Source organism: Mobula hypostoma, chromosome 16 (assembly GCF_963921235.1).
Source record: "Mobula hypostoma chromosome 16, sMobHyp1.1, whole genome shotgun sequence".
NCBI lineage: Eukaryota > Metazoa > Chordata > Chondrichthyes > Myliobatiformes > Myliobatidae > Mobula > Mobula hypostoma.
Window position 1 is genome coordinate 1,456,728 of NC_086112.1, and position 72,089 is coordinate 1,528,816.

Here is a 72,089-nt window from a genome sequence, read left to right on the forward strand (position 1 = left end):
TAAAATCATGCAAAAAACAGAAATAATTGTATATTAAAAAAAGTGAGGTAGTGTTCAAGGGTTCAATGTCCATTTAGGAATCGGATGGCAGAGGGGAAGAAGCTGTTCCTGAATCGCTGAGTGTGTGTCTTCAGGCTTCTGTATCTCCTACCTGATGGTAACAGTGAGAAAAGGGCATGCCCTGGGTGCTGGAGGTCCTTAATAATGAACGCTGCCTTTCTGAGACACCACTCCCTGAAGATGTCCTGGGTACTTTGCAGATTAGTACCCAAGATGGAGCCAAATAAATTTACAACCCTCTGCAGCTTCTCTTGGTCCTGTGCAGTAGCCCCTCCATACCAGACAGTGATGCAGCCTGTCAGAATGCTCTCCACGATACATCTATAGAAGTTTTTGAGTGTATTTATTGACATACCAAATCTCTTCAAACTCCCTAAATGAAGTATAGCCGCTGTCTTGCCTCCTTTATAACTGCATGGATATGTTGGGACCAGGTTAGGGAGATCTTGACACCCAGGAACTTGAAACTGCTCACTCTCTCCACTTCTGATCCCTTTATGAGGATTGGTATGTGTTTCTTCATCTTACCCTTCCTGAAGTCCACAATCCTCTCTTTCATCTTACTGACGTTGAGTGCCAGGTTGTTGCTGCGGCACCACTCCATTAGTTGGCATATCTCACTCCTGTACGCCCTCTCGTCACCACCTGAGATTCTACCGACAATGGTTGTATCATCAGCAAATTTATAGATGATATTTGAGCTATGCCTAGCCACGCTCTCATAGGTATATAGAGAGTAGAGCAGTGGGCCAAGCACACACCCCTGAGGTGCACCAGTGTTGATCATCCACGAGGAGGAGATATTATCACCAATCCGCCCAGATTGTGGTTGTTTAGTTAGAAAGTCGAGGATCCAATTGCAGAGGGAGGTACAGAGGCCCAGGTTCTGCAACTTCTCAATCAGGATTGTGGGAATGATAGTGTTAAATGCTGAGCTATAGTTGATGAACAGCATCCTGACATGGGTGTGTGTGTTGTCCAAGTGGTCTAAAGCTGTGTGGAGCCATTGAGACTGCGTCTGCCGTTGACCTTTTGTGGTGATAGGCAAATTGCAGTGGGTCCAGGTCTTTGCTGAGGCATCTATCCCATCATTTAAATCATTGATATACAGCATAAAAAGAAGTGGTCCCAACACCAACCCCTGCGGTACACCATTAGTCACTGGCAGCCAACCAGAAAAGGATCCTTTTATTCCCACTGGCTGCCTCCTACTAATCAGCGAGTGCTCAAACCATGCCAGTAACTTTGCTGTAAAACCATGGGCTCTTAACTTGGTAAGCAGCCTCTGTGGCACCTTGTTAAAGACCTTCTGAAAGTCTAAATTAAAATATACACTGCATCCCTTTATCTATCCTACTTGTAATCTCCTCAAAGAATTCCAACAGGTTCGTCAGGCAAGATTTTCCCTTAAGGAAACCATGCTGACTTTGTCCTATCTTCTCCTGTGTCACCGAGTACTCCATTACCTCATCCTTCACAATTGACTCCAACATCTTCCCAACAACAGGTCAGGCTAACTAGTCTTTTCTGCTGCTTTCCTCCTTTCTTAAAGAATGAAGTGACATTTGTCATTTTCCAGTCCTTTGGCACCATGCCAGAATCCAATGATTTTTTTTTTGAAAGATTATTGCTAATGTCTCCACAATCTGTAACACTACCTTCTTCAGAAACCTCGGAGCCAATTCATCTGGTCTGGGTGACTAATGTACTCCGAGGTCTTTCAGCTTTTTGAGAACCTACTCCCTTGTAATAGTAATACTGAGTAATATTCAATGTTCATTCAGTTCCTTTAGCAATGAATAATTTTCAAAATTAAAGACGCTCTTTAAATTAAAAAGTACTGTTAAATGATGCCATTTCACAGTAACAATGGATTTTTAAAACATTACAACTTTTGATACTGATAAACTACTGAAATGTTTATTAAACAGTAAAATAAAGTTTAAAAATATCAATTAAAATGCATATCAGATTTTATTGACAATTTAAACTTGCTTAATGTTGCAATTTGTATGTAAAAAAAAGCAGGTGGTTACATTCAAAAATGTAACAGTACATGCTAGTATCAGGGACCTTTAAAATATAAAGTTTAATTTCAATAAAAAAACTGCATTTGTCTGTAATTTAAAAATGATTTCAGCTGCATCTGTTTACAGTGTCATACCCTGCATGTAATGTGCAAAGCAAGTGGGCGTAATATTCCACCATCAGAATAAACGTTGCACTGTGTCTGTGCCCCCCTCATCGACATGGCAAACACATCCTCCCTGGTTATTGATCAAGCATTAATCAAACAGTTCTAATAATAATTGAATAGATTAAATGATAAAAAATTATGTCAGATTATTACCCTGCTTCAACATTTATTGATCCACAGAATGGTTGTCTGACCCAACCTGTGTATTGGATTGATCAACACAGAATGATCAATACATTACAGAACGATTGTCTGATCCATCTGTAACTATTAAAAACAGTTTATAATACATAATGTTACCTTTTTACAACTTCAATTTGTAGAAAGCTTTTTTTAATATATAAACAGTATTAATGCTATTAATTGGCTTTGTATCACTAAAAGCTGGTTTGTAAATGTTCAAAGTAATTTGAGTAAATCCCTCACAACAATGGAAGAAATAACGGTACAACACAAAACAAAATCACTTTTCCTGCAAATAACCTGCTCTATTAAAGCTGACAGGCTTTCAGCAATGCGAAGAATTGAAGAACCATAAAACCCAGGGCTCTTGTTTGTTAAATTCAAAGTTTTGTACTGTTTGTCTGTGAAACATTGCATATATTTTTCATCCAACAGAATACAAATGACAAATTTGTAAAATCAAAACTCGATAAAAGGCAGAAAAATACAATTTCAAATCTTGTCAAGGCACTATGAAGGGAGTGAAACCATAGAATGCTCCCTGGCAGAGTCTTGGCTTTACATTTCACATGAAATGCCATATATGGCCCACTGTGGTAACAATCATTCGCTTTACTGTCCTGTGAGGAGCAGATGATTTGGCATTCAGGACCTCTGGTTGTCATAGTTACTGACCATCTGTTTGATATGAGCCAATTTTGTCTTGAGTTGCTTGCAATGTTTCTTCTTCTCTCGATATTCTGCAGACTACCAGAAAAAAGGAAAATTGAGAATCAGTCAAGTATTTATCAGATGACTAATATTTTAAAAACCCACAGAAAGATAAGCTAGTAATCAACTCCAACTGGACACACACTTTCAGAATAATGTGATAACAAAAAATTAACAAGCTTCACAATACTTAAATGCTAGCAAACATTAAGTAACTTTTGCAATGGATTTATTTATTTAGAGATATAACACGGAAGTAGGACTTTCCAGCCCAATTACACCCATGTGACCAACCCTTGCGTCTTTGGAATGGAGGAGGAAACTGGAGGACCCAAAGAAAACTCATACAGCCGTGGGGAAAATTGTACAAACTCCTTACAGACAGCAGCCAGACTGAACGTGGGTCGTTGCCGCTGTAATCATGCTATGCTAACCACTACGCTGTTGAACATGGGTCGTTGGCGCTGTAATCGTGCTATGCTAACCACTACGCTGTTGTCCTGCCCATGTCTGGACAGTAAATATTTTTCAGAAATTAGTTTGGTCAGTCAGCTAAGTTGCTGTGCAAGTACCCAATAGTGAATTGCATTCGGTTTAGGATTAGGGGTAACCCTAACCCTATGCACGCCACCACCTCATTGAGACAGTCTCACTTGTAAAGCTGGATTTCATTTAAGGTTGAGGAAGTGTGGGGATCTTCACAATTCTAACCTCTGCTTTGGATATCTTTCTCTGAGAAGGCAAAACAAACACACGATTACTATTAATCTTCAGTAATTTTCCCCTCGAGAACAGGCATTATCCAAATGTTGGGTTTTCTGTTGAAACAAATGGGATCACAGAAACCATCAGCTTTGAATCTGCCTCGCAGAAGATGTGTCCCAGCAGAAAAGTTACCACTGTAACTTGGACCTCTGCTTACTATTTGAAAGAACTATATTGGTTTTGGAGCATGAGACATTTGACCCATTGAGTCTGCTCCGCCATTTCATCATGGTAGCAATTTTGAAGCAAAGAAGAATAACAGATGATTTGATAGAGGTGTTCAAGAAGATAAGAGACATAGATTGAGTGGGTAGCCAGAGACTTACCCAGGGTGGAAATGGCTAATACCAGGGCATAATTGTAAGGTCATTAGACAAGGGTAGAGGGGGGGAGGAGGAGGAGGGGGAGGGGGAGGGGTAGGATTTCCCCCCGTCCCCCTCACACAGAGTGGTGGGTGTCTGGAGCATGCTGCCAGGGGTACTGGTAGAACCAGATACATTAGGAAAATATAAGAAACTCTTAGATACGCACATGGATGATAGAAAAAATGGAGGGTTATGTAGGAGGGAAGGTTAGATTGAAAGGTTGGTACAACATCGTGGACCAAAGGGACTGTAATGTGCTGTAACGTTTTAAGTTCTAAGATTTATTTTCCCTCTCAAACCTATTTTTCTGCCTTGTTCCCATAACAATTCACACCCTGACTATCAAGAACCTGTCAACCTCCACTTTACATACCCATCAAAGAATCTGAGGGGAAGTTAGACCAATGAGCATAGGACATAGCAATAGCTCTATGACTCTGCTCCATTGTTCCATCCTGGCTGATCTATTATCCCTCTCAAACCTATTTTCCTGCCTTCTCCCCACAACCCTTGACACCCTGACTAATGTGTTACTTTTTGGGAGAGTCTGAATGTCGACCGTACTCTTTTCCATAGATGTTGCCTAGTCTGCTGAGTTCCTCCGGCATTTTGTGTGTGTTGCTCGGATTTCCAGCATCTGTAGATTTTCTCTTGGTTTTGTTAGCCATAGGTTCAAGTGGAGCCAGAAACCGATTAAAAAAATGTTCTGATATTCATTGCTGCATGACAGATCCTTTTTGTCAGGAGAGCAGATACAAAAAAAAACACCTGTGTGCAGAATTGCAAACCAGATCCACTTTATCATCTCCTGTCAGTCACCTTATGTACAGACACTCTTGTGCCTGGAGTCACTTTATGGTCATACAAGCTATCTTGCGTATTTCTATTTACTGTGTTTATTTTATTATTGTGTTATTGAGCTTTTGTCCTGCTGTATCAGATCCAGAGTAACAATTACTTTGTTCTCTTTTATACTTGTGCACTGGAAATGTAGGATATCAGGCTGGAGATATGAATCATAGAAATTTACAGCACAATACAGAACCTTCAGCACACAATGCTGTGCCGACCATGTAACCTACTCCAGAAACTGCCTACAATTACCCGACCGCATAGCCCTCTATTTTTCTAAGCTCCATGTACCTATCTAAGAGTCTCTTAAAAGACCCTGTTGTAACCGCTTCCACCACCACCACCAGCAGTGCATTCCACACACCCACCACTCTCTGTGTGAAAAACCTACCCCTGACATTCCCTCTGTACCTATTACCAAGCACCTTAAAACTATGCCCCCTCGTGTTAGCCATTTCAGCCCTGGGAAAAAGCCTCTGACTATCCACACGATCAATGCCTCTCATCATCTTATACACCTCTATCAGGTCATCTCTCATCCTCTGTCGCTCCAAGGAGAAAAGGCCGAGTTCACTCAACCTATTCTCATAAGGCATACTCCCCAATCCAGGCAACATCCTTGTAAATCGCCTCTGCACCTTTTCTATAGTTTCCACATCCTTCCTTAGTGAGGCGACCACAACTGACAGTACTCAAAGTGGGGTCTAACTGAGGTCTCATATAGCTGTAACATTACACCATGGTTGATAAATGCTAACGCACCATACACCATCTTAACAACACTGTCAACCTGTGCAGCAGATTTGAGAGCCCTATGGACACGGACCCCAAGATCTTGCTGATCCTCCACACTGCCAAGAGTCTTACCATTAATATTATATTGTCTTCAAATTTGACCTACCAAAATGAACCACTTCACACTTATCTGGGTTGAACTCCATCTGCCACTTCTTAGCCCAGTTCTGCATCCTATCAATGTCCCGTTGTAAACTTTGACAAACCCTCCAGACTATCCACAACACCCCATCTTTTGTGTCATCAGCAAACTTACTAACCCACCCTTCTACTTCCTCATCCAGGTCATTTATAAAAATCACAAAGAGGAGGGGGCCCAGAACAGATCCCCAAACACCACTGGTCACTGTCCTCCACACAGAATATGAACCATCCACAACCACCTTTTGCCTTCTGTGGCAAGCCAATTCTGGATCCACAAAGCAAGGTCTCCTTGGATCCCATGCCTCCTTACTTTCTGAATGAGCCTTGCTTGGGAAGCCTTATCAAATGCCTTACTGAAATCCATATACAATACATCCACTGCTCTACCTTCACCAATATTTTTTGTTATCTCCTCAAAGAATTCAATTAGGCTCATAAAGCATGACCTGCCCTTGACAAAGCCACGCTATCTCTAATCAGATTATGTGTCTCCAAATGCTCATAAGTCCTGCCTCTCAGGATCTTCTCCAACAACTTGCCCACAACCGAACTAAGACTCACTAATCCATAATTTCCTGGGTTATCTTTACTCCCTTTCATGAACAAGGGAACAACATTTGCAACCATCCAATCCTCTGATACTTCTCCCATCCCTATTGATGACGCAAAGATCATCACCAGAGGCTCAGCAATCTCCTCTCTCATTTCTCACGGTAGCCTGTAGTATATCTCATCTGGTCCTGGCCATTTTACTTAACTTAATACCTTTCAACAGATCCGGACACATCCCCTTTCTTAATGTAAGTACACTCAAGCATTTCTGTCCACTCTAAGTCATCCCCACAATTACCAAGTCCTTTTCACTGGTGAATACTGAAGCAAAGTGTTCATTAATACCTCCGCTACCTCATCCGACTCCATTCACATTTCCACCATGTGTCTCTACCAAAGGAGGTGTAAGTCGCTCCTTTCCCCCCGAGAGCCTACAGGTCACCCTTGGGCAAGGTGAAGCATCTACTTAACCCCGATCAGGGTCACATGAAGACATAACTGCAGGTAGTGAATAGTTGTGTGAGCAGCAAGTGCATATCACAAGTCCTGGTTACGTGACCACTGACGCCAGGCAGACCATCCCAGAAGAGTATTGATAATGTCTGGGGTCACCTGTCTTGTAAAGGCACCACCGAGAAAACGGCAATGGCAAAGCACTTCTGTAGAAAAATTTGCCAAGGACAATCATGGTCATGGAAAGACCATCAGTGCCTACGCCATACGACATGGCACATAATGATGGTAATGACCAGAAATGACATTAAACAATCTTGAATCTTGCAAGTTTAATCTAATAATCTGTGAGGTTGGAGCAGAGGAGCTGATCAACTCTTCATGACCCTCCAATAGAGGAGGTATTGGTAAAAGAATCACCAAATCATCGTATTCATGACAGAAAGCAAAATAAGGCAGAGAAAATTACTGATATCCTATCCATGGCAAGCAGTGATCCATTTTACTAAATATTTGCAATGCAAATAGAAAATTAAAGTTTTAAACTACTCACATTCTTAACTTCTTTTAGTCTGTTATATTCAACAGCAATATCCTGGGGACAGAAAGAACATAAATGTTAACTTTACAAGCCTAGTTCTGATGAAAGCTCCTCAGTCCCAAACATCAGTTGTTTTTTATCCCTCAACAGATACTGCCTGGTTTACTTAGTAACTCTAGCATTTCCCATTTCATTTATAACAGACTATAATGGGATACTTTCTAGGTTTTTACAGCCTGTCTGGATGATTTAAGTACAAATGTTTACCAAAATACTATGTAATTTTTCCTTGGGGTGTAATTCAATGTTTGGAATTCAAAGGAAATTTTTGTCCATAGTCTATTTATTCAAATGCCAACAAAAGAGTGATTGTATTGAAATATAGGTTGACAAATTGTGAGTTTCCTTAGTTCCCGAGTAGGCCTGAGTTCAGGAAAATGTTTCAGTTTATACAAATACGTTGTTTTTACTAATTAAGCCACTAGAGATCCAGTTCTAACTACAAAAATAGCCCAGGTTTAATCCACAACGTGTTGATGCTGCAACAAACCAGACTCTAATGTCGGTGCTATATCTAGAGTTACACACACAAGGTGCTGGAGGAATTCAAGTAGGTCAGGCAGCATCCATGGAGGGGAGCAAACAGTCACATTTCAGGCTGAGAGAAATGTCCACTCTTTATTCCTCTCCACTGGAACTGCCTGACCTGCTGAGTTCCTCCAGCATATTGTGTGTGATAGTCTGGATTTCCATCATATGCGGAATCTCATGTGTTTATGCTCGATCTTTACTATTTTGAAGTTCATAGTTTAATTGTCATTCAACCATACATGAATACCCATGAGGACAACCAGTGTTACCCCTGGACCAAGGTGAAAAACACGGTACCAACAGTCATGCACAGCACAAGGCACGTATATCACATACAAGATAGCAGTAAACATATAATCACATTTTAAAAATTGTCCAAATCTCTGAATCCATGAATATTGCAGCAGTCTGCAGTTGAACGCAATGCATCTTGTCTCCTGCTGAGCAAACACTGGGAGTCAGCACCAACTATAGCATGGACACCTCTGACAGCCCAGTGGAGCATCTGTCTCCAACGTCTCCTCTGGGAGGCTGCAAGCACCATGGGTTGAGGTCCAGTCTTCGCTATGACTGAGGCCACATGGCTCCCCCACTATCTGCCTCCGCCATTTACCAATGAATTGTACTTGCAGCATTCCACACCACCAATGCCCAACAGGGTCTTGCGATCACAAGAAAAACAACTGAGACCATCACTCGCTGTAAGACTGCACAGCTCCTTTGTGTGGCGACACCTCTCTGTCACAGACAGCATTGTGGACCACACCGAGTCCGGCTCATTTAGTTTTTCCACCAATGAGCAACTCGCTGTTCAGAGAGACCTGCACTACTTCAAGTTCTTAATGTCCGGCAACCATAACAAATATGTTTAAAAAGACAATAACGCCTTTGACCCCATAGAAGCCGCAGTATCCGTATGCAGTGCATCTTACTTACCCTGCTCTATCCTCATTATTCCCTCAATATCTAGGAATTGTAACCTTAATAGATTAATTAATAGATGCAGTGCCTCTGATATATAGAGTGGACAAAATAAAACTGGCAAATTTCCACCCCCAATTTCTACCCAACAATCATCTAGTCCTGGGAAATATCCACAAAAGCCAAACAAGACAGTGATTGTATTTCGTCGTTGTTGTTGTTCTTTGGAGTTAGAAAAGGGACTAGGAGTGTAAATGGAACACCAACCAGATGAAGACATTTTACAACAACGACAACTGGTGGATGGATATTTGGGCTTCGGTTCTATAATAATTGCTTCCACAGAGAGCATTCTAACTGGTTGCATCACCATCTGGTATGGAGAGACCAGTACAGAGGATCAGAAAAAGCTGCAGAAGGTTGCAAACTCATCCAGCTCCATCGTGAGCAGTCGCCTCCCCAGCATCCAGTACACCTTCAGAAAGCATCTATCACTAAGGACCCCCATCACCAGGACATGCCCTCTCCTCATTGCTGCAGTCAAGGAAATGGTACAGGAGCTTGAAGACACTCAAGTCCCCATCCTCCTTTATTCCAGTGTGTGTACAGTCATTCGAAGTTGGACTTTGCAAGGAATCCCCCATGTATTGTTTATAGTTTCCGGGTCTCGATGTCATCGGCTTCCAGTTCATTCCTTGGCCTGCACACTATTGAGCCTGGGTATCTGATGACTGGTAGGGCAAATGTGTGGATGGCTTTGATCTTGTTCTTCCCATTCAGCTGGCTTTTTAGGACCTGTCTCACTCTTTGAAGGCACTTGGATGTTGCAACCTTCCTTGTGTCCTTGTCATGGCTTCCATGTACCTGCAGGGTCTCCAGGTACATGTAGCTGTCCCATACATCTGGTGTGTGGCCTTCAGATAACTCAACTCCTTCAGTCTTGATGAATTTGCCTCTTTTCACTACCGTCTGGCTGCACTTTTCCAGTACAAATGACAACAAATTTCCTAACATATATCAGTGATAATAAAGCCGATTCTGATCATCTCTCATAAAAGGTTTACCATCAGATGTCTTTGGAACAGGACCATAAGATTTCAGAACAGAATTAGGTCATTTGGCCCATCAAGTCTGCTCCTCCATTTCATCATGGCTGATCCAGTTTTCCTCTCAGCCTTCCCACCCAAATATTTCACTACAGGTTCCAGACATACCTCGTACTGCTCACTGTCCTCTCTCTCGTCAATCTGCTTGCCCAGCTGGGAGAACTGTTTATTTATTTCATCCAGATCACCTTGGAGACGCTTGTATTGTTGCAGATCACTGTCAAATTCCCTCTTATACTCCTGCCTCTGTTGGTCTGAAGTGATTGGAGGGTACCGACTGCAAAAACATTTCAATTCTAGTCAATACAAGAACCACATTAGAAGCTGAAAACAATGGCATAATTAGCAACAACTTTCTTGGTACCTCTCCAAATCATCTTCATCCAGTTCATCGCAGGATTCTGCACCAGTTGTATAATCTGTTTCATACTCATCAGTGTCTGGTCGTTTTGCTCTTCCAGGTCTCCTCTTCCTCGGTGGTTTTCTCTGTGTGGCCGGCTTGCTTTCATCGGAGCCCCAGCTGGATGAATGTACAGGGGGCTGCTCATGCATTAATGGAATTGAACTTTCCAGAACACTGCAGAAAGACATTTAATACAGGGATATTAAACTTTTAACAGCAGCCACTGGTCTTGTGCTTTAAACACATCAGTTTACAGTACTCAGCACTTTGATAAAGAATCTATGATGAATGTTCAAGTAATTAGACTATAGGACAAAGGAGCAGAATTACACCAATCTGCCCATCAAGTCTGCTCTACCATTCCATCGTGGTTGATTTATTATCCCCCTCAAGCAAATTCTCCTGCCTTCTGCCTGCAACCTTTGACAGCTTGACTGATCAAGAAACTATCAATCTTCGCTTTAAATATATTCAGTGATTTCGCATCCACAGTAGTCTATGGCAATAAATTTTACAGGTTCACTACCTTCTGGTTAAAGAAATTCCTCCTCACTTCCATTCTAAATAGATATCCCTCTATTCTGAAGCTGTGCCTTCTGGTCTCCCACTATGGTGAACAACTTCTCCACATCAACCCTGTCTAGGCCTTTCAATGAGATTCCCCCCTCCCCATTCTTCTAAACCCCAGTGAGCACAGGATCTACCTTCACAAAATAAAATCTACTTGCTTGGCATACAATTCCACAAACAAGAAGATTTCTAGCTTCTCACTTGAAATGGGCCATCTTATTTAAGAGAACCCCAAAGGAGAAAATTAAAGAAACAATACGACTCCTTTCAGTGAAAGAGCCATGTACAGTCACGGAGCTGTTTATAGCCATAGGGTTGTGTGACTAATTAGAAACTCTGGGGAGAAGTAAATGAGATCAACTCATCTATTTTTGTTTTCAGGTGAGCAATTAAAATTACAAACAAGAAAAGTTTGCTCCAAATCTGCAGGAAGCAATAAAGCGATAATTTAAGAAAGTAGAACGTGGTGTACTCACCGAGGAGCCCCGTCAGGCTGTACTCGATTGGGCTCATACTCTGTTTCATTCAGGGAACCATTGGGTTTATAATAACCGTCTGTCATTAGTTCCTCTGGAACCCCAGACACATTGTTCACCTTGAAAATGCAGGAATATTATTTTTTGTATTAATGGGATTATTTAGAGAGGAATTTTTCCACATCTAAGTTACATTTGGAGTGTTTTTCTGCTCTTGTTCCATGAGTCTCCAACAAATAGTCAAAGTAACCAGTGTAGGATATAAATTCCAGCTTCCCTCCTTTTATACAAAAAAAAAGGTGATTTCATTGTTCTGTGAACTACCTTCAAGTCCACTTGATCATCAAAACAAATTATATTTTACAACTTGCATCTTCAAACCGTTTCTTGTCTCTATTTATGGACGGTTGCTTGGAAACTTTTCAACAAATGTAATTGTTTAGTGAAGATTCAATTGCTTCATCACCCATCCCGATCAAACAAAAAGCAATATAGTTAACGGTTCAGGGCAAGTAAGGAGGATGAATTGTGGCCCAGGCACTAAATCAGGCTATGGGATGTTCAGGTGCACTTGTATCATCTCATGTTAACAGTCTAAAGTCTATTGTGATGGAAATAGCAGCAGGACTTTTGGAAAGCATGACCAATAGGGCAGGATTCATAAAAAGAAAATTAGTTTTGATATATCTGAGGTTCTTTGAAATGTAATAAACAGGGTGAATAAATGTACATTTGGATTTTAAGGTGACTTTTAGCAAAATGTTACATTATGCAGAGAAAGATCTCAAGGCATCGGAGTTAACATTAGCAGCTACAGATGCCAGAGTCAAGACTAGCAGCTCATTGTCATCTTAACATCCCTCTCCCTCTCTCATCTATTTAAAATTTATACAGGTAACTCAAGGTAAACAGACAAAGAATATTTTAGTCAAGGCAACACACACACAAAATGGTGGAGGAACTCAGCAGGCCAGGCAGCATCAATGGAAAAGAGTTTTGGGCTGAGTCCCTTCATCAGGACTGGAAAGGAAGATGAAAAGCCAGAGATGATGATGGGGAAGGGAGGAAAAAGTACAAAATGGTAGGTGATAGGTGAAACTAGAAGACGGGGGAAAGAGGGTAAAGTAAGGAGCTGGGAAGTTGATTGGTGAAAGAGATGGAGAAGGGGAAATCTGACAGAGGAGGACAGAAAATCATGGAAGGAAGGGAAGGGGAAGAGCAGCATAGTGAGGTGATGGGCAAGTAAGGAGATAAGGCAAGAGAGGGAATCAGGAATGGGGAATGGAGCAGGGTGGGGTGGACCATTACTGGAAATCTGAGAAATCGATGTTCATCCCATCAGGATGGAGGTTACCCGGACGAAACACAAGGTGTTGCTCCTACAACCTGAGTGTGGTCTCATCCTGGCAGAAGAGGAGGTCATGGACCGACAGGTCAGAATGGGAATGGGAAGTAGAATTGAAGTGGGTGGCCACAGGAGATCCCGCTTTCTGTGTCAGATGGAGTGAAGGTGATTGGCGAAACTGGAAAGCCTCCATCAACTATATTTGTTTGACATCTCATCTTTAATGCTTGCTAGTCTAATATCCAACCAGATTTCATGATGTTATTTAAATTAATATCCAAATTTAGATATCGTGATTAGATATACAAATTATTAGACATATAATTCCTGAACTTCACGCTTCCAGCAGAGTTTTTCCAGAACATAAATCATGTAGATTTTTCACATCCACAACTTTAAAGACAGGTTTTCCAACAATGGAAACAGACTGCAAACATAACAAGTCTCTTCAGTTCACCATGATCTTGGCCAACATGAAATTCCCACTTATTCTCATTCCATCTATTAAGCGTTTAGACAGGAAAAGGCAAGTTGTGTGAGAGGGGCCCTCCTCACCACTGACCACATCTACATGGAGCATTGTCCTAAGAAAGCAGCATCCATCACCAGGGATCCCCACCGCCCAGGACGTGATCTCTTCTCACTGCCTTCATCAGGAAGGTGCTACAGGACCCTCACCACCAGCTCAGGAACAGTTATTACCCCTCAACTACCAGGCTCTTGAACCAGAGCGGATAACCTCACTTGTCTCATCATTGATGTTTCTACAGCCAATGGACTCACTTTCAAAGACTCTTCATCTCGTGTCCTAGCTATTTATTTATTGTTTCTTCCTTTTTGTTCTTGCACAGTTTGTTGTGTTCTGCACTCTGTTTGGACACCCAAGTAGGGCGGTCTTTCATTGAATCTGTCATGGTTATTATTCTATAAACTTATCGAGTATGCCCACAAGAACATGAATCTCAGGGTTGTAAATGCTGACATACATGTACTCTGATAATAAATATTCTTTGAACTTTGAGATATTGGCCGAGTTGTGGAGACTGATGAACATTGTCAAAGGATTCAGCCAAATATGAACCAGTTGGGAATGTGGGCAGAGAAATGGCCAATGGTGTTTAAAACCATAATACATAGGAACTACATTCTGCAGATGCTGGAGATCCGTAACACACATAATGCTGGAGGAACTCAGCAGGCCAGGAAGCATCTACGGAGGGGAATAAACAGTTGATGTTCTGGGTCGAGACCCTTCATTAGGAAAGAATTAGGAGGGGTTTGAGGAGGAGCATGAGCAAGTGATGGGCAAATCCAGTTTGACTGAATCTGACTTCTTGGAGCCACACACAACAGAAACTGTATTTCAATGTTCAAAGTAAATTTATTATTAAAGTACACACGTGTCACCATGTACAACTCTGAGATTCATTTTCACAGCAAATACAGAAACACAATAGAACCAATGGCCCTGGTCCATGCTAATATCTACCATTAAGCATCTATCATATCACCAAAAACCCTTTCCCCAAATATTTCCTCTTTGTCCACCAATAACAGAACAATTTACAGTAATCAATTAATGTAACAATCAGAGGATCTTTTCATGTGGGCGTTGGAGCAATGGACCCACAGGAGAAAATACACATGGTCACAGAGAGAACGTGAAACTCTACACAGAGCTGAGATCCACATGCTATCCACTGCCCCACTGTGAAACCGAGATTCATTCTCAGCTAATCTAGTTCACTCACAAATACATCCCATTTCAGGGATCACAACTTCACCTGGGTTTCTGGGTGACAACATCTCTTCCGGTCAATCCTGGACCCAACATAATGATGTAAATATGCAGGTGGCACAACAGTGGCTATATTTCAATAGCAGTTTGTTGAGATTTAGTATGTCACCAAAGACAATCAGACTTTTATTAATGTACCCTAGAGAGCTTTCTAACTGGTTGCATCACGTCTGCTATGGGGGGGGGGGGCGAGTGGTGGGGACAGTGAACAGGACTGGAAAAAGCTGCAGAAAGTTGTAGACTCAGCCAGCTCTATCATGGGCACCAGCCGCCCCAGCATCCAGGCCATCTTTAAAAGGACATGCCTCAAAACGGCACCATCTCTCATTACCACCATCAGGAGCCTAAAGACCCACACTCGATATTTTAGGAACAGCTTCTCCCCCTCCGTCATCAGATTCCTGAATGAAATTAGTTTGGTACAACATTGTGGGCTGAAGGGCCTTTTCTATAAACCATGAAGACAAACTCACTTTAATGTTTCTTATTGTACCTGACAGTAATTTTTAGGAATTACATTGTACTTCTACAACAAAACAACACATTTCACAATGTATGCCAGTGATAATAAACCAGATTCTGATTCTAAAGAATGGTTGAAAAGCAGCTTTTTCTACCAGCTTTCAGAATTCAGATGAGGAACTCACATCAAGGAACGGCAAACAATGGAAATATACAGAGAAGAGATGCTGGAATTGACGGTTGTGGTGAGAAGCTTGTGTGCAGTAGAAACATTAGTATAACGAAGCAAAACCCTTTTCTGGCTTTATTCAATTTAATCTCTGAATTCCAAAAATGCTTAAGCACAAGAGACTCTGTGGATGTTAGAAACCCAGAGTAACACATGCAGAAAATGTTGGAGGAACTCATCAGCCAGGAGCATTTTTCTCCAAACAGTATGGCTGATCAACATCTCTACCTCTCCACACTGACAAGCCACAACTACTGTACCATTTCCTGTCAGAATCACCTTACGTCCAAACCCGCCTGCGCCTAGCGATACTTTATGGACATACAATCAATGTATACAAGCTATCTTATGCATTTATAAACAGAAATCTACAGCACATTACAGGCCCTTCAGCCCACAATGTTGTGCTGACAATGTAACCTACTCTAGAAACTGCCTAGAATTTCCCTACCGCATAGCCCTCTGTTTTTCTAAGCTCCAAATACCTATCTAAGGGACTCTGAAAAGACCCTATTGTATCCACTTCCACCACCATCACCAGCAGTGCATTCCACGCACCCACCACTCTGTGTGAAAAACTTACCCCTGACGTTCCCTCTGTACCTTCTTCCAAGCACCTTAAAACTATGCCCCCTCATGTCAGCCATTTCAGTCCTGGGAAAAAGCCTCTGACTATCCACACGATCAATGCCTCTCATCATCTTATACACCTCTATCAGGTCATCTCTCATCCTCCATCGCTCCAAGGAGAAAAGGCCAAGATCACACAACCTATTCTCATGAGGCATATTCTCCAATTCAAAAAACATCCTTTTAAATCTCCTCTGCACCCTCTATAGTATCCACATCCTTTCTGTAGTGAGGTGACCAGAACTGAGCACAGTACTCTGCGGGGTCTGACCGACGTCTTATATAGCAGTAATATTACCTCATGGCTCTTGAACTCAATCCCACGGTTGATGAAGGCCAACACACCATATGCCTTCTTAACAACTCTGTCAACCTGCGCAACAGCTTTGAGTGTCCTGTCGACACAGACCCCAAAATCTTTCTGATCCTCCACACTGCCAAGAGTCTTACCATTTATATTAGACAATAGGTGCAGAAGTAGACCATTCGGCCCTTCGAGCCTGCACCACCATTCTGAGATCATGGCTGATCATCTACTCTCAATACCCGGTTCCTGCCTTGTCCCCATAACCCTTGATTTCCCTATCCATAAGATACCTATCTAGCTCCTTCTTGAAAGCATCCAGAGAATTGGCCTCCACTGCCTTCTGAGGCAGCGCGTTCCACACCTCCACAACTCTCTGGGAGAAGTTGTTCCTCCTCAACTCTGTCCTAAATGACCTACCCCTTATTCTTAAACCATGCCCTCTGGTACTGGACTCTCCCAGCATCTGGAACATATTTCCTGCCTCTATCTTGTCCAATCCCTTAATAATCTTATATGTCTCAATCAGATCCCCCCCTCAATCTCCTTAATTCCAGCGTGTACAAGTCCAGTCTCTCTAACCTCCCTGTGTAAGACAGTCCGGACATCCCAGGAATTAACCTAGTGAACCTACGCTGCACCTCCTCCACAGCCAGGATGTCCTTCCTTAACCCTGGAGACCAAAACTGCACACAGTACTCCAGGTGTGGTCTCACCAGGGCCCTGTACAAATGCAAAAGGATTTCCTTGCTCTTATACTCAATTCCCTTTGTAATAAAGGCCAACATTCCATTAGCCTTCTTCACTGCCTGCTGCACTTGCTCATTCACCTTCAGAGACTGATGAACAAGTACTCCTAGATCTCTTTGTATTTCTCCCTTACCTAACTCCACACCCCTCAGATAATAATCTGCCTTCCTGTTCTTGCTCCCAAAGTGAATAACCTCACCCTTATTCACATTAAACGCCATCTGCCAAGTTTCTGCCCACTCACCCAGCCTATCCAAGTCACCTTGAATTCTCCTAACATCCTCATCACATGTCACACTGCCACCCAGCTTAGTATCATCAGAAAACTTGCTGATGTTATTCACAATGCCTTCCTCTAAATCATTGACGTAAATCGTAAACAGCTGTGGTCCCAATACCAAGCCCTGTGGCACCCCACTAGTCACCACCTGCCATTCTGAGAAACACCCATTCACTGCTACCCTTTGCTTTCTATCTGCCAACCAGTTTTCTATCCATGTCAATATCCTCCCCACAATGCCATGAGCTCTGATTTTACCCACCAATCTTCTATGTGGTACCTTATCAAATGCCTTCTGAAAGTCAAGGTACACCACATCCACTGGATCTCCCGCGTCTAGCTTCCTGGTTACATCCTCGAAAAACTCCAATAGATTAGTCAAGCATGATTTGCCCTTGGTAAATCCATGTTGGCTCGGCCCAATCCTATCACTGCTTATATTATATCGCTATTATATTCTATCTTCAGATTTGACGTACCAAAATTATATTTCTGTCTTTTTCATTGTGTTCTTTACCTCATTGAGTATTTTTTAGATTTTGTGCTACATTGGATCCAGAATAACAGTTACTTTGTTCTCTTCTACACTTGTGTACTTGAAATAACATCAATGTGTACTTGAATCAATGGAAGTGAATAAACAGTCAATGTTTCAGGTCAAGGCCTTTCATCAGGACTGGAAAGGAAGGGAGTAAAAGTCAGAATTAGAAGGTGGGTGTGGAGGGGTTGAAGTGAGAAGCTGGGAGGTGATTGGTATTATGTTTATTCTTGATAAAAGACAAACTTAGCGTGGGGAAAACCAACACATTGTTAATTACAGAATGGCTTCAACCCGACACAAGCACGTGCAACCAGCTCCCCAACATCACTTCTGGTTCCTGGTGAACCACCCTCATTGCACTCTGGGAACTGAAGTTCTTTATGAATATACATAATAACATATCTTCCCCCTTAAAAGAAAAAGCAAACAAAAAGCAAAAGGAAGGAACAATAATGCTTTTCAACAAAGATATTTACATCAACTTCAATTGTAATGAACAAATACATTCCCTTATTCCTTCAGCTCCTTACAATGCATCTCTGTGGTGGTAATAATCCCCTTTGGTCTGTTCTTCATTTCCACAGGTATCTTGCTTTCACTTTCTGTGTTAATATTAGTGTCTTTGAGAACTCAGATCAACATGTTCCTTTCTTTCATATTCTTCTGCCAACATCCTATCTGTTCATCTCTGTTCTTGTTCTTACTGTATCATAATTCGCTCCACATGCCTCATAATAGAGCCCTGGCCCGCATACATGTGATCAGTGAGTCTTTGCACAAGTTCCAACTGATGATGTCTCAACTCACAGAGCTTCTTCTATTGGCTGCATAGAAGACCATAAGATACAGGAGCAGAGTTTGGCCATTTGGCCCATCAAGTCTGCTGCACCATTTCATTATGGCTAATCTAATTTCCCCCTCAGCCCAATCTCCTGCCTTCTCCCCATATCCCTTCATGCCCTGACCAATCAAGAATCTATTAACCTCTGCCTTAAATATGCAAAGCCTTGGCCTCCACACCTGCCTGTGGCAAAGAATTCCACAGATTTAGCACTCACTGGCCAAAGAAATTCCTCAACTCCATTCCAAAAGGATCCCCCTCTATTCTGAGGCTGTGTTCCCTGGTCTTAGACTCTCCCACCATAGGAAACATCCTCTCCATTGAGGTCTTCGATAGGTTTCAATGAGGTCACCCCTCATTTTTCTGAATTCTAGTGAATACAGGCCTAGAGCCATCAAACACTCTTCATATAACAAGCCATTCAGTCTTGGAATTATTTTCATGAATCTCCTTTGAACACTCTTCAATGTCAGTACATCCTTTCTCAGATAATGGGCTCAAAACTGCTCACAATACATCAAGTGAGGTCTCAACATTACATCCTTGCTTTTATATTTTCGTCCTCTTGAAATGAATGTTAACCTTGCATTTGCCTCCCTCCCCACAGACTCAACTTGCAAATTAACCTTTATGGAATTAACCCTTATGGTCTTCCAGCTCCCTTTGCACCTCAGATTTTTGAATATTCTGTCCATTTAGAAAATAGGTCATGCTTTCATTTCTTGTACTAACGTGCATGACCATACACTTCCTGACACTTTGTGCAAGTCATTTTGCAGCCTCTTTGCTTCCTTAAAACTACCTGCACTTCCACCTATCTTCATGTCATCTGCAGTCCTGGCCACAAGGACGTGAGTTCCATCATCCATCAAGTCATTGACATATAACATGAAAAGAAGCTATCCAAACCCAACCCTGGAAATGTGCGACACTAGAAGAGAAACTAAGAACTCAACAACAGGAGCTGCAGCATACAGAGAGATCAGCAAGATCAGAAAAAACATGATCAAGGCCAAGGAAGAATGGGTTGAGATACAGTGTACAGAGGTAGAAGATAGCCTGAACAAGAACAGCAGGCGAGCATTTCAAATTGTGAAGGATCTCACTAAACAGAGATGGTTATGAGTCAGCACCATCCAAGACAAAGGAAGCTGTCTCACAGAAGATGAAGACATTCTCAACAGATGGACAGAGTATTGTTCAGACCTTTACAGCCATCAGACCCAAGGAGACCCCTGCATACTTGCAAGCCAGGACTCGTCAAATAACGATGACTTTCCAGTTCTGCAAGAAGTAGAAGCAGCCACACAAGATCGCTTAAGAATGAGAAAACTGCAGGAACAGACAACATCCCGGCTGAGCTGATAAGACATGGAAGAGAGACAGTGATGGGCATCCTCACCAATGTCTGCAACAAAATCTAGCAGACCAGGGAATGGCTAACACCTTGGGCAAAATCCTGGTCTCTCCCCAAGAAAGGCAACTTACAGCAGTGCCAGAATTATGGAACACAAGTCTTATCAGCTGTTACGTACCCCGTAACTGGGTTGCCAAACCAGCAGAAATGGATCACTCAGTTGGAGTCTGGAGTACTAGAACTAAGAAAGTTTTATTACAGAAACAAGCAACACAGTAATCGAAAGGATAATAAATGCAACAATTCAACAATGATAACCACACATGTGCACAGAATTAAGATAACAGCATCAATCAAGCTCTATCGTTGTCTAGGGGTAAATGACCAATTTCAAAATGACTCAAAGTTCAGTCCAGTTTGTAGTTCAGTTCGCAGTAATCGTTGCCATGGCGATGGACAAGGTGGGGGAAGAGAGACATAGAATAGGAACAACTGATCATTCAGAACGGCTTCACTCACAGACCAGCGGGATGGCTCACAAACAGCATTTGGGCGGGTCCTTGGTGATGTCACCTGAGGTCACTGACTGTGACCCCTCCTCCAGATGCGGTCGATCCTCTGCAGTGAACCCGGCACCCAGGCAAGGGCGGACACACACCGGGTTCCCGCTGATCGTACCTTTCCACCCTTGTCGTTGTCTGGTACTTCTCACCCACTCGTGAGAAGCGCACCGCTTCCAGGGTCTCGTTACCTCGGGTGGCGTGTGTGTCTGTCTTAGCGAACCTGTCCCTTTTTATCCCCCTGCTGGGGTATCGCCTGTCCATCACTTCAAACAGTTCAGGGTTCAAAGGGGGGAGCCGCTCCAGACAGCTCTTCCTCCCACATCCCTTCATTACACATCTCCAGACACTGCTCCATTGTTCCTTATCTCTCCTTCCCCTGAGGGCAGGTGGCAGACCAACTACTGATGCTAGCCCAGGCCAGCAAACATCTTAATTTTATGTGTATTCTCGTAACACTTCCCCCCTTTAAGGATTTTTACCGGGAGGTAAAAATTACAAACATGACTACATTATCTGATACATACACAATATACATCTTTAACAGTTATTTAGCTAATACAGAGAATTTGAAGCTGTCAACACCTTGACAGACAGTCGTCACATTTTCTGTTCCTTTTACACGTGTTATTAATAATCCCTTAGACCAGGCTCCAACTCAGCAAACTTCATAGTGGCCAAAAACACTGATGAATTGCGACCAATGTAACCTCTCATTTGGTTTTGTCCCGGACCACAATAACAAGGGTCGTCCCATTCCGACTCAATTTTCTCTCGCAAGGGCTTAGTAGGAGGGGGACGGGTATTGACCGCAGAGTTATTGCAAAACTTCCTGCAGTACCCCACCATCTCCAAAAGCCTTCTGAGGGCCCTCTTGTCTGTCGGGGTTGGGAGGTCAGCGATAGCCTGCAGTGTAGCTTGCATCGCTGCCAGCTGCCCCTGTGTCACCACAATTCCCAGGTAAGTGACTCTCGTGTGGCCGAATTCATTTTTTTCAAGGTTCACTATCAAGCTGGCTTCAGACAGCCATATTAAATTGCCAATACACACCTCTGTGTTCATCAGCCCTTTAGTCACTGAATTACTCAAAAAATATGGGTGTTGTTTACTTGGCTGCCCTATTGTAACAGACATAACCCAACGTCCCAGTTCTTTGCATTTCCTCGGGACAATCAAACACATGGGTGCGAGTCGTTTAATTACTCCTTCGGGGATTAAGGGAGAGACCTTATCAGTAGACCTGGCCAAAACAATAGCCTTCTCCCATCTGACCGATCCCATCCTAATCTTTTCAAAATGGTTCTTTTCTCTTAACAGGGGGCCCCTAGCTTCATTGATTTCCACGCTAACACCGACTAGGTTTGTTAGCATATCAAAAGCCGGTGACCGTCTCAGTTCGCGTCGGTCATGATCAATAACATTTTTCCCCCTGGGCAGCCGGTAACTCTCTTTCATGATTCCACCAACTGTTTCCTCCAGCACTGCAAAATGTCCACCGGGGGGTACCTCGTGGGCCATGTTAAAAACCTCATCCCCGTAACTCTTTTGCACCACCCCCCACTCCTCATCTGCGGATGCTGTACTTGATTTCCCTTTCTTCCTTAGCACTTCCTCATCCGCACAATAGCTTGTCAAGGCTGTGTCAGAGAGAGCGGTCTCGGCAAAAACCATCAGCCCCTCGTCTCGCTCCTGCGTCTGCACAAATTCTTTCCTGGCTACTGCTACGTCCGTCCCAGCTCCCTCACTACCTCTTATCTCACTACACCCTGTCTCATACAAGGTTGGCAGAAATGTTTCAGCCAAATTCACCATCGCGGGCGGGGCCTCCATGCTGGCAGGCTGACCCGTCAATCTCACGACTGGGAACACGATTCCTCCGGCGATGTCATTACCGAGCAAGACTTCCACGTCTTTCATCGGTAATTCGGACCTCACCCCAATCGTGACTAGTCCAGAGACCAGGTTGCTCTGTAAGTGTATCTGGTGCAAAGGGACTGACTCTGTCCCTTCCCCAACACCTTTGACCTCTACCTCCCCAGTCTGGGTCTCTGAGCTAAACTCTAATACACTCTTCAGTATTAGTGACTGACACGCTCCCGTGTCTCTCCAGATCCGCACTGGAACTGGTTTTAACCTCTCCTTCACTGACACCAGTCCGGCCGAGATAAACCTCTCGCGCCCTTCCTGGACTTTTTCAGACCTGTCCTTCCCTAGCGGTTCACTTAACAGCTCAATACAGCCATTCAAAATTTCCGCTTTTCCTTTCCCCGTCTCCTTCCTTGGGGCAAAGCACCTGGACGCAAAGTGTCCGGCTTTCCCACAATTATAACAGACGACCCCAGGAGACTTCCTACCAGACTGCTCCCGGTCTACCTTATCCTTTTCACTAGTCCCCGGCTTACTTTCTGACTTTTCCGGTGGACTCTCCCCGCCGTCCTGACTACCCTTCTGGTAGCCTTTACTCGGGGCAACCTTCATTTTATGCGTCAACGCATACTCATCCGCTAACTTAGCAGTTGCGGCTAACGTGGCTGCCTCTTTCTCATCGAGGTAGGGTCTCATACCCTCAGGGACACAACCTTTAAACTGCTCAATCAGAATCAGTTGCAGCAGTCTGTTATAATCCCCCTCTACCCCTTTCGAGGCGCACCAACGCTCACAATATGTTTGCATCTCGCGAGCAAACTCCAAATACGTGCGGTCCCACTGCTTCCTCGCATTCCGGAACCTCTGCCGGTATGCCTCCGGGACCAACTCATAAATCCTGAGGATGGCCTCCTTCACCACCTCATACTTCTGGGCATCTTCCGCGGATAAAGCGGAGTAAGCTTGTTGGGCTTTCCCTTTCAGTACACTCTGAAGTAAAACAACCCACTTATCCCTCGGCCAGTCCTGACTTATAGCTACTTTTTCGAAGTGGAGAAAGTACCGATCCACATCGGTATCGTCAAAAGGGGGAACCAGCCTTACCTCCTGGGTCGCCCGGAACCCTCCACCTTGGTTCGGCACGAGCCCCTGCTCGGCCCTTATCTTTAACTTCTCCAGCTCAAATTCCCTTTCCCCTCTGTTTCTCCTGCCTTTCTAACTCTCTCTCCTGCCTTTCTAACTGCTTCTCTTCGTGTTCTAACTGCCGTACCCGGAACTCGTGCTCGAGTCTCAGTTTTTCAAGCTGTACCTGTACCGCGTCTCCAGCAGGTTTTTCAATAGACACCTCCCCCAGCTCACCTTGGGGAAACACACCTTTAGATACATAGTGCTCTACAATAGCTCTGTGTATCTCCTCTCTCCTCATTGTCGACTTCACCTTAGCAAGATTCACCCGTTTGGCCACAGCTATCAATTCCGATTTCCTGGCATCCTCTAATGCCTCCAAGGTCGGCGCCTTTATAAATTCCTCAACCTCCATTTCTGCTGTTTGTCTTTTCTTTCTTTCGGGAATTTTAACCCAATCAATTTACTCCGTCCCAAATTTAGCGTTCAAAATCGCGGACGAGAACCCCACTTATGTTACGTACCCCGTAACTGGGTTGCCAAACCAGCAGAAATGGATCACTCAGTTGGAGTCTGGAGTACTAGAACTAAGAAAGTTTTATTACAGAAACAAGCAACACAGTAATCGAAAGGATAATAAATGCAACAATTCAACAATGATAACCACACATGTGCACAGAATTAAGATAACAGCATCAATCAAGCTCTATCGTTGTCTAGGGGTAAATGACCAATTTCAAAATGACTCAAAGTTCAGTCCAGTTTGTAGTTCAGTTCGCAGTAATCGTTGCCATGGCGATGGACAAGGTGGGGGAAGAGAGACATAGAATAGGAACAACTGATCATTCAGAACGGCTTCACTCACAGACCAGCGGGATGGCTCACAAACAGCATTTGGGCGGGTCCTTGGTGATGTCACCTGAGGTCACCGACTGTGACCCCTCCTCCAGATGCGGTCGATCCTCTGCAGTGAACCCGGCACCCAGGCAAGGGCGGACACACACCGGGTTCCCGCTGATCGTACCTTTCCACCCTTGTCGTTGTCTGGTACTTCTCACCCACTCGTGAGAAGCGCACCGCTTCCAGGGTCTCGTTACCTCGGGTGGCGTGTGTGTCTGTCTTAGCGAACCTGTCCCTTTTTATCCCCCTGCTGGGGTATCGCCTGTCCATCACTTCAAACAGTTCAGGGTTCAAAGGGGGGAGCCGCTCCAGACAGCTCTTCCTCCCACATCCCTTCATTACACATCTCCAGACGCTGCTCCATTGTTCCTTATCTCTCCTTCCCCTGAGGGCAGGTGGCAGACCAACTACTGATGCTAGCCCAGGCCAGCAAACATCTTAATTTTATGTGTATTCTCGTAACACAGCCATGCAAGCAAAGTGATGCAGAAAGTCATCTTGAACAGACTGAAACCACAGGCAGAAGAAATGATCGCCAAAAAACCAGCTGCATTCAGAAGTGGACAGAGTACAAGAGAATGGATATTCACCCTCTGAATACTGTGTGAGAAATACAACCAACATCAGCAGGACATCTGCCACGTGTTCATAGACTCCAAGAAGGCATTCAATAGGGTGTGGCATGAAGTACTCTGGGCCACAGTGAATAGATACAACATGGGCCACAAGCTGATCCAAACCATCAAGTAGCTCCTCACCAAAGCTAGCACTTTGGTACTTGTTCAAGGGAAAGCTGGAGAATGTTGCAGTCCAACAGTGCTGCCTCCTTTCACCTGAACTGTTCAACATTTTCCTGGAGCAAACAATGACAGATGTCCTGGAAAACTCATCAGCACAGTCAGCATCGGAGGACCTCAGGTTTGCTGATGACATTGATGGGTTGGCAGGAAGCATGGATGAGTTTGGTCTGCCTTGTGAACCATCTGGATGACACACCTACCGATTATGGCATGGAGATTAGCGCGGAGAAAACAAAGCTGGTGAGAAACAGTGAGGAGACAATCACAACAAAATTCACAGTCAGTGGACAAGAACTAGACGGTGTCAAACAGTTCAAGTGTCTTGGCATCATCATCAACCAAGAAGCCTGAAGTCCTTGCAAGGATAGTCCAAATTAAAACCAATCTTGAGAGACAATAAAACACACACAAAATGCTGGAGGAACTCATCAGGCCAGGCAACATCTATGGAAAAAAGTACAGTCAATGTTTCAGGCCAAAACTCTTCAGCAGGACTGAAACCTCAACTGTACTCTTTTCCATAGATGCTGCCTGACCTGCTGAGTTCCTCCAACATTTGTGCGTTGCTTGGGTTTCCAGCATCTGCAGGTTTTCTCTTATTTGTGGAGAGATAATAACATCACTCTCTGATCCAAGTTGAAACTCCTGCATGTACTTGTGCTCTCCATCTCCTTGTATGCATGCAAATCATGGACTTTGACAGCAGAACTGCAAAAGATGATTCAGGTAGTGGAAATGAGATGCTTCAAAATGCTCCTCAGCATCTCCTATACAGACCATGTCTCAAATGACAAAGTACAAAGAACCATCACACAGCAGATGAGACACTACGAAGATCGACTGTCCACATTAAAGAGAAGAAAACTGAGATGGAATGGCTACATAACAAGATCAAATGGACTCTCAAAGACTATTCTCAGGTAATCATTCAGGGGAAAAGCAAAAGGGGCAGACAGAGGAACAAATGAACAGACAACATTGCAGAGCAGACTGGCGAGAGCTTTGCCACAACCCAAGCACTCGCCCACAGCTGTGAGAGATGGAGGCGACTGGTGCAGCGCTGATCTGTACAGTGCCCAAGAACCCAGGCGCCCAGGCAGGTTGCAGAACCTGTAACCATAACTATCCCAACACTGACACCTGCGGAATACCAGTAGTCACCGGCAGCCAAACAAAAAAGACTCTGTGCCTGCCAAACAGCCAATACTCTATCCATGTTAGTATCTTTCCTGCAATACCATGGGCTCTCAATTTGTTAGGCAGTCTCATGTGTGGCACCTTGTCAAAGGCCTTATGAATATCCAAGTGCACAACATCTATCAATTCTTCTTTGTCTATCCTGCTTGTTATTTCTTCAAAGAATTCCAACAGATTTGTCAGGCAAGATTTTCCCTCAAGGAAACCATACTGACTATGGCCTATTTTATCATGAGCCTTCATGTATCCTGAGGCCACATCCTTAAAAATAAACTCCAACAAATTCCCAACCACTGAGGTCAGACTAACTAGTCTATCATTTCCTTTCTTCTGTTTCTCTTCCTTCTTGAAGAGTGGTGTGACATTTGCAATTTTCCAGTCCTCTGGGACCATTCCAGAATCTAGTGATTCTTGATGCCTCCACAATATCTTCAGCTACCTCTTTCAGAACCATAGGGTGTACACCATCTGGTCCAGGTGATTTATCCACCTTCTCCCTAGTAATGGCAACTGAACTCAGTTCTGACCCCTTACCCTCTCAAACTTCCACCATACTGCTAGTGTCTTCCACAGTGAAGACTGACGCAAAATACTGATTCATTTTGTCTGCCATTTCCTTGTCCCCCATTACTACCGCTCCAGCATCGTTTTCCAGCGGTCCAATATCTGCTCCCACCTCTTTTTTACCCTATGTATCTGAAGAAACTTTTGATATCCTCATTAATATTATTGGCTGGCTTACTATCATATTCCATCTTTTCATTCTTTATCACTTCTTTTAGTTGCCTTCTGTTGGTTTTTAAAAGCTTTCAAATCCTCCAACTTCCAAACTAATTTTTCCCTTTGGCTTTTATGTTGGTTTTGACACCCTTTTTCAGCCACAGATGCATCATCATGCCTTTAGAATACTTCTTTAGAAGGGATCTATCCTGTGCCTTGCAAATTGCACCCAGAAACTCCAGCCATTGCTGCTCTGCCATCATCCCTTCTAGTGTCCCCTTCCAATGAACTTTGGGCAGCTCCCCCCCATGTGTCTGTAATTCCCTTTACTTCACTCTAATACTGATACAAATGGCTATAGTGTCACCCGCTCAGTTTGCAGGGTGAATTCAATCATATTATCTTCGCTGTTCCCTAAGGGTTCCTCTTTTACCTTAAGCTCTCTAATCAGTTCCAGTTCATTGTACAACACACAATCCAGTATAGCTGATCCTCTGGTGGGCTCAACCACAAGCTGCTCCATTTTGTAGGGATTCTAGAAATTTCCCCTCTTAGGATCCAGCGCCAACCTGATTTTCCTAATCTACCTGCACATTGAAATCCATGATTATCCTAACATTGGATGGTGGATCCTGGGTGATGGTGAAGGTGGGGCAGCAGAGAGTGTTCATGGGCAGGTTTGACGAGAAGGCACAAGAGGGAGCAGAATGGGAAATGGAAAGAGAGAAGGAAGAAGGGGAGAACCCATCAAAAGTTGGAGAAACCGTGTTCATGCTGTCAGGTTGGAGGTTTGCAAGACAGAATAGGAGGTGTTGTTCCTCCACCCGGACAGCGACCTCATTGTGGCAGTGGAGGCGACCATGAGCTGGCGCATATGAGTTCCAATCTTTTTAAAGTATTTTATTATTTTTTACCTGTTTTACTTTTGATAAAGTAGTTATGTTCTAATATCTTTATTCAAGATTGTTTAATGTCATTTCTAGTACAGTGTAAAGGAGAATATACCTTATATACATAGACTGTATGTCCATAAAATGTTGCTAGACACGAGAGTGTCTGTACACAAGATGACTCTGACAGGAAATGCTAAAGCAGTGGTGCTGGTGGGTGTTCATGGTGGAAGGTGCTGATCAGTCTTACTACTTAAGGAGCGTACCTGTTTGAGTCTGGTGGTTCTGGTGTGGGTGCTGCATAGCCTCGTCCCTGATGGGAGTGGGACAAACAGTCCATGAGCAAGACAGGTGAGATCCTTCGTGACGTTACTGACTGCTTCTGGCACCTTTCTGTGTACGTGTTCTTGCTGGCGGGTAGGCTGGTGCTGGTGATGCGTTGGACAGTTCTAGTTCAGGACCAGGCAAAGGTTAGCAATGATCAGGCATGCATGTGCACAGAGCAGAGTCCAACAGGCCAGAGAGGAGGAAAGAAGAGCAGGTAACAGAGTGGGTCATGAGGTTACACTGACCTGCTTCACTATAGTAACAGTGTCAGTGATTAATAGTTCAGTAAAGGCATCCGTTAGTCTTGTGAGACCATGGACCTGCGCCTGGAAAGTCTTCACTCTCCAGGGTGCAGGCCTGGGCAAGGTCGTATGGAAGACTGGCAGTTGCCCATGCTGCAAGTCTCCCCTCTCCACGACACCAATGTTGTCCAAGGGAAGCGCATTAGGACCCATACAGCTTGGCACCGGTGTCATCGCAGAGCAATGTGTGATTAAGTGCCTTGCTCAAGGACACAACACGTTCCTTCGGCTGGGGCTCGAACTCACGACCTTCAGGTAGCTAGTCCAATGCCTTAACCACTTGGCCACGTGCTCACACTAATATAGTTCAGTAAGTAGACTGCAAACCTTCCCCTCAATGTCAGCAAAACAAAAGAGCTTGTCATTGATTTCAGGAAGTTGGTTTGGGGGAGAAATTGGGACAGTGCACAAGCCCCTGTCCACATCAACGCTGATTAGGGGATTCAGAGGTTGAAGCACTTAGGAGTGAAGATCCCCAACAGCCCATCCTGGTCCAATTATGTTGAGGTCACAGCTAAGAAAGCTCACCAACACTTTGACTGCCTCAGGAGGCTGAAGAAATTCAGCATGTCCCCGTAGACCCATCACAGGAAACATCTCATCTGGATACATGTGACAACTGCTCTGCCACACCCACAAGAAACAGTAAAAAGTTGTAGACACCACAGGAACCAGCCTCTCCTCCGTGGACTCTGTCTATACCTCCCTCTGCCTCAGTAAAGCAGCTAGCATCAAAGACCCCACCCACACCAGGCATTCTTTCATTTCCCCTCTCCCATTGAGTAGATTGTACAAAAGCCAGAAAGCACGTACCACCATGCCAAGGACAGATTCTATCCTGCTGTTATGAGATGATTGAATGGTTCCCTTGTACAGTAAGGTGGATTCGTGACTTCATGATCTGTCTCATTAAAATCTTGCACCTTTGTCTGCCTGCACTGTACTCTCTGTAACTTCATTCTGCATTCTGTTATTGTTTACCTTGTTCTACTTCAAGTTACTGATGAATGAATTGATCTGTATGAAGTATATGCAAGACAAATTTTTCATTGTATCATTATGTATGACATGATTGATCATGGACTTTGACAATAATTGTACTTGGCAATGTTTTTCTACAGAAGTTGTTTGCCACTGCCTTCTTCTGGCCAGTGTCTTTACAAGGCAGAAAACCCCAGCCATTATCAATACTCTTCAGAGATTGTCTGCCTGGCGTCAGTTGTTGTATAACCAGGAAGTGATAAGTATCAGCTGCTCATATGACCATCCACCACCTGCTCCATGGCTTCACATGACCCTGATCCGGGGGTGGGGGAGGGGTGCTAAGCAGGTGCTGCACCTTGCCCAAGGGTTACCTGCAGGTTACAACTCCTTTGGTACAGACGCATCTCCACCCCACCACCTTGTATCTCAGTACATGGTACAATAATAAACTAATTCTAATTCTAAACACAAGTGGTTTGTTGTAGTCTACACAACCTTCACTTTGGTCTGCACACAAAAGTTAGGAATAAGAGGTGAAAAAGTGAAATCTATTACCTTGCACCTTTGCACAAGCTTTGTGTAACATTAGTTTTGAACATTTAGCACCACCTTTCTTTCAGGCATCAGCTTTTTGATGTTTCCATCTGTAGCTCTTTATCTCTGAGCCAGATAATCTCCATGGTTAACTAATATATGGGAGCGGAGGTACAAAGGAATTATGTCACAGATCAACACACAAATTGCTGGAGGAACTCAGCAGCTCAGGTAGCATCTATGGAAATGAATGAACAGTCAATGTTTTGGGCTAAGACCCTTCTTCAGGACTCACCAAGTTCCTCCAGCTGTGTGCGTGTTGCTCTGGAATTTCAGCAATTGCTGAATATCTTCTGTTGATATCATAGATCAATTAAGATTGTATCGAAAGGGCCAAGCAAAGTCTCAAGCTTAAGAAAATCTGTTCCTAAATTCTTCAGATTTTGTTGTTAAAAGAAATGTGCAGGGTTCTGCTGTGCAATTCTGATGGTATTCCCATATGGTTTATTGGTCTGGACAAGTTATAAATTTCCCTTGAAGTGTGCTCCAACTCCTGCTCTCTCCCCCTACCCTTCTTGACCATGTCCAGTTCCCTGGTTCTTACATCCCACCTCCCAGTCTCCACTGCCAATGGATCCACAGCTGCATGAAGGACGTGTATACAGAAAGGTACCAGAAAAGCACCAGTAACATCATGAAGGATCCCACCCACTCTGCTCATGGACTGTTTGTCCCACTCCCATCAGGGAGAACGCTACACAGCATCCACGCCAGGACCACCAGACTCAAAAACACTTACTTCCCCAAGCAGTAAGGTTGATCAACACCTTCACCTACTAACCCACCCCACTACACCCCAACCACCACTACTTCTTCATTTCCTGCCAGTCACTTTGTACACTCCGATGCCCAATGTCACCCTATGACATAATGTACAAGGCATATGTATTTATAGCAACACACATAAAAGTTGCTGGTGAACTCAGCAGGCCAAGCAGCATCTATAGGAAGAGGCGCAGTCGACGTTTCAGGCCGAGACCCTTCGTCAGGACTAACTGAAGGAAGAGGGAGTAAGGGATTTGAAAGCTGGAGGGGGAGGGGGAGATGCAAAATGATAGGAGAAGACAGGAGGGGGAGGGATAGAGCCGAGAGCTGGACAGGTGATAGGCAAAAGGGGATACGAGAGGATCATGGGACAGGAGGTCCGGGAAGAAAGACGGGGGGGGGGGTGAATTCAAAACCCGGACTCCAGCAACGACCATGGACACATTCGAAGTGACTACGCAACCACCAACTGCAACTCCAGCCTTGAACTCCAGGCCGGGTCTTTATGTGCTGCTGTTGTGACTCCCGTCTCCCCTTCCCCCACCACCACTCCGCAGCCCCGTCTTCCTCAGATCCCACCGTCAGCTCCTGGGCCCTCAGAGGCTCCATCTTCCTCTCACCCCAACCCTCCCCTCTCCACTGACACCCCCAGCTTCCCCCCTCCCCCCTCTGATCCCAGCTCTCATCCGTGCCGGGTCTTTACCATCCCCTCCGACCTTCAACTGTCGGAGGCAGAACGCTCTGTTCTCAGTAAGGGCCTCACGTTTGTCCCCCTTCGCCCACACCTCAGCGAGTTCCGTGTTCGCCACGATGCGGAACTTTTCTTCCACCGTCTCCGTCTCCGAGCCTACTTCTTCGGCAAGGACTCTTCCACCCCCACCGATGACCCCTTCTCTCGTCTTCAACCCTCCTCTTCTTCATGGACACCCCGCTCTGGTCTTCTGCCTGCTCTGGATCTCTTTATTGCCAACTGCCGACGGGACATCAACCGTCTCGACTTCACCGCACCTTGTCCCCATTCCAACCTCACTCCTTCGGAACGCTCTGCTCTTCACTCCCTCCGCACTAATCCTAACATTATTATTAAACCCGCTGATAAAGGGGGTGCTGTTGTAGGTCTGGCGTACTGACCTCTACCTTGCCGAGGCACAGCGACAACTCGCGGATACCTCCTCTTATTTACCCCTCGATCGTGACCCCACTAAGGAGCACCAGGCCATTGTCTCCCACACTATCAACGACTTTATCCGCTCAGGGGATCTCCCATCCACTGCTACCAACCTTATAGTTCCCACACCCCGCACTTCCCATTTCTACCTCCTACCCAAGATCCACAAACCTGCCTGTCCTGGTAGACCTATTGTCTCAGCTTGCTCCTGCCCACCAAACTCGTTTCTGCATACCTCGACACTGTTTTATCACCCCTTGTTCAATCCCTTCCAACCTATGTTCGTGACACTTCTCACGCTCTTAAACTTTTCGATGATTTTAAGTTCCCTGGCCCCCACCACTTTATTTTCACCATGGATGTCCAGTCCTTATATACTTCCATCCCCCATCAGGAAGGTCTCAAAGCTCTACGCTTCTTTTTGGATTCCAGACCTAATCAGTTCCCCTCTACCACCACTCTGCTCCGTCTAGCGGAATTAGTCCTTACTCTTAATAATTTCTCCTTTTGCTCCTCCCATTTCCTCCAAACTAAAGGTGTAGCTATGGGCACCCGTATGGGTCCTAGCTATGCCTGCCTTTTTGTTGGGTTTGTGGAACAATCTATGTTCTGTGCCTATTCTGGTATCTGTCCCCCACTTTTCCTTCGCTACATCGACGACTGCATTGGCGCTGCTTCCTGCACGCATGCAGAACTCGTTGACTTTATTAACTTTGCCTCCAACTTTCACCCTGCCCTCAAGTTTACCTGGTCCATTTCCGACACCTCCCTCCCCTTTCTAGATCTTTCTGTCTCTGTCTCTGGAGACAGCTTATCCACTGATGTCTACTATAAGCCTACTGACTCTCACAGTTGTCTGGACTATTCCTCTTCTCACCCTGTCTCTTGCAAAAACGCTATCCCCTTCTCGCAATTCCTCCGTCTCCGCCGCATCTGCTCTCAGGATGAGGCTTTTCATTCTAGGACGAGGGAGATGTCTTCATTTTTTAAAGAAAGGGGCTTCCCTTCCTCCACTATCAACTCTGCTCTTAAACGCATCTCCCCATTTCACGTACATCTGCTCTCACTCCATCCTCCCACCACCCCACTAGGAATAGGGTTCCCCTGGTCCTCACCTACCACCCCACCAGCCTCCGGGTCCAACATATTATTCTCCGTAACTTCCGCTACCTCCAACGGGATCCCACCACTAAGCACATCTTTCCCTCCCCGCCTCTCTCTGCATTCCGCAGGGATCGCTCCCTATACAACTCCCTTGTCCATTCGTCCCCCCCATCCCTCCCCACTGATCTCCCTCCTGGCACTTATCCGTGTAAGCGGAACAAGTGCTACACATGCCCTTACACTTCCTCCCTTACCACCATTCAGGGCCCCAAACAGTCCTTCCAGGTGAGGCATCACTTCACCTGTGAGTCGACTGGGGTGATATACTGCGTCCGGTGCTCCCGATGTGGCCTTTTATATATTGGTGAGACCCGACGCAGACTGGGAGACCGCTTTGCTGAACATCTACGCTCTGTCCGCCAGAGAAAGCAGGATCTCCCAGTGGCCACACATTTTAATTCCACATCCCATTCCCATTCTGACATGTCTATCCACGGCCTCCTCTACTGTAAAGATGAAGCCACACTCAGGTTGGAGGAACAACACCTTATATTCCGTCTGGGTAGCCTCCAACCTGATGGCATGAACATTGACTTCTCTAACTTCCGCTAGGCCCCACCTCCCCCTCGTACCCCATCTGTTACTCATTTTTATGCACACATTCTTTCTCTCACTCTCCTTTTTCTCCCTCTGTCCCTCTGAATATACCTCTTGCCCATCCTCTGGGTCACCCCCCCCCCGTCTTTCTTCCCGGACCTCCTGTCCCATGATCCTCTCGTATCCCCTTTTGCCTATCACCTGTCCAGCTCTCGGCTCTATCCCTCCCCCTCCGGTCTTCTCCTATCATTTTGCATCTCCCCCTCCCCCTCCAGCTTTCAAATCCCTTACTCACTCTTCCTTCAGTTAGTCCTGACGAAGGGTCTCGGCCTGAAACGTCAACTGCGCCTCTTCCTATAGATGCTGCTTGGCCTGCTGCGTTCACCAGCAACTTTTATGTGTGTTGCTTGAATTTCCAGCATCTGCAGAATTCCTGTTGTATATGTATTTATATCTGTGTTTTATCTTTGATTTTTTTGCACTGCATCAGATTATTTTGTTCTCCTTTATATTTGTAGTGCACAAGGAAATGACATTAAACAATCTTCAATTTGAATCTGAAATTTCCACTTCCCTCTCCTTTGATCATTTTGAATTGATTGCTACCTGAGTAACACCCACATCATCCCCACTCACCACACCCACCTCAGCGCACCATCTTGACAAATATGGGAAGTGTCACAGTGGAATTTCATCTCCTCCCCGCACCCCCAAACACACCCATCAGGGAGAATGATTCACCTGTGCATCTTCCATCCCAATGAAGCACATGCATGGCTCACAATATTTCAACAGCTCAAGAGCCAAGAGGTAATGTCGCAGTTCTATAAAATTCTGGTTAGACCACACTAGAAGTATTGTGCTCAGTTCTGGTTGCCTGATTATAGAAAGACTTAGAAGCTTTAGAGAGAGTGCAGAGGAGATTTGCTAGGATGCTACCTGGGTTAGAGAGCATGTCTTATGAGAAAAGATTGAACGAGCTAGGGCTTTTCTCTTTGAAGTGAAGGAACACGAGAGGAGGCTTGATAGAGATGTACAGGATGATGAGAGGCATAGATCGAGTGGACAACCAGCACCGTTTTCCTGCCAGGGTGGCAACTGCTAATATGAGAGAGCATAATTTTAAGGTGTTTGGAGGAAAGTATGGGGTGGGGGGGGGGAATGTCAGAGGTGGCATCCCCTCCACACACAGAGTGGCAGGTGCATGGCAGAGGTGGAGTAGGTTCACAGTTTGGCACAACACTGTGGGCCAAAGGGCCTGTACTGTGTTGTAATGCTCTATGTTCTAAAATGGTCCTCAGAGAAGCTGAGGAATTGCTTTGCGGTACACCTCTGTTCATTCCACAGGAGTGACTCCAAGTTTCTGCCTCTCTGCCATTTAAAATTGTTATCCCACTGAGCCTCTCGCCTGGGGCCTCTTGCATTATTACCATGAGACACTACATTGGCTCAAGGTAAAATACCTTGTTTTCCATCTGAGTACACATCCTTCAGATTCAACATCCAGACTCTGAAACTTCAGGCACCCACTCTGCTTCAGAACAAGCCATTTTCAGTGCATCTAGCTCAACCTACTCAGTCTGTCCTACAGACCAACACTGTTCGTTCATCCATCCTCGTCGTCGATGAAGACCTCGACACCATTAGTCACTTTGAGACTGGATACGATGTGTCCGAAGATGACTGGTCAGGCCAATTTGGGCATGAAATGTCCTGGCACATGTTGGGCAGACATGTGTCGGCACTGCAGTTGTTGCGCTGGTGGCTCTGGACTTGCGCAGCTCGCGCTTATGTTGATCTTCAGTAATGCATCTTGCTTCGTAAGTTTGACAGCCCTTGTGGATGAGGCCGCACCAGGTAGGGCAGCTTTGCAGCATTTCCCAGGAGGTCGTGTCTATGTCAACTGACTTCAGGGAGGCCTTTAGTGTGTCTTTGTAACGTTTCTTCTGCCCTCCATGCGAGCGTCTTCCAGCAGAGTTTCCCAAAAAGGAGCTGCTTGGGTATGCGCTCGTCCGGCATGCGGATGGCATGACCTGCCCACTGGGTCTGTGCTCTCATCGGCAGTGTGTGGACTGATGGTAGACTTGCCCTAGAGAGAACTTCAGTGTCTGGTACTTTGTTTTGTCATCTGATGCATAATATTCTGCAAAGACAAATCATGTGGAAATGGTTGAGCTGTCTTGCATGCCTTCGATACACAGTCCACGTTTCACAGGTATACAGGAGGGTAGTGAGTACCACGGCTCTGTAAACCTTCAGTTTTGTTGCTGGACTGATTCCTCGACATTTCCATACAGTAGAGCACAGTCTACCGAAAGCAGAACTTGCCTTCCCTATTCTGCAGTTAACTTCTGTGTCAATAGTCACTGCTCGAGAGAGGGTGCTGCCAAGGTAAGTAAACTGGTCCATTGCCTGTAGTTTCTGTCCTTTGATTGTGATTTTGGGTTCCGTGTACGGTGCATGAGGGGCAGGCTGGTGCATGACTTCGGTCTTTTTGACGTTGGTGGTGAGTCCAAAGTGTCACAAGCCGTGGAGAATTTGTCCATATTGACTTGCATCTCTGGCTCCGAGCCAGCATACAGGGCGCAGTCATCGGCAAAGAGGAAGTCTCTCAGAACAGTCTCCTTCACTTTGGTGATAGCTTGAAGTCTCCTCAGGTCGAAGAGCTTCCCATCCACTCTGTACTTGAGGCTGATTCCAGCATCACTGTCCTGGAAGAAGTCATTCAGCATGGCAGTAAACATCATGCTGAGCAGTGCGGGTGTGAGCACACAGCCCTGTTTGACGCCATTGGTGACTGGGAACGCCTCAGAGGATTTTCCGCCGTCCAGCACTCTGGCCATCATGCCATCATGGAACTGGCGTACCATCTGAATGAATTTGGCAGGGCAGCCGAACTTTGACATGATCCTCCACAGGCCTTGTCAGCAGACAGTGTCAAAGGCTTTTGTGAGGTCAACAAAAGTTGTGTAGAGTTCGTGATTCTGCTCCTGACACTTCTCCTGAAGCTGGTGCGCGGCAAAAATCATGTCAATAGTCCCACGACCTTTGCAAAAGCCACACTGTGACTCTGGCAGCAGGCCCAGCTCCGGATGAGTGACCAGACGATTTAGCAGGACTCTCGCAAGGGTTTTTCCTGCGATGGAGAGCAGTGAGATTCCTCGGTGGTTGTCGCATACTTGTCGATTGCCCTTCCCCTTGTAGATATGATGGATGCATCTGTAAGTTCCTGAGGAATGGATCCATGCTTCCAAAAAGACTGGAACAACTCGGTGAGCTTCTCTATACCGGCTTTGTTAGATCTCTGCAGGTATGGCGTCTGCCCCTGGGGCTTTGCCACTGGATAGCTGGCTGACAGCTTTCGTGACTTCAGCTACTACGGTGGGTCATCCATGGCACTGTTGATCTCGACCTGGGGAATCCTGTCTATCGCCTCATCGTTAATAGATGATGGTCGACTGAGGATGCCTTCAAAGTGTTCAGCCCATCTCTGCAGGATCTGAGCCTTCTCTGTAATGAGAGTTGTACCATCTATACTCAGGAGGGGGGAACTCCCGAGAGACTGAGGTCCGTAAAGAGTGTCAATGACTTCATAGAATCGTTTCAAGTCGTTTCTGTCAGCGTATCCCTGTATTTCATCTGCCTTGGCGCTCAACCAACAAACACAACAAAGGCAAAGCAGCAGAATACTTCCCCCCCCCACTGTCCCATAAACCCACTCGCCCTGACTTCACTATCATAAATATACCCTGTCCTATACACTCCCTGTATCACCTCCCAGCAGCTTTAAATTAACCGCTTTCAAAAACCTTTCTCAGTCTGATAAAGGATCGACTTGACATAGTAACCACATCTCTTTGCTGACCTGCTGAATAGTTCCAGTCTCTGCCTTTATACTCTTCCCACACTCCACTTCTCTGTGTTCCCTCTGTGAACTTTAGTCCCTTTCTCCATTTCCTTGCTTTATTTTGTTCAGGACTCTTCTTGCTCAATTAACAACCTCCCATTGCCTCACCAAGTCCATATTCAAAGTTCTCTACTAAATAAATTACAGCTCATTTTATAGGCCCCTCTCATTACCAGCAGCTTTGACTCCACACAACTCTCATGTCCATTCATCCCTCTCCACTGATCTCCCTTCTGGCACTTATCCTTGCAAGCAGAATTAGTGCTACACCTGCCCCGACACCTCCTCTCTCACTAACATTAAAGCCCCAAACACAATTTCCAGGTGAGGCGACATTTCACTGTGAGTCTGTTGGGGTCATATACTGTACTGTGTCTGGTGCTGCTGGTTTGGCTTCTTGTATATCAGTGAGACCCCACATATTACCGTTTCGCTGAGCATCTACACTCCGTCCGTCAGGAGAAGTGGGATCTCGCAGTGGCCACCCATTTTAATTCCACTTCCCATATGTCAATCCACGGCCTCCCCTACTGTCGTAATGAGGCCACACTCAGGTTGGAGGAACAACACCTTATATTCTGTCTGGGTAGCCTCCAACCTGATGGCATGAACATCGATTTCTCAAACTTCCGGTAACGGACCCCCCTCCTCATTTGCCCAACCCCTTTTTCCTCTCTCACCTCATCTCCTTGCCTGCCCACCGCCACCCTCTGGTGCTCCTCCCCCCCCCCTTTTCTTTCTTCCATGACCTTCTGTTCTCTCCTATCAGGCACCCTCTTCTCCAGCCCTGTATCTCTTTCAGCAATCAACCTCCCAGCTCTTTACTTCACCCCTCCCCCTCCCGGTCTCACCTGTCACCTTGTGCTTCTCTCTCCCCTCCCCCACCTTTAAATCTACTCATTTTTTCCTCCAGTCCTGCTGAAGGGTCTCAGCCCGAAAAGTCGACTGTACTCTTTTCCATAGATGCGATGCTGCCTGGCCTGCTGAGTTCCTCCAGCATTTTGTGTGTGTTGCTTGGATTTCCAGCTTCTGCAGATTTTCTCTTGTTTGAGTTTTGACTTTTAGTGCTTCTGTTTATTCCATCCTTGTTAAAATTGGTCCTTTTATCAGTTTGCCATTAGACTGGAGCCAAAACCTTCATTTCACCAGTACTGAATGGCTGAATCCCAATGTTCTTTCCAGATTTCTTAAAACCAAGTTATTTCTTTTCTTTACTTAAGACGCAATCAACAGCAGCAACAGAAGTGAACAATCCCCCAGGTGAGTAAAACACCCAAATTAAACTCCTCAAAAATACTCCATGTAGGCAGAGGGAACTGGAGATTCAGCTCAGTGACTTTTCTCACACACAATACTCATCAGAATTCCTGAAAACGGGAAGTGTAACAAAACAGAGGCAGGGAAAGTGTATAAGGAGAGGAGTGTGCTATGTGCTGGATGCTGGGAGATATTAAGTGACAGAAAGGAGACAAAACCTCATTATGATCTTGCAGTTTGTAATTACCTGCGCCACACTTATTCAGTAGCTGTTACACTTTACTGTGTTGTTACTGCTTTGCATTGTCCTACTTCAATACATTGTTTAATGATTTGATCTGTATGAACAATATACAAGACAAGCTTTTCACTGCATTTCAGTACATGTGACAATAATAAATCAATTCTAAGAGATTACGAGCCAAGTCATTACAACTGTTGAAAATAGAGACTGTGGTTGTGACTTGAGATTGTTCGATGCAGTTTTAGTTCAGAACAGTATGGAAGCCCTGTCTGAATCAGCTCCCATCTCCCCGATACAGTTGCATCTGTTCTTACACTTCACCACTTCCTCTTTAAAACCACCCATTTCCCCAGTGTATTGTGATTAAACCCACATGGATCCCACAGCAGGCTGCTTTTCTGAGATCTGAGAAATATTTTGTTCCAATCCTGCACAGATCCAAGAATGTTTTAAACATCCTTAATGTACTCCCTCTATCACCAGCCTTAGCAGAGCATTTCACTCACCCTCTACTGTATGAAAAGCCTTGTCCCACCATACTTTCCTCCAATCACCTTAAAATCCTACTGCTTACAGTAGCCATGATCTGTTCTTCTGTCTATCGCCATGGCAACCCACTTCTGAATTACGGACTTTGACCTAAAAACATTAACAGTTCTTATTTCCACAGATGCTGTCTGGCCGTTCTAGCATTTTAGGTTTTCAGGTCAAATTTCTAAAGAGGGTTTAGCTTTTTTTGTCATATGTACTTCAAAGCACTGTTTGTGTCAAATCAAACCAGTGAGGATTGTGCCAACACAGCATGCCCACAGCTCACTAACGCTAATCGACTGTGGGAGGAATCCTGAGCAACTGGATGAAACCCAGATGGTCATGGGGAGAATGTACAAACTCCTTACAGACAGAGAGTCTTACAGCCAGCACAGTACAGTGACATGCTCTTCGCTACGCTACCGCACGGTCCCATATCAGCTTTTTGCTGTTTTCCTTGCTCTTTGTTGAGGTCTGGAGGCAAACATCAGCTTTTTTGCCTTTCAAATGGTTTCTGCAAGGATATACCCCCCTCCCACACCCCCCCCGGACCAATTTCCACACCTATTCCAATCATGCAACATTCAAGGGAAGTTTTGATTTCTCTTCCCTTTACCTCAACCAACAATTGTCCAATCTTGGTCAGCAAATATCCTTTTTCCAGTTTCTGTATCTGTTTCCTTCTTGGACCATGTTATAGTCCCTTGTAATCTCCCACCTCCACATTTCATGGAACATTGCTATCTCATACAAGTTTAAAAGACAAACTTCAACTTTGAACAGTTAATTATAAAGGGCAATTCCAATTAAAGAAATAGCACAGCATTTTATAAATAAAGCTCAACTTTTTGTTCAATTTATTTCTAGATTTTCAAGAAACAGTATATTGATTTTAAAGGTGAATCAGACATCTTTAAACTTTTCTGACATTAGGAGTTAAAGTGATCTCATTGTGTCTTTGGTTTCACTGTGGACTCAAATAACCAGAACCAAAACAAAACCTGTTCTGTGCCTGTAATTCAATACCACATAGCATGTGAACACATCAGGGTAGAGCCAAGTGTCAGGAGAAAAACTGTGTTTCATTTCAAACTGCAAAGAGAGCTTAACAAATAAATTGAATAGTTACATCCAAATTGTAATAAAGACTTTAAAACGTAATTTGTTTAGGTATTCATAATCACATGGGTTCCAATTTTCCACCAGAGGTAAACAGCTTCAATGCTGCAGGAACCATTGGAACGTAATCACTAGCATCACATTACAGATTCACCATTCGAAACCTGTTTACTGACACACCCAGAAACTGGCTCACTGAAACCATCCCGCCATTGTATTGCACAAAAATATTTATTCCACCAGGTAGGAAAAATTTCAGTTTCAACACTTGTTTCTGCAGATAAATCATTCCAAATCAAAACCCATCAGTCACACGCCACTTCCACAGAATTGCACAGCATCAGAACCAATTTAAACAGCATTGTGTAACTGTTTCACAGAAATCAACATCATTCCAATGCAAGAAGAATATCTCCCATTGATTAGGGAAATGAACAAAGTTATTTTGTAAAATAAAGTTACTGTACATTAAAAAATCCCCTTTCCTTGTGTCCTCATCAGTTATGTCCCAGAGAAGTTGTTCTCAAATGGGGGGGTAGGCAACTATGGCTGACAAAGGAAGTTAAGGACTGCATAAAATCCAAGGAAAAGGCATATAAGGTAGCAAAAGTGAATGGGAAGTTGGATGATTGGGAAGCTTTTAAAATCCAACAAAAGGCAACAAAAAGGCTAAAAAGATGAAATACAAGGACAGACTAGCCAATAATATAAAGCAGGATACCAAAAGTTTTTCCAGTTATATAATGAGTAAAAGGGAGGTGAGAGGTGATATTGGACCACTGGAAAATGACATTGTTGAGGTAGTAATGGGGGACAAAGAAATGGCAGATGAACTTAATGGGTACTTTGCATCACTCTTCGCTGTGGAAAACACTATCAGTGTGTCAGAGGTCTGTGAGAGTCAGGGAACAGGAGTGAGTGCCATTGCTATTACAAAGGAAAAAGTGCTGGGCTAACTGAAAGGTCTTAAGGTAGATAAGACACCTGGACCAGATGGACGACATTCCAGAGTCCTGAGAGAGGTTGCTGAAGAGATAACGGATGCACTGGTCATGATCTTACAAGAACCACTTGATTCTGGCATGGTCCTGGAGGACTGGAAGATTGCAAATGTCACCGCACTCTTCAAGAAGGGAGGAAGGCAAAATAAAGGAAATTATAAGACAGTTAGCCTAACCTCAGTGGTTGGGAAAGTGTTGGAGCCTATTATTAAGGATGAGGTTTCGAGGTACTCGGAGACTAATGATTAAATAAGTCAAAGTCATCATGGTTCTGTAAAGGGAAATCTTGGCTGACAAATCTGTTAGAGTTCTTCAAGAAAGTAACATGCAGGGTGGACAAAGAAGAGGCAGTGGATGTCATTTATTTGGCTTTTCAGAAGGTGTTTGATAAGGTGCCATATATGAAGCTGTTTAACAAGATAAAAGCCTATGGCGCTACAGCAGAGATACTGACATGGCTAGCAGAAACAAGAGAAAATCTGCAGATGCTGGAAATCCAAGCAGCAAAACACGAAATGCTGGAGGAACTCAGCAGGCCAGGCAGCATCTATGGGTAAAAGTACTGTGGAAGTTTCAGCCCAAAATGTTGACTATACTTCTTTCCAAAGATGCTGCCTGGCCTGCTGAGTTCCTCAGGCATAGATAGTGGAATGGCTGACAGGCAGGAGTGGTAATAAAAGGGGCCTTTTCTTGTTGGCTGCCGGTGACTAGTTGTGTTCCTCAGGTCAGTATTGGGACCGTTACTTTTCACATTGTTTGTCAATGATTTGAGTAACGGAATTGATGGCTTTGTGGCAAAATTTGAGGATGATATGAAGATAAGTGGAGGGGTAGGTAATGCTGAGGAACCAATGTGATTACAGTAGGACTTTGACAAATTGGAAGAATGGGCAAAAAAGTGGCAGATGGATACAGTGTTGGGAAATGTATGATAGTGCATTTTGGTAAAAGGAACAATAGTGTTGACTATCATCTAAGTGAGAAAAAGGTCCAAGCATCAGAAGTGCAGAGGGATTTAGGAGTCCTCATGCAAGACTCCCAGAAGGCTAATTTGCAGGTTGAGTCTGTGGCAAAAAAGGCAAATGCAATGTTGGCATTTATTTCAAGGGGAATAGAATATTAAAGCAATGAGATAATACTGAGCTTTTATCAGACACTGGTCAGGCCGTTTGGGCCCCATATCTCAGAAACGATATGTTATCATTGGAGAAAGTCCAGAGAAGATTCATGAGGATGATTCTGGGAATGAAGGGGTTAACACATGAGGAGTGTTTGGCAGCTTTGGGTCTGTACTCATTAGAATTTTGAAACATGTGGGAGGATCTCATTGAAACTGACCGAATGTTAAAAGGACTAGATAGGGAGGATGTGGAGAGGATGTTTCCAATGGTAGGGGCATCCAGAATCAGAGGGCACAGCCTCAAAATGTAGGGGTGACCTTTAAGACAGCGGTAAAGAGGAATTTCTTTTAGCCAGAGAGTAGTGAATCTGTGGAATGCTCTGCCACAGACTGCGGTGGAGGCCAAGTCCGTGGGTATGGTTAAGGCAGAAGTTGGTCGTTTTCTGATCGGTCAGGGCATCAAAGAATATGGTGAGAAGACAGGTGTGTGGGGTTGAGTGGGATCCGGGATCAGCCATGTTGGAATGGTGGAGCAGACTCGATGGGCTGAATGGCCTAATTCTGTTCCTATGTCTTATGGTCTCATGGGATGAGGACATGCTTACTTTTAACTTCATTTAACAGTTTTAAAAAAATCAGTTTCAAAAGGAATCACTGCATAAGCATAGAGTTCAAACATCTTGAATTCAATATGATATTGGATGACCTTTTACATTGGAGCCACTTTCTCAAAGTAAACTCTCTTGATATCTAAAAGTCTATCAAACCAGGGACGAAACCTCCACAGCCTTCTGGCGAACAGAATACCAAGACAGTAACGATACTTGTGCTCATTTTGGTATGATCAGTTGACCCCAATTTCAGAACCCACATCCAGCAGCAATATTCTCCCACATTTCCGTGAGAGCAATCCCAATCCTTCTAAACTCTGGGGAGAGTCGGCAGAGTAAGACAATTCATCATTCCAGGAATCAATTTGCTAAATCCTCACCACCTTCACTCTTTCCTGGCTGCAATCTCACCTAGACCTCTATAACCACAGAGAAAGATCTCACTCTTGCAGGGGTGCACGCTAGCCAACGCAATCACTTTACAGTGCTAGTAATCACTGTGCAGGGTTCAGTTTCTGCCATCGTAAGGCGTCTGTATGTTCACCCTGTGACTGCATGGGTTTCCTCTGGGTGCCCCGGTTTCCTCCCGCCCTCCGACGATGCACAGGTCAGGGTTAGTGAGTTGTGGCCATGTTACATTGGCTTCAGAAGCAAGGCAACACTTATGGGCTGTGTTGGTTATTGACGCAAACAACACATTTCAACATATACATTTGAGAAATCTTTAAAACTAAAACTTGTCATGTTCTGTAACTTCAAAAACATTAAACTAATTCAAAGGAAAACAAGAGAACCAAGAGATGTGAGTGTAACTTCATTCTTTAAGCAAGGTGTGCATGTACCACGGAATGATGTATGCAATTAACATTTATACATATAACTAATGAATTATATAAGCAAAGGATGCTTCAAACAATACATAATTTTACAATACGACTCAAATATTAAATACACAACAAAACTAATCTATTTCTGTTCCAATTGGAGGTCAATGTACTGTTTACACTGCCAAATCTGCATATGAAATTCAGCAATTCTCGTACAAAAACACCCAGGGCCCTCTGAACATCCGCAACATTTAATTTCCCACCACTAGCAAATTCTCCACTTTTATATTTTTAAAAACTATCAAAGTGAATATATCCACATCCTCACTCATTTGTTTGGCTTGTTAGAAATCCTGCCGAACCTTCTCTACAAGTTCCTCATTTCTCACTCTGTTGGGTTACAGTACTGCCATCAGCAAATCTGGACACAATTCATCTTCCTCATTGAGAAGAAGTGACAACGGGCCCCCTGCACCCCTGCTGTCATGACTTCCCAAGCTGAAAATGAACAGTTTATTCTCACAGTCCTGGTAAAGGGTCCCGACCTGAAACATTAGCTATTCATTCCCTGCTTGACCTATTGAGCTTACACCCAATTCTGCTCCTCATGTCCTTACGGTTTGAAGGATGATAAAGGTATAACACACACTGAATGCTGGAGAAACTCAGCCAACATCTATGGAAAGGAATAAACAGTTGAATTTCAGGCCGTGACCCTTCATGAACCCAAAAGAAGGGTCTCAACCCCAAAGATTGACTGTTTATTCATTTCTATAGATGACGCCTGACCTGCCGAGTTCCTCCAGCATTTCGTGTGTATTACTCTGGATTTCCAGCATCTATAGAATCTTGTGTTTATTCCAACTGTTCCACCCACTAACCAATCCCTAATCCATGCCAGCACCAGCACTTGCTGCTCCAGTCTAATGCTTCTCTCTACTGCTTTCCTGAAGCAGTGAATAAGTGTATCTAACCCCATCTACGACACACAATATGATAGTCATGTCCTTATACAAAGGAAAGCACATCAGCAAATCTGTTTTTGGGCTTCTCAGTGTCCACAAGCCCAACGTTCAACTGACTCCATGCAGACATTTGCCATTATGAAAAGGAACTCAACAAATATCAAACTCACATTACCTCATTGCAAAGTGTTTATACATCAGAAAGAATAAACATCACTATATGCATTTACATAGTAAAACAATAAAAATTTAAGCTTTAGTTTTATTTTACTTATTTAAATCAGGGGTCCCCAACCTTTTTTGCACCGCAGACGGGTTTAATATTAACAATATTCTTGCGGACCGGCCGACCGGGGTGGGTGTTCAAGTGGGGTTAAACTCACTTCAACATGTCTTTTACAGTTAGGGTTGCCAACTTTCTCACTCCCAAATAAGGGACAAAAGTAGAAGTCAAATCCTGGGACACATTAGCCCAGGAAAGACTACCATGACCATGAAGCCTTGCGCAGGCACAGGTGCACATGCGCGTACGCGCCAATTTTTTTCCCCACAAGTCAGTTTTGCCTTTATCTCCCCTACTATACTGTACATACATTATTTCTACTTTATATAGGCTGTGTATTTGTCATATCATTCCTGCTTTTACTATATGTTAGTGTTAGTTATTTTTGATTTTATGTGTTATTTGGTATGATTTGTTAGGTCATTTTTTGGGTCTGGGAACGCTCAAAAATTTTTCCCATATACATTAGTAGTAATTGCTTCTTCGCTTTATGCCATTTTGGCATGAAAGGTGTAACGAAAGAGGGTTACAAAAGTACACATAGACTAAGATGTTAACTGTCCTGTGCTAGCACCAGTGGGATCAACAGTTGATCTGCCACCTGTCTTCAGGAGAGAGAGATAAGTAAGACAATGGAGCAGCATTTGGAAATGTTAATGAAGAGACGAGAGAGTTTAACGGAAGGAGACACCGGTCTGAATATTGTCAAGACCGGCTCCTTTTGAACCCTGAACTGTTTGAAGTGTGATGGACAGGCGATACCCCAGCAGCGGGATAAAAAGGGGCAGGTTCGCTAAGACACCACACAGGACACCACGAGGTAACGAGACCCTGAAAGCGGTGTGCACCCCCCCCCACTAGTTGGTGGGAGTATTTTGGAGGTCTGCTCGCAGGACCAGCCATAGACGCACAGGGTAGAAAGGTACGGATCAGCGGGAACCTGGTGTGTGTGTCCACCCTTGCCTGGGTGCCGGGTTCACCGCAGAAGAACGATCGTATCTGGAACAGAGGGGTCACAGTCGGTGACCTCAGAAGACATTACAAAGGGCTCGCCCGAAAGCTGACTGCGAGGAATATCGAAGGTCTGTTTGGAATCCAATTTGAATATTCATTCGTTTTCTCTCTCTCTCTCCCCCACCGCCGCCAACGGCACAACAGTGATTACTGTGAACTGAACTCAATTGCACTGAACTTTGCGTCACTTGAAACTAGTCATTTACCCCTAGACGGCGATAGAGCTTGATTGATCCTATTATCCTCGTTCTGTGTACATGTGTGTTTATTCATTGCTAACCTGTTGCATTTATATCCTTACTATTAGAGTACTGTGTTGCTTATTTCTTTCATAAAACTTTCTTAGTTCCAGTAATCCAGACTCCAACTGAGTGGTCCATTTCTGCTGGTTTGGCAACCCAGTTACAGGGTACGTAACAAAGGTTTCATCGGAACACTCTACCTTAGCGGGGGAAATACTGGACAAGGGCAGTCCTGTATGGGACAAATCAACTTAGCCCAATATATGGGAAGTCCCAGCAAATACGGGACAGTTGGCAACCCTATGTTCAAGTTCAACAGTGCGTGACAGGGAATGAGGAAAGGTACAGCTGACTCATATCGTTTCCTCATGGCCTGGTAGCACATGCTGTGGTACCAGTCCGTGGCCCGGTGGTTGGGGACCACTGATTTAAGAGATACAGCACAGAACAACAGGAATTCTGCAGATGCTGGAAATTCAAGCAACACACATTAAAGTTGCTGGTGAACGCAGCAGGCCAGGCAGCATCTATAGGAAGATGAAGGGTCTTCCTGACGAAGGGTCTCGGCCTGAAACGTCGACTGCGCCTCTTCCTATAGATGCTGCCTGGCCTGCTGCGTTCACCAGCAACTTTGATGTGTGTTAGAGCACAGAACAGGCTCTTTCAACCCAACCCAGCAACCTCCAATTTAACCCTGGCCTCATCTCAGAAGAGGTTACAATGACCAATTCACTTTCTTCAAACGGGGGAGGAAGCTTGAGCACCTGGAGAAAACCCATGCGTTCATGGGGAGAATGTACAAACGCTTAATGATAGTGCTAGAATTGAACTCCAAACTCCAGAAAATGCTGAGTTGTAATAGTAATTACTGTAAAGCCCCACATTGTTTCAATGCACATGACATCAAAACATACAGTGAAATGTACCATCCTCATCAATGACCTACACAGTCGGAGGATGTGCTGGCGGTCACCCCACAAGCATTGCCATGCCAACATAGCATGCACACGATTCACTAACCCTAACAAGTACTGTACATCAAACAAAAAGCAAGTCTTGGATATCAAAAACCAAGAATTGTTACAGATTCAGTGCAAAGAATATATTACTGCACAAGTTTTGTAGAAATAAATTCTGGAATGTTCTTCAACCCAGACACTGAACTTATCCCTCTATCTACAGTGACAACATTCCTCCAAACACTGGAAATATCATTGGTCAAATCCATTCTCCTTTTTATTTAGTGCCTGTTTAGCCTATCAGGGATCACCCCTACGATAGAACTATTGACTGAATAACATTGGGAAAAGTGATTTTCTTTAAACAAAATTGGAAAATTTATTTTGCTCAACTACTTAAATATACCACATGGCTTACGAAAAAACAAATGACAATGGATTTTTCCAATGCAAGGAACATTTTACAAAATAAACTATTTGCAACATACTGAATCAAACAAAGAGGAACTTACCCACTCCTCGACATCTGGAACCACCTCATTTTCCATGGGAATCTTATCCCACAGGATGTTGTCTTTACCGTATCGTGAAATCTTGCTTCGTGTTTTATATGCAAAAAAGATGATCAGACCCAAAGCTATTACAATCATGAATCCCATGACGATTGCAAGGGCCTTGAGGGAGATTACAAAACAAAATGAGTAAGACTTGCATCAGTATTCAACACCACCATTACAGTCTCATCTACAAGTGTCAGCCAGTGAATTCCCTGCTTGATTGCAAAGTTATCAAATCACATTTCTGAATGAAAAAAACCTTATAGCTCTATTTACAAATATTTGCTTTTAAAATTCATTAATGTTTTCAAAAAATTCCCCTAGAAAAGTCAAAGTACAATTAAGCATGAAATATCAGTTATACACTTAGCAGACACTTAATATTGCCCACAATTTTATTCGGAACAATTGTCTGGATACTTCGTTTAGCAGTTTCTTGTCAGCAGTTTACTTTTTAACAAAATATTATGCAGTGTTTGTTCATATTTCATTGGATAATTACCCACAGTCACAAGTTTTCAGCTTAACATTGACTTACAAAGCTGAGTCTGGATTTGAATCACTTTGGCCTCGTTCACTACTCGGTGAACTAAAGGTTGATTGAATACTGTTATCCCAACACAGAAACCCTCCACAATGCACTTTGAACAACCCAACTACTTGCAGCCCCAGCACATTTAAGATTAGAATTTTTCAGCCTTTTCAGGTAAAAGTCATCACAACACATTTCTATTTTCTGGTGACTTGACAACAAAAATTAATGTACCTATCAAATGCCTTCAAATAAAAGGAATTTGACAACAGTACTGGATTGAGTACAGTAGTTGTGGATAGAACAGAACAAGCCCTGCAGCCCAAAATTTTGTATTGAAAATTAAATTAGCAATCAAGTGACTAACTAAACTACTACCCTCTGCCTACACAATGTCCATATCCTTCAATTTCCCTTACATTCATGTACCTATCTAATTGTCTGTTAAACGTCTCTAATGTATTTGCCTATACACCACCCCAGAGAGCATATTCCAGGCACCCACCACAGTGTGAAAAAACTTGGTCCTCACATCTCCTTTGAAATAATCCCCCTCTCACCCTAAATGCATACCCTCTGGTATTAAACATTTCAAACCTAGGAAAAAGATACTGTCTGTCTACTCTATCAATGCCTCTCAATCTTATAAACCTCTCTCAGATCTCTCCTCTGGCGTCACATTGACATTGTATAGGGTGTGGGTGAGGCTGAATTCAGAGTATTGCATGCAGTTCTGGTCATCTACCTACAGGAAAGGTGTAAACAAGACTGAGTGAATGCAGAGAACACATACAAGGACACGAGGACCTGAGTTACAGGAGAAGGTTGAATCAGTTAGGTTCTTATTCCCTGGAGACAGGAGTCTGAGGGGAAATTTGTTAGAGGTATACAAAATTCTGAGGAGTATAGGTAGCGTAAATGCAAGCAGGCTTTATCCACTAGGTTGGTTAAGACTAGAACTGGTGACCACAGGTTAAGGGTGAAATATTTAAGGGGGACATGAGGAGAGTGTCTTCACTCAGAGGATGGTGAGAGCGTGCAACAAACTGCCAGAAGTGATGCATCTGGCTTTGATTTCACTGTATTAGGAAAGTTTGGATGGGTTCATGGATGGGAGGAGGTATGGAGGGTGATGGTCTGGGTGCAGGTCAATGAGACTAGGTAGATTAAGAGAATGGCATGGTTTAAATGGGCCAAAGGGCCCCTGAGCCGTAGTGTTCTATGACTGTCATTGTTATTTTACTTCACTACAAAATTAAACCCTGACCATTTCGATCTGGACAGAGTGCCTGGAGAGCACAACAACAAAATCACTGCACTTCTCTTCACCTCAGAGGGTGGAGATACTCACCTCCTGTGGTTCGACAACGCAGTAGTGGTAGAGATACTGGTTAGTGAAGACTCCGGTAGTGGATGGGATGTAGAACTGATTACAGAGCGTCAGCAACTGATTGTAGAATACTGATCCGGCAGCCTGCGCAGTGGGATTGACTCCCATGATGTAGACAATCGTCGCCACAAACATTATGAAGCCGACGACTGCACACGAAATGATCAGAATTAAATAAAACTTCCTTGTTCTTGAAAGACTGGCCCTAGAAACGAGGATAATGAAGACAACGAGCAGTGCTATGAAGGAGACGGCTGCTAATGCAATCATGAAACCTTTCGCCGCCCGCGGATCAGTGTAGCCGCCTCCGTATCCATATGCCCCGACTCCACCTCCGTATCCGTAGCCTGTACCAGATCCATAGCCAGTGCCAACTCCCCCATAACCTCCATAACCCCCATATCCCATGCCGTTTCCGACACCCATCCCTCCTCCGTAGTAGTCCATGTCCCAGGGGAGAGTGGATGCCACACAAGCAAAGATGCCGATGCTCATCACAACAATGAGCACTGCTAGGATTTTGATAATTCCAGGAGGAGAAGACCACTTGTAGAAATGCTGCGTTTCATCTGGATAGTAGGAACCTGCCGGTTGTGATCGCAGGTCTCCATCGTACATGTCCTTACTCGGGGCATAGACTGAACCACGGCTAGAATGTGGAAAATAAAGAGTTAATTCAACAACACAAATCAAACATTACATACAGGAAAGTAATCCTAGATTGTCTTTTTTCATAAATTACAATATTTTCCCCCTAAAAAGGTCACCATCGAGAAATGCATGTTTCCTCTTCCAGCCAAAGTCTTTTGATAGCACTTTACAACTAATGAGGTATTTTCGATGTGAGTCAGCCTAAAGGTCTTTAAACATTAGCTTTATTAGTCACATGTACATTGAAACATACAGTGAAATGCATCGTTTGTCAGAGAACAAGCAGGGGCCAGCCCACAAATGTCACCACTCTTCTGGCACCAAAACAGCATGCCCACAACTCACTAACCCTAACCCGTGCACCTTTGGGATGTGCGAGGAAACTGGAGCACGGGGGGCGGGGGGGGGGACCCACACGGTCACGGGAAGAATGAAAATAAAACTCCTTTAGACAGTGGCAGGAACTGAACTCCCATCTTCCAGTGGTGCTGCATTACTATGCTGCCCTTTATGGCAGCCTTTGTGAGAACGACAAGGATCTCACTGCTTCTCCTGCGGCACGTCCGTTGGTGCTCACCCAAGACAAAGTTGTGAGAGTATTGCGTACAAGATGTTATGTAACTGCAGGCCGAGATCGATAGAACCAATCAGTAATGGATTTAAGGGTTAGAGAGACAGGGCAGGAAGGTGGGCTTGAGGAGTATATTCCAGGACTGAAGAGCGGACTAGGCTCAAGCACCTGAACGTTCTCCTCTTCTTAGCTCTTGTGCTCCATTATAGACTGCACCATTTCACCACTAACAGTCCCCCCTCCCCACCTTAACTGTCTCTCACTCCAAGGTGGTGGAGTCAGCTTCGCTCACTTTCAGATCTGGAGCTTTAGAAGAAACCAAGCAGAGCATCAGTTATCAGAATCAGGTTTATTATCACCGGCATGTGACGTGAAATTTGTTAACTTAGCAGCAGCAGTTCAATGCAATACATAATCTAGCAGAGAAAAGAATTATAATATTAAAATAATCATATAAACAAGCAAATCAATTACATATATTAACTACATTTTTTTAAACTGTCAAAAACAGAAATACTGTATTTTTTTTTAAAAGTGAGGTAGTGTCCAAAGCTTCAATGTTCATTTAGGAATCAGATGGCAGAGGGGAAGAAGCTGTTCCTGAATCGCTGAGTGTGTGCCTTCAGGCTTCTGTACCTCCTGCCTGATGATAACAGTGAGAAAAGGGCATGCCCTGGGTGCTAGAGGTCCTTAATAATGGACGCTTCCTTTCTGAGACACCGCTCCCTAAAGATATCCTGGGTACTTTGTAGGCTAGTACCCAAGATGGAGCTGACTAGATTTACAACCTTCTGCAGCTTCTTTCGGTCCTGTGCAGTAGTCCCTCCATACCAGACAGTGATGCAGCCTCTCAGAATGCTCTCCACGGTACAACTACAGAAGTTTGAGTGTATTTGTTGACATGCCAAATCTCTTCAAACCCCCAATATAGTCGCTGTCTTGCCTTCTTTATGATTACATCAATATGTTGGGACCAGGTTAGATCCTTAGAGATCTTGACACCCAGGAACTTGAAGCTGCTCACTCTCTCCACTTCTGATCCCTCCATGAGGATTGGTATGTGTTTCTTCGTCTTACCCTTCCTGAAGTCCACAATCAGCTCTTTCGTCTTACTGACATTGAGTGCCAGGTTGTTGCTGTGACACCATTCCACTAGTTGGTATATCTCACTCCTGTACGCTCTCTCGTCATCACCTGAGATTCTACCAACAATGGTTGTATCATCAGCAAACTTGTAGATGGTATTTGAGCTGTGCCTAGCCACACAGTCATGCGTATATAGACAGTAGAGCAGTGGGCTAAGTACACATCCCCGTGGTGCACCAGTGTTGATTGTCAGCGATGAGGATATGTTATCACCAATCTGCACAGACTGTGGTCTTCCGGTTAGGAAGTCAAGGATCCAATTGCAGAGGGAGGTACAGAGACCCAGGTTCTGCAACTTCTCAATCAGGATTGTGGGAATGATGGTATTAAATGCTGAGCTATAGTTGATGAACAGCATCCTGATGTAGGTGTTTGTGTTGTCCAGGTGGTCTGAAGCCCTATGGAGAACCATTGAGATTGCATCTGCCGTTGGCCTATTGTGGTGAGAGGCAAATTGCGATGGGTCCAGGTCCTTGCTAAGTCTAGTCATGACCAACCTCTCAAAGCATTTCATCACTGTCAATGTGTGCTACCCAGCGATAGTCATCTCTCCAGCGGTCTCTCAGTCTCTTTCAATACTCTGAATATAAATGGTCATGTCCTCAGGATTTGTTAGTCTTCACAGTTAACTTCTCCAGCTCTGCTTATTCACTGTAACCTTCTCCTTCATTTCCCCACTGGAAACTCCCGATCCTCAGTTCTGCAGACGTCTGAGGTGCTTTCATCTTTTCAGGAAGGCACAAACTGTTCAATTCCTCTGCTATTTCCTTATTTCTCCTTCCAAAATCTGCTTTAATCTGTGAGGGACCCACATCTGACTTCGTTGTTTCTGTTTATACGTAGAACATTGGCCCGACATGTTATGCCAACCCTCAGCCTACTCTTAATCGAACTCTTCACTCCATTTTCTATCATCTAAAAGTCTTTTCAATAACCCTAATGTATCTGCCTCTACCACCACCTCTGGCAGCGCGTTCCATACACCTAAAAATTAAGCCCTCTGGTACTGTATTGGGTATTTCCGCGGGGGGGGGTCCTCTGGCTGTCCACTGGGTCTATGCCTCCTATCATATTGTACACCTTTATCAAGTCACCTCTCACCCTCCTTCGCTCAGAAAGAAAAGCCGTTGCTCACTCACCCACAAGGATGTTGGGAGCACAAGAGCGTTGCTCCAGTGTGGAAAAGTCAGTCACATTTATGTACGTGGAACTGGCAGGTGTCGAGACATCGGATCAAAACGGATGGATTAGGAGTGAACCTCCCCACACACACAAGTTAAAGGGTAAAGCCAACAGCTGAGGGATACCAACCTTTCGAGTTTATTTTTATCTGCACAGGTACATACGTGTGTGCACGAGCCATAAAAGCGGTTACTTGTGTTCACAAAGAGTACAAATTATTTTTTTTTACAAGAAAGAGCAGTTTTAGACGTCTCAAAGACGTAGCAGCAGGCTCGGCTGAGAATGGGGAGAGAACGGAAGGAACCGAGCAGCCCGACCACCGAGCTGTATTCACCTGTACTCGCTGCCGGTTGGTAGGGGTCGTGAATCGGGGGTGGGGGGGGGGTGGGGAGACAGGTACGGGGAGAGCCCGAGCACCGAGCTGTATTCACTCATACTCGCTGCCGGGTGGTACGGGTCGTGAATCGGGACCGGGCGGGGTGGGGAGTGGGAGGTACGGGGAGAGCCCGAGCACCGAGCTGTGTTCACTCATACTCGCTGCCGGGTGGTACGGGTCGTGAATCGGGACCGGGCGGGGTGGGGAGTGGGAGGTACGGGGAGAGCCCGAGCACCGAGCTGTGTTCACTCATACTCGCTGCCGGGTGGTACGGGTCGTGAATCGGGACCGGGCGGGGTGGGGAGTGGGAGGTACGGGGAGAGCCCGAGCACCGAGCTGTGTTCACTCATACTCGCTGCCGGGTGGTACGGGTCGTGAATCGGGACCGGGCGGGGTGGGGAGTGGGAGGTACGGGGAGAGCCCGAGCACCGAGCTGTGTTCACCTGTACTCGCTGCCGGATGGAGGGGTCGTGAATCGGTTGCGGGAGAACCCGAGCACCCACTTGTACTCACCCGTACTCGCTGCCCGGCTGGTAGGGGGGTGGGCTGTCCATCACGCGACTCGACATGTTTCGGGCTGTGGAACTGCTGGGACTGCGCTTCAAAACTGTCGGGCACAAACAACATGAGAACAAACAAACAAACAACGTGAGACAGTAGCTCCCCACCCACGGGCGATCCCAACACGGCTCTGAGACACCGACACCGTGGAGTAGCACCCTTCACCCATTGGCGGGTAGCCCGCCAGAGCCCGCCTCTCCCTGCTGACCGTTTGCTCGAGTGCACGTCAATCACCGGTGCTGTGGCCGGCCGGGGCGCGGTTGCTGAGGTGAGCAGGTGATGGCACTGATGGTGGCGCCCCGGGAAGCTCCTCCGTCACCTCGGCATGTGGACATACACAGACAGACTCCCTTCAGTCGCTTACACCGCCCGCCACTGTTCACAGACCACATCAGTGATACCTGTCTGCGTTCACAGACCACCCCGTCCGTCCCCCAAGAGACACGGAGCTCGTCCTGCGCTCCGTGTGTACACACAGGAACTCTGCACGTCCTGTACCTGGATACTGTACAGGTAGCGAGGCGGCAATGCGCACTGCTCGGCTGAAGGAGGATTCGACCTTCTCTGACGGAGTTTGCTTCCCGAGTCTGCGGTGTAAACACACACTTCTCCTCCCAGGCTACAGCCATTGGCTGTCCCGCCGTTGTCAATGGAGACGCCGCTATTTTCCTGCAGTTGTAGAACAGGTAATTCCACACAGGCTGAGAGGGCAAGGAGATTCCGAATGCGATTTACTCATGGGATCAGCAGATTCAGACTGAATTCATCTGTACATCGAAACATACAGTGAATTGCGTCGTTTGTGTAAACAACTGACAAACCTAGTCCTCAGCGAGACATTTCCACAGCTGCTGCCTGACCAGCTGAGTTCCTCCCGCATTTTGTGTGTATTAGACGTACCGCAAAAATCGCCACACATTTCAGAGCCCACACAGTATGACCACACAGCATGCCCACGGGGGTCTGGAATGAGGAACTGTTTCACACATCTGTCTGTAGAAAGCAGTGTTTACAAACTCAGTGGCCAGTTTATTCGGTACCCCTGTCACAGTGTATGTTCGTGGTTTTCTGCTGCTGTAACCCATCCACTTCAAGGTTCAACGTGTTGAGCATCCGGAGATGCTCTTCTACACGTCAATGTTGTAACACGTGGGTATTCCAGTCATTGTCTCCTTCCGGTCCGCTTGAACCAGGCTGGCCACCCTCCTCTCACCTCTATCATTTATATGACATTTTCAACAGAGAGAACTGCAGCTCACTGGATATTTTTTGTTTTGGTTTCCACACTGTTTTCTGTAAACTCTGGAGACTGTTGTACATTAAAATCCCAGGAGGTCAATAGTTTCTGAAATACTCAAACCAACCCATCTGGCACCAACAATCATTCCATGGTCAAAGTCATTTAGATCACATCCCTTCCCCATTCTGATGTTTGGTCTGAACAACGACTGAACCTCTTGACCATGTCTGCATGCTTTTATGCACTGAGTTGCTGCCACATGATTGGCTGATTAGATAAACACATAAAATGCTGGAGGAACAGGCAGCATCTGGAAATGAACAAACAGTCAGTGTTGCGGGCTGTGTCCCTTTATCAGGAAGAGGGAAGAAGCCAGGGAAAAGATGGGGCAGGGAAGAAGGTCATCGGTGAAGCTGGGAGGCGATAAGTGGAAAAAGAAGAAGGGCAAAAGAAGGAGAAATTTGAAATGAGTGGAGAGTGGACTATGAGAGAAAGGAGAGGAGGAAGGGCACCTGGGGGAGGAGATAGGCAGGTGAGATGAGGTAAGAGGAGAGCCAGAGTGGGAGATGAAGAAGAGGGAAGGAGGAGGGAGAAATTACCAGAAAGTGGAGAAATCGATGTTCATACCATCAGGTTGGAGGTTACCTTGATGGAATATGAGGTGTTGCTCTTCCACTCTGAGAGTTGCCTCATCATGGCAAGTACAAAACCATGAACCAACATGCAGAATGGGAGTGGGGATTGGAATTGAAATGGAAAATCCTGATTTTTGCAGATGGAGCAATTGTGCTCAACACAGCAGTCCCCAATCTACATCAGGTCTCGCCAATGTGCATTGGGCACAATAGACAACCCCAGCAGATTCATAGGTGAAGTGTTGCCGCACCTGGAAGGACTGTTTGGGGCCCTGAATGCAGGTGAGGGAGGAGGTAAATGGGCAGGTGTAGCATTTTGGCTGCTTGCAGGGATAAGTGCCAGGAGGGAAATTAGTGGGGAGGGATGAATGGACAATGGAATCACAGAGGGAGAGATCCCTGTGTAAAGCAGAGAGTGGTGGGGGGAAGTAAAGATATGTCTGTTGGTAGGGTCCTGTTGACGATGGCAGAGGTTGCGAAGAACAATGTGTTTGATGGGGTGGTGGGCAAGGACAAGAGGAACTCTATCATTCTTAAGGTGACAGGAAGATGGGTGAGAGTGGATGTTTGGGAAATGGAGGAGATGTGGGTGAGGGCAGCATCAGTGGTGGAGGAAGGGAAAATCCACTCTTTGAAGGAAAACATCCCTGTTGTCCAGGAAAGGAAAGTCCCAACAGAATCTCTAATTATGGGGCTGATTAGATATTTGCACAAATGAGTAGGTGTACTGACATATCTAGTAGAGTAGCCACTGAGTGTAGACCAGCATTAGTCATAGTCATAGTCATACTTTATTGATCCCGAGGGAAATTCGTTTTCGTTACAGTTGCACCATAAATAATAAATAGTAATAGAACCATAAATAGTTAAATAGTAATATGTAAATTATGCCAGTAAATTATGAAATAAGTCCAGGACCAGCCTATTGGTCAGGGTGTCTGACCCTCCAAGGGAGGAGTTGTAAAGTTTGATGGCCACAGGCAGGAATGACTTCCTATGACACTCTGTGTTGCATCTCAGTGGAATGAGTCTCTGGCTGAATGTACTCCTGTGCCCACCCAGTACATTATGTGTGGATGGGAGACATTGACCAAGATGGCATGCAACTTAGACAGCGTCCTCTTTTCAGACACTACCATGAGAGAGTCCAGTTCCATCCCCACAACATCACTGGCCTTACGAATGAGTTTGTTGATTCCGTTGGTGTCTGCTACCCTCAGCTTGCTGCCCCAGCACACAACAGCAAACATGATCGCACTGGTCACCACAGACTCGTAGAACATCCTCAGCATTACCTGGCAGATGTTAAAGGACTTCAGTCTCCTCAGGAAATAGAGACGGCTCTGACCCTTCTTGTAGACAGCCTCAGTGTTCTTTGACCAGTCCAGTTTATTGCCAATTCGTATCCCCAGGTATTTGTAATCCTCCACCATGTCCACACTGACCCCCTGGATGAAGACAGGGGTCACCGGTACCTTAGCTCTCCTCAGGTCTACCACCAGCTCCTTAGTCTTTTTCACATTAAGCTGCAGATAATTCTGCTTACACCATGTGACAAAGTTTCCTGCCGTAGCCCTGTACTCAGCCTTATCTCCCTTGCTGATGCATTAACCTGGAAGGCAGACAGATCTCCCTGGGAGAATGCTGATTACCCCTCTTACCTGCACCACAACCCACCAGTGAACTGCATGCTACCATTTTCTGGAGACTACCCCTCAAGTTACTCAGTTTTATCGTAAACACAAGAGATTCTGCCGATGCTGGAAATCCGGGGCAACATACACAAAATGCTGGAGGAACTCTGCAGGTCAGACAGCATCTAAGGCAATGAATAAACGGTCGATATTTCAAGCCAAGACCCTTCATCAATCCTAATGCAGTCTGTAAGTGTGGCCACACTTCTGGCGTCAACAGAGCATGCCTACAATTTACTAATCCTAGTGTGGGAGGAAACTAGAGCACATGGGGAAACCCCCATGGTTATGGTGAAAACGTGCAAACTCTGTAGAGACAGCGGCAGGAACTGAGCTGGATCGTTGGCACCGTAGAGCTTTACGATAACTGCTATGCACCTTATTATGGATCTGTCATACTTAGAACCCATCTCACATGGGAAACAGCAGGAAAGAAGGATAACATTACAACATGCTGAGTGTTTACAGGTAGCAATACCCACAGATACTCATACACAAAAGGCTTACGCAAGATCACATGAAAGGTTTGGTAATGCTGAAAGAATCTGTTTTCTCAAACCCTCAGGGAAATAAGTTTCACAGAATTTTTAGTCTCTATAGTACAGAACATATTCTAGAGTGGAAGTGAACTTCACTTCAAACAAGTGGCATTGATTTTGCTAACATCTTATTTTGCTGACAGAGGCTGCTTAGCAAGATAAGAGCCCATGGAATTGCAGGGAAGTTACTTGTGTGAGTGGAGCATTGGTTGGTCGGCAGAAAACTGAGAGTGGGAATAAATATAAAGGGATCCTATTCTGGCTGGCTGCTGGTTACCAGTGGAGTTCCACAGGGGTCAGTGTTGGGACCACTGCTTTTTACAATGTATGTCAATGATTTGGACTATGGGATTAATGGATTTGTGGCTAAATTTGCCGATGACACAAAGGTAGGTGGAGGAGCAAGTAGTATTGAGGAAACAGAGAGCCTGCAGAGAGACTTAGGTAGTTTAGGGGAATGGGCAAGGAAGTGGGAAATGAAATGCAGTGTTGGAAAGTGTATGGTCATGTACTTTCATGGAAGAAATAAACAGGCAGACTATTATTTAGATGGGGAGAGAATTCAAAATGCAGAGATGAAAAGGGACTTGGGAGTTCTTGTGCAAGATACGCTGAAGGTTAACCTCCAGGTTGAGTCGGTTGTGAAGATGGTGAATGCAATGTTGGCATTCATTTCTAGAGGTATAGAATATAAGAGCAGGGATGTGATGTTGAGGCTCTTTAAGGCACTCGTGAGACCACACTTGGAGTACTGTGTGCAGTTTTGGGCTCCTTATTTTAGAAAGGATATACTGACATTGGAGAGGGTTCAGAGAAGATTCACAAGAATGATTCCCGGAATGAAAGGGTTACTGTATGAGGAACGTCTGGCAGCTCTTGGGCTGTGTTCCCTGGAGTTCAGGAGAATGAGGGGGAATCTCATAGAAACATTCCGAATGTTAAAAGGCCTGAAAAGATTAGACAAGGCAAAGTTATTTCCCATGTTAGGGGATTCTAGGACAAGAGGGCACGACTTCAGGATTGAAGGACGTCCATTTAGAACTGAGATGTGGAGAAATTACTTTAGTCAGAGGGTGGTAAATCTGTGGAAATCATTGCCACGAGCAGCTGTGGAGGCCAAGTCATTGGGTGCATTTAAGGCAGAGATAGATAGGTTCTTGATTAGCAAGGGCATCAAAGAGCATGGGGTGAAAGCAGGGGAGTGGGGATGACTGGAAGAGTTGGATCAGCCCATGATTGAATGGCAGAGCAGTCTCGATGGGCCGAATGGCCTTCCTCTGCTCCTATATCTTATGGTCTTAAAGTCTTATCATTTGGAGTACTGTGTTCAGTTCTGGTCACCTCACTACAGGAATGATGTGGATACTACAGAGAGTGCAGAGGCGATTTACAAGGATGTTGCCCAGATTGCAGAGCATGCCTGATGAGACGAGGTTGAATGAACTTGGCCTTTTCTCCTTGGAGCGATGGAGGATGAGAGGTGACCTGATAGAGGAGTATAAGATGAGGCATTGATTGTGTGGATAGCTAGAGGCTTTTTCCCAGGATTGAAATGGCAAACATGAGGGGGCATAGATTTAAGGTGCTTGGAAGAAGGTACAGAGGGGATGTCAGGGGTGAGTTTTTCCACACAGAGTGGTGGGTGCGTGGAATGTACTGCCAGTGACAGTAGAGGCTGATACCAAAGGGTCTTTTAAGAGACTCTTAGATAGGTACACGGAGCTTAGCAAAATAGAGGGCTATGCGGTCAGGAAATTCTAGGCAGTTACTACAGTAGGTTACATGGTCAGCTCAACATTGTGGGCTGAAGGGCCAGTAATGTGCTGTAGATTTCTATGCTTACATCAGATAGCTTATATACATAGATTGCATGTCCATAAAGTGACGATAGGCACAGGAGTGCGACAGAAGGTGACTGACAGGAAATGATAAAGTAGTGGTGGTTGGGGGTGTGGAGGGGTGGGTTTGTGGGTGGTGGTATTGATCAATCTTACTGCTTGTGGAAAGTTACTGCTTTTGTGTCTGGTGGATCTGGTGTGGATACTACGTAGCCTCTTACAATATTACAGATTGCCAGGTATGATGTTGTGGCCATCACAGAATTGTGGCTGAAGGATGGTTATAGTTGGGAGCTGAATGTCCAAGGTTACACATTATATCGGAGGGATAGGAAAGTAGGCGGGGGGTGGTGTGGCTCTACTGGTAAAGAATGGCATCAAACCCCTTAGGAAGAGGAGGAGAAGATGGCAGCACGACGGCAGCGCGCGTGGCCTCTCCGGTGAATGATATCTGTAATCTGTCAAGTAGGGGACCGTGCACAATTCTGATTTGATGGAGACGGACGTGAGAGTACGGTGGAACATCTGGAATGCCCGATTTGCTGCCGCTGCTACTGTGTGGTAACCGGAACCTCCAGAGTAGAAGGCCCCGAATCCTCGGCTTTACTTGTTTCAGCGGCCAGGGCGAGGTCGAAGGCGCTCGGCAGAGGATGGCGCTCGGGAGGCTGTATCAGAGTGGCTGGTCGGAGGCTCAAAGTTTTTGGACGAACGGACTCAGTGTCAGCTCTGGTCGGCTGCTTCCAAGGCATTGGCAAGTTGACGGTGCCTGGAGGTTTATGGCAGGGAGTTTCCCCCTTTTGCCGCCTGCTATCGGGGACTCGGGAGTCAATCGACTCAGGGACTTTGAGACTTTTTTTACCGTGCCCATGGTTTGTTCTTCATCAAATTATGGTATTGCTTTGCACTGCTGTAACGATATGTTATCATTATGTGGTTCTGTCAGTGTTAGTCTTTGGTCTGTCCTGTTTTCTGTGATATCACTCCGGAGAAACATTGTATCACTTCTTAATGCATGTATGCATTTCTAAATGACAATAAAAGAGGACTGAGTGTTCTCATAATCTAATCTAAAAAAAAACAATAGAAAGATGTGACATAGGATGGAAAGATGTTGAATCCTTGTGGGTTGAGTTTAGAAACTGCAAGGGTAAAAGGACGTTGATGGCAGTTATATACAGGCCTCACAACAGTGGTTAGTAGGTGGACCACAGATTACAACAGGAAATAGAAGAGGCGTGTCAAAAGGGCAATGATATGATAGTCATGGGAGATTTTAACATGCAGGTCGATTGGGAAAATCAGGTCGGTAATGGTTCTCAAGAGGGTGAGTTTGTTGAATGCCTGCGAGATGGCTTTCTAGAGCAGTTTGCTGATGAGCCGATGAGAGGATCGGCTGTACTGGATTGGGTGTTATGTACTGAACTGGAGGCAATTAGGGAGCTTAAGGTAAAAGAACCTTTAGGAACCAGTGATCACAATATGATTGAGTTCGACTTGAAATTTGATAGGGAGAAAGTAAAGTCTGATGTAGCAGCATTTCAGTGGAGTAAAGGAAATTACAATGATATCAGAGAGGAGTTGGCCACAGTAAATTGGAAGGAGCTGCTGGCAGGGATGTCAGCAGAGCAGCAATGGCATACGTTCCTGGGAAAAAAATGAGGAAGGCGCAGGACATGTGTGTTCCAAAAATGAAGAAATACTCAAATGGTAAAATAGTACAACCATAGCTGACAAGGGAAGTCAAAGCCAATGTAAAAGCAAAAGAAAGGGCAGACAACAACGCAAATATTAGTGGGAAGATAGAAGATTAGGAAGATTTAAAAAACCTACAGAGGGCAACTAAAAAAATCATTAGAAGGGAAAAGATGAAATATGAAAGCAAGCTAGCAAATACTGTAATATCAAAGTGGATACTAAAAGTTTTTTCAAGTATGTTAAAAATAAAAGAGAAATAAGAGTGGATATAGGACTGCTAGAAAGTGAGGCAGGAGAATTAATAACGGGGGTCAAGGAGATGGCAAATGAACTAAATGAGTATTTTGCATCAGTCTTCACTGTGGAGGACACCAGCAGTATGCCTGATGTTGTAGTGTGTGAAGGAAGAGAAGTGGGTACAGTTATTGTTACAAGGGAGAAGGTGCTCAAAAAGCTGAAAGACCTAAAGGTACATAAGTCATCTGGACCAGATAAACTGCACCCCAGGGTTCTGAAAGAGGTAGCATTAGAGATTGTGATGGCATTAGAAATGATCTTTCAAAAATCATTGGACTCTGGCATGGTGCCAGAGGACTGGAAAATTGCAAATGTCACTCCACTCTTTAAGAAAGGAGGAAGGCAGCAGAAAGGAAATTATAGACCAGTTAGCCTGACCTCAGTGGTTGGGAAGATGTTAGAGTCAATTGTTAAGGATGAGGTGATGGAGTACATAGAAACATAGAAAACATACTGCACAATCCAGGCCCTTTGGCCCACAAAGCTGTGCCGAACATGTCCCTACCTTAGAACTACCGAGGCTTTACCCATAGCCCTCTATTTTTCTAAGCTCCATGTTGTCATCCTGGAGTCTCTTAAAAGACCCTATCGTTTCTGCCTCCACCACCGCTGCCGGCAGCCCATTCCATGCACTCACCACTCTCTGCGTAAAAAACTTACCCCTGACATCTCCTCTGTACCTACTTCCAAGCACCTTAAAACTATGCCCTCTCGTGCTAACCATTTCAGCCCTGGGGAAAAGCTTCTGACTATCCACACGATCAATGCCTCTCATTATCTTGTACAGTACACCTCTATCAGGTCACCGCTCATCCTCCGTCGCTCCAAGGAGAAAAGGCCAAGTTCACTCAACCTATTCTCATAAGGCATGCTCCCCAATCCAGGCAACATCCTTGTAAATCTCCTCTGCACCCTTTCTATGGTTTCCATGTCCCTCCTATAGTGAGGCGACCAGAACTGAGCACAGTACTCCAAGTGGGGTCTGACTATAGCTGCAACATTACCTCCCGGCTCTTAAATTCAATCCCATGATTGATGAAGGCCAATACACCGTATGCCTTCTTAACCACAGTCAACCTGCGTAGCAGCTTTGAGTGCCCTATGAACTCGGACCCCAAGATCCCTCTGATCCTCCACACTGCCAAGAGTCTTACCATTAATATCATATTTAACCTACCAAAATGAACCACCTCACTCTTTTCTGGGTTGAACTCCATCTGCGACTTCTCAGTCCAGTTTTGCATCCTATCAATGTCCTGTTGTAACCTCTGACAGCCCTCCACACTATCCACAACACCCCCAACCTTTGCGTCATCAGCAAATTTACTAACCCATCCCTCCAGTTCCACATCCAGGTCATTTATAGAAATCACTAAGAGTAGGGGTCCCAGAACAGATCCCTGAGGCACACAACTGTTCACTGGCCTGCATGCAGAATATGACCCGTCTACAACCACTCTTTGCCTTCTGTGGGCAAGCCAGTTCTGGATTCATAAAGCAATGTCCCCTTGGATACCATGCCTCCTTACTTTCTCAATAAGCCTTGCATGGGGTACCTTATCAAATGCCTTGGTGGCACAGGACAAGATAGTACAAAGTCAGCATGGTTTCCTTCAGAGAAAATCCTGTCTGATACACCTGTTAGAATCCTTCAAGGAGATTACCAGTAGGATTGATAAAGGGGATGGAATGGATGTTGTATATTTGGGTTTTCAGAAGGCCTTTAACAAGGTGCCACACATGAGGCTACTTAGCAAGTTAAGAGCCCATGATATTACAGGGAAGTTTCTAACATGATTAGAGCATTTGCTGCTTGGTAGGAGGCAGTGAGTGGGAATAAAAAGATCTTTTTCTGGTTGGCTGCCATTCACTAATGGTGTTCTGCAAGGGTCAATGTTGGGACCACTTCTTTTTATCCTGTATATAAATTTTTTAGATGATAGAATAGATGGCTTTCTTGCCAAGTTTGGAGAAGATACGAAGATTGGGGGAGGGGCAGGTAGTGTTGAGGAAACAGGTAGGATGCAGAAGGATTTAAGCAGATTAGGAGAATGGGTAAGAAAGTGGCAAATGAAATACAATGTTGGAAAATGCATGGTCGTACACTTTGATAGTAGAAATAAATGTGTGGACTATTTTCCAATTGGGGAGATAATCCAAGAATCTCAGATGCAGAGGGACTTGGGAGTCCTTGTGCAGAACACCCTGATGGTTAACTTGCAGGCTTTGAATTGAATTGAATTGAATTGAATTGATTTCTTACATCCATCACATACATAAGGAGTAAAAATCTTTACGTTACGTCTCCATCTAAATGTGCAATCATAGTAATTTATAATAATTTATAATAAATAGAACAGTCGATGTAATATAGAGTACACTCAAATCAGCGTGAGTTCATCAGTCTGATGGCCTGGTGGAAGAAGCTGTTCTGGTTTTTATGCTGTGATACCGTTACCCGGATGGCAGCAGCTGGAATGGATTGTGATTGGGGTGACTCGGGTCCTCAGTGATCCGATGGGCCCTTTTTACACACCTGTCCTTGTAAATGTCCTGAATCATGGGAAGTTCACAACTACCGATGCACTGGGCTATTCGCACCACTCTCTGCAGAGTCCTGCGGAGTCAATGGTGAGGAAGGCAAGTGCTATGTTAGCATTCATTTCAAGAGATCGAGGATACAAGAGCAGGGATGTGATGCTGAGGCTTTATAAGGCACTGATGAGGCCTCACCTTGAGTATTGTGAACAGTTTTGGGATCCTCATCTTTGAAAAGATATACTGGCATTGGAGAGGGTTCAGAGGAGGTTCACAAAGATGATTCCAGGAATGAAAGGGTTATCGTATGAGGAATGTTTAATGACTCTAGGTCTATACTCAGAGAGTAAGAGGTGGAGAGTTTCTTAAATGCATCTATTTTAATGCTAGGAGCATTGTAAGAAAGGTGGATGAGCTTAGAGCATGGATTGATACCTGGAAATATGATGTTGTAGCTATTAGTGAAACATGGTTGCAGGAGGGGTGTGATTGGCAACTAAATATTCCAGGATTTCATTGCTTCAGGTGTGATAGAATAGGAGAGGCAAGAGGGGGAAGTGTTGCATTGCTTGTCAGAGAAAATATAACAGCGGTGCTCTGGCAGTATAGATTAGAGGGCTCGTCTAGGGAGGCTATTTGGGTGGAATTGAGGAATAGGAAAAGTGTTGTGACGCTTATAGGGGTGTATTATAGACCACCTAATGGGGAGTGAGAATTGGAGGAGCAAATTTGTAAGGAGATAGCAGATATTTGTAGTAAGCACAAGGTTGTAATTGTGGGAGATTTTAATTTTCCACACGTAGACTGGGAAGCTCATTCTGCAAAAAAGGCTGGATGGTTTGGAGTTTGTCAAATGTGTGCAAGATAGTTTTTTGCAGCAATACATAGAGGTACCAACTAGAGAAGGGGCAGTGTTGGATCTGCTGTTAGGGAATGAGATCGTGCAGGTGACAGAGGTATGTGTTGGGGAGCACTTTGGGTTCAGTGATCACAATACTCTTAGTTTCAATATAATTATGGAGAAGGATAGAACTGGACCCAGGGTTGAGATTTTTGATTGGAGAAAGGCTAACTTTGAGGAGATGCGAAAGAATTTAGAAGGAGTGGATTGGGATAATTTGTTTTATGGGAAGGATGTAATAGAGAAATGGAGGTGATTTAAAGGTGAAATTTTGAGGGTACAGGTTCTTTATGTTCCTGTTAGATTGAAAGGAAAGGTTGAAAGTTTGAGAGAGCCATGGTTTTCAAGGGATATTGGAAACTTGGTTCGGAAAAAGAGAGGGATCTACAATAAATATAGGCAGATTGGAGTTAATGAGGTGCTCAAGGAATATAAAGAATGTAAAAAGAATCTTAAGAAAGAAATTAGAGAAGCTAAAAGAAGATACGAGGCTGCTTTGGCAAATAAGGTGAAAATAAATCCAAAGGATTTCTACAGTTATATTAATAGCAAAAAGATAGTGAGGGATAAAATTGGTCCCTTAGAGAATCAGAGTGGACGGCTATGCGTGGAGCCAAAAGAGATGGGGGAGATTTTGAACAATTTCTTTTCTTTGGAAGTACAGGCGCTTTTAAGGAATATGAAAGTGGATAAGTCTTCGGGTCCAGACAAGATATTCCCTAGGACCTTGAGGGAAGTTAGTGTGGAAATAGCAGGGGCTCTGACACAAATATTTCAAAAGTCATTAGAAATGGGGATGGTGCCGGAGGATTAGCGCATTGCTCATGTTATACCATTGTTTAAAAAGGGTTCTAAGAGTAAACCTAGCAATTATCGGCCTGTGAGTTTGACATCAGTGGTGGGTAAATTGATGGAAAGTATTCTTAGAGATGGTATATGTAATTATCTGGATAGACAGGGTCTGATTAGGAACAGTCAACATGGATTTGTGCGTGGAAGATACATTAGGACAGATAAGTCCCTGGGGCCTGACGGAATATTCCCCAGGCTGCTCCATGAGGTGAGAGAAGAGATTGCTGAGCCTCTGGCTAGGATCTTTATGTCCTCGTTGTCCACGGGAATGGTACCGGAGGATTGGAGGGAGGCGAATGTTGTTCCCTTGTTCAAAAAAGGTAGTAGGGATAGTCCGGGTAATTATAGACCAGTGAGCCTTATGTCTGTGGTGGGAAAGCTGTTGGAAAAGATTCTTAGAGATAGGATCTATAGGCATTTAGAGAATCATGGTCTGATCAGGGACAGTCAGCATGGCTTTGTGAAGGGCAGATCGTGTCTAACAAGCCTGATAGAGTTCTTTGAGGAGGTGACCAGGCATATAAATGAAGGTAGTGCAGTGGATGTGATCTATATGGATTTTAGTAAGGCATTTGACAAGGTTCCACACGATAGGCTTATTCAGAAAGTTAGAAGGCATGGGATCCAGGGAAGTTTGGCCAGGTGGATTCAAAATTGGCTTGCCTGCAGAAGGCAGAGGGTGGTGGTGGAGGGAGTACATTCAGATTGGAGGATTGTGACTAGTGGTGTCCCACAAGGATCTGTTCTGGGACCTCTACTTTTCGTGATTTTTATTAACGACCTGGATGTGGGGGTAGAAGGATGGGTTGGCAAGTTTGCAGACGACACAAGGGTTGGTGGTGTTGTAGATAGTGTAAGGGATTGTCAAAGATTGCAGAGAGACATTGATAGGATGCAGAAGTGGGCTGAGAAGTGGCAGATGGAGTTCAACCCAGAGAAGTGTGAGGTGGTACACTTTGGAAGGACAAACTCCAAGGCAGAGTACAAAGTAAATGGCAGGATACTTGGTAGTGTGGAGGAGCAGAGGGATCTCGGGGTACATGTCCACAGATCCCTGAAAGTTGCCTCACAGGTGGATAGGGTAGTTAAGAAAGCTTATGGGGTGTTAGCTTTCATAAGTCGAGGGATAGAGTTTAAGAATTGCGATGTAATGATGCAGCTCTATAAAACTCTGGTTAGGCCACACTTGGAGTATTATGTCCAGTTCTGGTCACCTCACTATAGGAAGGATGTGGAAGCATTGGAAAGGGTACAGAGGAGATTTACCAGGATGCTGCCTGGTTTAGAAAGTATGCATTATGATCAGAGATTAAGGGAGCTAGGGCTTTACTCTTTGGAGAGAAGGAGGATGAGAGGAGACATGATAGAGGTGTACAAGATAATAAGAGGAATAGATAGAGTGGATAGCCAGCGCCTCTTCCCCAGGGCACCACTGCTCAATACAAGAGGACATGACTTTAAGGTAAGGGGTGGGAAGTTCAAGGGGGATATTAGAGAAAGGTTTTTTACTCAGAGAGTGGTTGGTGCGTGGAATGCACTGCCTGAGTCAGTGGTGGAGGTAGATACACTAGTGAAGTTTAAGAGACTACTAGACAGGTATATGGAGGAATCTAAGGTGGGGGCTTATATGGGAGGCAGGGTTTGAGGGTCGGCACAACATTGTGGGCCAAAGGGCCTGTACTGTGCTGTACTATTCTATGTTCTATGTTCTATGAAGGTCATGTTTGACAAATCTTACTGAATTTTTTGATGAGGTTACTAGGAAAGTTGACGAGGGTAAAGCGGTGGATGTTGTCTATATGGACTTCAGTAAGGCCTTTGACAAGGTTCCACATGGAAGGTTAGTTAGGAAGGTTCAATCGTTAGGCATTAATATCGAAGTAGTAAAGTGGATTCAGCAGTGGCTGGATGGGAGACGCCAGAGAGTAGTGGTGGATAACTGTGTATCAGATTGGAGGACAGTGTGTAGCGGTGTGCCTCAGGGATCTGTACTGGGTCCAGTGTTGTTTGTCATATATATTAATGATCTGGATGATGGGGTGGTAAATTGGATGAGTAAGTATGCAGATGATACTAAGATAGGTGGCGTTGTGGATAATGAAGTAGGTTTTCAAAGCTTGCAGAGAGATTTAGGCTGGTTAGAAGAGTGGGATGAAAGGTGGCAGATGGAGTTTAATGCTGATAGATGTGAGGTGCTACAGTTTTATAGGACTAATCAAAATAGGACATGCATGGTAAATATAGAAACATAGAAAATAGGTGCAGGAGTAGGCCATTCGGCCCTTCGAGCCTGCACCGCCATTTATTATGATCATGGCTGATCATCCAACTCAGAACCCAGCCTTCCCTCCATACCCCCTGACCCCTGTAGCCACAAGGGCCATATCTAACTTCCTTTTAAACATAGCTAATGAACTGGCCTCAACAGTTTGCTGTGGCAGAGAATTCCACAGATTCACCACTCTCTGTGTGAAGAAGTTTTTCCTAACCTCGGTCCTAAAAGGCTTCCCCTCTATCCTCAAACTGTGACCCCTCGTTCTAGACCTCCCCAACATCGGGAACAATCTTCCCGCATCTAGCCTGTCCAATCCCTTTAGGATCTTATACGTTTCAATCAGATCCCCCCTCAATCTTCTAAATTCCAACGAGTACAAGCCCAGTTCATCCAGTCTTTCTTCATATGAAAGACCTGCCATCCCAGGAATCAATCTGGTGAACCTTCTTTGTACTCCCTCTATGGCAATGGTAGGGCATTGAAGAATGCAGTAGAACAGAGGGATCTAGGAATAATGGTGCATAGTTCCCTGAAGGTGGAATCTCATGTGGATAGGGTGGTGAAGAAAGCTTTTGGTATGCTGGCCTTTATTAATCAGAGCATTGAGTATCGGAGTTGAGATGTAATGTTGAAATTGTATAAGGCATTGGTGAGGCCAAATTTGGAGTATAGTGTACAGTTCTGGTCACCGAATTATAGGAAAGATGTCAATAAAATTGAGAGAGTACAGCGGAGATTTACTAAAATGTTGCCTGGGTTTCATCTCCTAAATTACAGAGAAAGGTTGAACAAGTTAGGTCTTTATTCTTTGGAGCGTAGAAGGTTGAGGTATGAGGTAAAAACTCTACCTGATAGAGGTATTTAGAATTATGAGGGGAATAGATAGAGTTGATGTGGATAGGATTTTTCCATTGAGAGTGGGGGAGATTCAAACAAGAGGACATGAGTTGAGAGTTAAAGGGCAAAAGTTTAGGGGTAACATGAGGGGGAACTTCTTTACTCAGAGAGTGGTAGCTGTGTGGAACGAGCTTCCAGCAGAAGTGGTTGAGGCAGGTTCGATGTTGTTGTTTAAAGTTAAATTGGATAGCTATATGGACAGAAAAGTAATGGAGGGTTATGGGCTGAGTGCAGGTCGGTGGAACTAGGTGAGAGTAAGAATTCGGCACGGGCTAGAAGGGCCGAGATGGCCTCTTTCTGTGCTGTAATTGTTATATGGTTATATGGTTACTCGCTGAAATTCGGAAGGATGAGGGAGGATCTCATTGAAACCTTTTGAATACTTTATACATTATACTTTATTGTCACCAAACAATTGATACTAGAACATACAATTATCATAGCGATATTTGACTCTGCACTTTGCACTCCCTGGAGTACAAATTGATAGTAAATATTAAAAATTTACAAACGTAAATTATAAACCATAAATAGAAAATAGAAAATGTAAAGTAAGGTAGTGCAAAAAAAACCGAGAGGCAGGTCTGGATATTTGGAGAGTACAGCCCAGATCCGGGTCAGGATCCGTTCAGCAGTCTTATCACAGTTGGAAAGAAGCTGTTCCTAAATCTGGCCGTACGAGTCTTCAAGCTCCTGAGCCTTCTCCTGGAGGGAAGAGAGACGAAAAGTGTGTTGGCAGGGTGGATCGTGTCCTTGATTATCCTGGCAGCACTGTACTGACAGCGTGCAGTGTAAAGTGAGTCCAAGGACGGAAGATTGTAAGGCAGTGGTCCCCAACCTTCGGGCCGTGGACCAATTCCAGGCCGCGAAGCATGCAGTGCTGCAGTGGTAGCTGGGACGCACCCAGCACATCTTTAAGAAAAAAGCCGAAATAAACAAGCTAATTAATTAGGTGCTGGCCAGAAGCCAGTCTTCATTAGAGGAACTGAGGTGAAGAGGGTCAATAACTTTAAATTCTTCGGCATTAAGGATCGACGTTTCTCTCTCTCAGAAATGTCAGAGGATCTGTCCTGGGACCAGCACGTAACTGTCATTACAAAGAAAGCACGGCAGCGCCTATACTTTATTAGCAATTTGTGTAGATTCAACATGTCACCTCGATCTTGACAGCCCTGTCTTTTCAGCCTGTCCGGGCTGGCGTTTAAATTGACCAAACAGTGGAACAGCTAAAGGCTCCAGCGCCCTGGAAAGAGGAGTGAACATTGAGTAAAGCAAGTGAAATCGGCAATTGCCTCTGATCTGGGCTGACGTTTACGTGCCGGGCGGCACCTAATTAATTAGCTTGTTTATTTCGGCTTTTTTCTTAACGATATGCTGGGTGCGTTCCAGCTACTGCTGCACCCCTGCATGCTTCATGGCCCAGTATCGGTTCACGGCCCGGAGGTTGGGGACCACTGTTATAAGGCCTAGACAGCGTGGATGTGCAAAGGATGATTCCCATGGTGGGAGAGTCTGGGACAA

At 44.7% G+C, this 72,089-nt stretch overlaps 1 protein-coding gene across 3 annotated transcripts; it reads right to left on the reverse strand.

The window, feature by feature from the left end:
• Window positions 1-2,059: 2,059 nt before the first annotated feature.
• Window positions 2,060-55,763, reverse strand: LOC134357637 (occludin-like). 3 transcript variants are annotated; one of them, XM_063069265.1, is made up of 9 exons: window positions 55,666-55,763; window positions 55,120-55,213; window positions 50,642-51,329; window positions 48,714-48,875; window positions 11,686-11,804; window positions 10,601-10,813; window positions 10,345-10,513; window positions 7,631-7,672; window positions 2,060-3,187 (listed from the first exon to the last, which is right to left on the reverse strand). In XM_063069265.1, the coding sequence occupies exons 2-9, from the start codon at window positions 55,173-55,175 to the stop codon at window positions 3,086-3,088; spliced, it is 1,551 nt and encodes a 516-aa protein (XP_062925335.1). In that variant the 5' UTR covers window positions 55,176-55,213; window positions 55,666-55,763; the 3' UTR covers window positions 2,060-3,085. The 3 variants fall into 3 exon arrangements, with proteins under 3 accessions (XP_062925335.1, XP_062925336.1, XP_062925337.1); XM_063069266.1 differs by having other exon boundaries at window positions 55,569-55,708; XM_063069267.1 differs by lacking the exon at window positions 55,666-55,763 and adding an exon at window positions 55,376-55,530.
• Between the last annotated feature and the right edge of the window lie 16,326 nt (window positions 55,764-72,089).

What these genes read in the sequence shown, in the direction of transcription:
- LOC134357637 (XM_063069265.1), bottom strand. Translation starts at nt 55,175, where the DNA reads ATGTCGAGTCGCGTGATGGACAGCCCACCCCCCTACCAGCCGGGCAGC. An exon ending in TTCCAGATGTCGAGGAGTGG is followed by an intron (nt 11,805 to 48,713) that starts GTAAGTTCCTCT and finishes TGCATTTTCAAG; the next exon opens with GTGAACAATGTGTCTGGGGT. An exon ending in GATGAAGATGATTTGGAGAG is followed by an intron (nt 10,514 to 10,600) that starts GTACCAAGAAAG and finishes ATGTTTTTGCAG; the next exon opens with TCGGTACCCTCCAATCACTT.